Genomic DNA, 72,089 nt, shown 5'->3' on the forward strand with positions numbered 1-72,089 from the left:
TAGAATTCAGTGGGAGCATCATTTAATTAAAGGCCTAATTAAATGATTTTAAAAGAATATGATATTTATTTCTGCAAATTTTCTATTGTAGATAACCATGACGTCGAATACGAACTCTTTCTCCCTGCGTTCTGTCCTTAAGAAGGACAAGCTCAACGGAGCAAATTTCCTGGACTGGTACAGGAACCTGAGAATAGTTCTCACTCAGGAACGTAAACCGGAGGCTCCTTCTGCCACTGCCACGCGAGCTGACTGGGATGCTTACAAGAAGCATCAAGATGACGATTTAGATGTGTCATGTCTTATGCTCGCAACCATGAACTCTGAGCTTCAGAAGCAACATGAGTTGATGAGCGCTTACGATATGGTTGAACATCTTTGTCACCTATATCAAGGACAAGCAAGGCACTGGAAGAGGAACTCCAAAGAATACCTGGAAGATCTTACGAAGAAGAGAAATAAGATTTCTACTTCAGGTATACATGTTATAGAAGTCAACCTCTCTATTTCTTCATCGTGGGTATTAGATACCGGATGTGCTTCGCACATTTGTACTAATGTACAAACGCTGAGAAATAGCAGGGCATTGACGAAGGGTGAGATAGACCTACGAGTAGGCAATGGAGCACGAGTTGCTGCTATTGCTGTAGGAACTTATCATCTATCTCTTCCCTCTGGGCTTGTACTAGAATTAGATGATTGTTGTTATGTGCCTGCCTTGACTAAGAACATAATTTTAGTTTCTTGTTTGGACAAGAAAGGATTCTCGTTTATAATAAAGAACAAATGTTGTTCTGTCTATTTAAACGATATGTTCTATTGTAGTGCACCTCTAATAAACGGACTCTATATTCTAGACCATGAGAGGCCTATCTATAACATTAATACCAAGAGGTTCAAGTCAAATGACATGAACCAAACCTACCTCTGGCACTGTCGCTTAGGTCATATAAATGACAAGCGCTTATCCCAGCTCCATAAGGATGGTTTGCTGGACTCATTTGATTTAGAATCATATGAGATATGCGAGTCATGCCTACGAGGCAAGATGACCAAGACTCCCTTTAGTGGGCACAGCGAGAGAGCGACTGATTTGTTTGGACTCATATATGTGGCCCTTTCAATGTCGCTGCTAGAGGCGGTTATAGATACTTCATCACATTTACTGATGACTTCAGTAGATATGGTTATGTGTACTTGATAACACATAAATCCGAATCCTTTGAAAAGTTCAAAGAATTCAAGAATGAAGTACAGAACCAGCTTGGCAAGAGTATTAAAATACTTCGATCAGATCGAGGTGGTGAATACTTAAGCCATGAGTTTCGTGACTATTTAGCTGAGTGTGGGATTCTATCTCAACTCACTCCTCCTGAAACACCACAGTGGAATGGTGTATCCGAAAGGAGGAATCGTACCCTATTAGATATGGTACGATCTATGATGAGTCACACAGATCTTCCGACATACCTTTGGGGCTATGCTCTAGACACGGCAGCTTTCATTCTCAACCGAGTTCCATCCAAGGCCGTGATAAAGACACTATATAGAATATGGACTGGGAGAGATGCCCAGGTGTCTTTCATGAGGATTTGGAGTTGTGAGGCTTACGTTCGACGTCAAGTCTCAGACAAATTAGGACCCAAATCTGACAAGTGCTATTTCATCGGATATCCCAAGGAAACTAAGGGATATTACTTCTACATTCCCAGTCAGCACAAGGTAGTTGTGGCAAAGACTGGGGTCTTTCTAGAAAGGGACTTTGTTTCTAGAAAGACTAGTGGGAGCACGTTCGATCTTGAAGAAGTTCAAGATGCGAATACTAGCACTGAAGGCTTGATGGAAGTTGAACTGGAGCCACAAAGTGTTGTGGATGATGATCCACAAGGAGTTGAGGAACAAGAACCGTTTCAAGTAGACATACCTCTTCGCAGGTCTGATAGGGTACGTCGTCAGCCTGAGAGAAATTCATTTCTCTTGTCTGACCATGATGACGTTATGCTCATAGAGGATGAGCCTACCACCTATCAGGAAGCTGTGATGAGACCAGATTCCGAGAAATGGCTAGAGGCCATGAGATCCGAAATGGAATCCATGTACACCAACCAAGTATGAACTTTGGTTGATCCACCTGAAGGGGAAAAACCCATTGGGTGCAAGTGGGTCTTTAAGAGAAAGACTGACATGGATGGACTTATCTATAAGGGTCACTTGGTAGCTTAAGGATTCAAGCAGATTCATGGTATTGACTATGATGAAACCTTTTCTCCAGTAGCGATGTTTAAGTCCATTCGGATCTTGATTGCTATTGCAGCCTACCATGACTATGAGATATGGCAGATGGATGTCAAAACTGCGTTTCTGAATGGAAACCTACTCGAGGATGTGTACATGACACAACCTGAGGGTTTTGTAGATCCACAGCATACTAGCAGAGTATGCAAGATGCATAGGTCCATTTATGGACTAAAGCAAGCTTCTCGGAGCTGGAATCTTCGTTTCGATGATGCAATCAAACAGTTTCGTTTCATCAAGAACGAAGATGAGCCTTGTGTCTACAAGAAGGTTGTAGGAGATATAGTTGTCTTCCTCATATTGTATGTGAATGACATACTACTCATTGGGAAGGACATCCCTATGCTTCAGTCTGTCAAGACCTGGCTAGGGAGTTGCTTCTCAATGAAAGACTTAGGTGAGGCATCCCGCATTCTAGGGATACAGATCTATAGGGATAGATCTAAGAGATTGCTTGGCCTAAGTCAGAGTGCATACATTGACAAGGTACTCCTTCGGTTTGCCATGTAGAACTCCAAGAAGGGATTTCTGCCGATGTCACATGGCGTGAGTCTTTCGAAGACTCAAGGTCCCTCTTCTAGAGAGGAGAGAGACCGTATGGATCAGATCACTTATTCCTCAGCCATAGGATCGATCATGTACGCCATGCTATGTACTCGACCTGATGTCACGTATGCTTTGAGCATGACGAGCAGATACCAGTCAGATCCTGGTGAAAGTCACTGGATAGCGGTCAATAATATTCTTAAGTACTTAAGAAGGACTAAAGAATATTTCTTGATATATGGAGGCAATGATGAGCTAGCTGTAAAGAGTTACAGTGATGCTAGCTTCCAGACCGACCAGGATGACTATAGATCGCAGTCGGGGTTCGTGTTTTGCTTAAATGGTGGTGCTGTGAGCTGGAAGAGTTCGAAGCAGGACACAGTAGCTGATTCTACAACAGTGGCCGAGTATATTGCTGCATCAGAGGCAGCAAAGGAGGCAGTTTGGATCCGCAAGTTCATCACTGAACTTGGGGTGGTTCCTAGCATCGCTGACCCAGTTGAGCTCTATTGTGACAACAATGGAGCTATAGCACAGGTGAAGGAACCTCGCTCACACCAGCGGACCAAGCATATACTACGACGCTTCCATCTCATTCGAGAGATTATCGATAGAGGAGATGTAAAGATTTGCAGAGTACCTACATAGGCTAACATCACAGATCCCTTGACCAACGCTTTGGCACAGAGGAAGCATGATAGTGACACTAGGTCACTAGGCCTTAGAGCCTATACTGATTGGCACTAGTGCTAGTGGGAGATTGTTAGTTAGAGCCCTAGAGCCAATCATTTGATGATTGTATGGACTCATTGTATCATATTCTTGTATATTAATAAAGGCATTTGTTTGGTTATTATACTTATTTGTATTAGTGCCAAATAGACTAAGTATAATAGCGTCCTTGAGTAGAAGGTTCATACCTATATCAATCAATTAGTTGAATCGATAGCGAGATGATATAGGGAACACTACTCTAAATCATTCCTAGTCGAGTATTAACATTCAGGGACAATGTTAATACAATAAGACTAGCATGTAGGTCAGCTCGATGACTTGATCTCACAAGTCATGGATATAGAGATATCAAGCTGACACATGGGTATGCATTAGAGAATGTATACTGAATGACCCGCCATGAGAAAGTATCATGGATCGTTATATGAGTGTCATATACTTTCTCATGTGGCTATTAGTATGACTATTAGTCCTTAGACCTGAAGTCACCATGGATCCCTACATAAGGAGTTATGTACTTTGGTTTCGTCAAACGTCACCTGTAACTGGGTGGACTATAAAGGCGATTACTGGGTATGTAACGAATTATGCAGAGGGATGTGAGTGATGTAGATGGGATCTATCCCTCCCATATGACGGGAGCGACATCGATATTCTTGATAGAGTAAGACCACGAAGTGTATGGCCATACCCAAATGAGTCAATATGAGATATTGAGCTCATTTGATTGAGTGAGTCTACTTGGAGTTCAAGATTTAGATTGGTCAGAGGATGACACGGTCTATGCCTCACGTTGATCAATTTAGATGTCTAGGATAGAAGGACACTTGTCATATATTGTGAGGAGTCACAATTAATAGTCACAAGGTGATGTTGGATCTCAACATTTCTTGTAACTTGGGTAGCAATGATGTATTGCTAGATGCCGCTCATTGCTTATGTTTCTAAAGGAGTTTAGAAACATTACCAATGTTACAAGAACCTATTGGGTCACACACAAAGAACAAGTAGATGGAGATTGGGTTCATATGATGAACCAATTGAATTGGGTTCATATGATGAACCAATTGGAATCAAATTAGACTTATTGAGTTAGACTCAATTAGATTCAATTGTTGAATGAGTCTAATTTAGATTTGATTCATTGAGTCAATTTATATTAATGAATTGAGATTCATTAAACTGAAATTGACTTGAATCAAAGATTGGATTTAACTCAACAAGGAAGAAATTGGTCAATTTTGACTTGACCAAATGGAATTAGAAACATCAAGTATGACTTGATGCCACATCATAAGGATGACTCATCCTTGCCACATCACCTCCACCTCATGAGGTATGCCACCTCATGGGGGTTACACTCTCCCCTTGGTTTTAATGTGGCCGGCCACATTAATGAGGGGGTTACAATGTGGTGGCCGGCCACACTAATGCAAAGGAGGTTTTGGTTTTATGGCAATTGAAGTGTGGTAATTATTCCATCTTCTTCCAAGCTTTCTTCCCCCTCCTTGCTGCTGTTGTCCTGGACTTCCATGGTGAGGAGAAGATGGTTGAGTGAATCCAAGAGCAAAGGAAGAGTGAAGGTCACAAAGGAAGGATACTACTAGTGAGTGTATAAGATTTCTTTTATACCTTCTTCTTTTCTTCCTTTCCAATCCCATTCGAGAGCTCTAGAAAGTGCTAGCACCCTTGGGGCTCTCTTCTCCATCCTTTGAGTGTGGGAGACACTCCTTGTTCGTGTGGATATCATTAGAGGAGTGTCTACGTTGACACTCTCGAGATCCGACAACTCCTTGGACGAGCGGGAACGCGAAAGGGCTCGCTTCGAAGGTATAACTCGCATCTAGTGTAGATCTAAAAATTTTGAAACTCGTACTCGTAAGTTCATTCGGTTTTTCCTTGCACGGATCTATGGCTTTGGATGATTCGGGGTTTCCGCGACGCAAAAAGCGGTTTTCGCGGCCCGAAAAACCCAACAATACCATAGGTCATCCCAATCCAACTCAGCAAAAGTCGAAGCGTACGGAAAGTGCTCCGCTAACAGGGAGATCCAAGAAGGAGAGGTCATTACAAAAGAGATTACCTCAGGAAGGAGAAAGAACAAACTAAAAGAAGAGGCATGGAGAAAAGGAAGGATCTAGGCAAATTCCCTGGGGAAGTCAGTCTGCGGCGGCGACGTCTGAGTGCTCCGTGGTGATGGCGAATCATAATAGAAGGAAGAGAGTAAGAAGATACTTATAGGTATGGCGGAGGAAGGACATTTTCGTAAGATGACAACGGACGGTTGATACAGGGGCAGAGATAGACAGGGAACGCCTTGTGATGATCCTCGAGGGTATAACCAGGGGGCATTATAGGAAAGGCAGGAGCTCGAGATATGAGGCGCCTCATAAAGTGATCGCTCTGAACAGGACAAAAGTGTACAGAAGGGCTATTAGAAAGGTTGGTAGATCAAATCAGCGGGCTTCATGGACAGGCATCAGAGATAAAAAGTAAAATCTAGCTCTCGCCGGGCTCGGTATAAAAGCAATTATTGGAAGAAGAGTGACGTAGCAAAGCAAAATAAGCAAGGGCGAGCTGATTAATAGAGATCAGCTAAAGCCGTGGACGACCTACTAAGAAAAGAGGCAAGCTAAGGATACATGGAGGGGAAGCAGTATGACCATCCAGATATAAGGGCGGATATGTATAGTCATCAAAAGTTTAGCATGACCACACAGATAAGTACAGTCATGAGAGATTCAGCATCTGCGCATAAATGTTAACATTACAGCATGTTTCCGATTACGCAACATCCGGGGAAGAGGGTGCAGGGTTATTGGATACCAACGGACGGAGCACGGGTTCGACCAGCACTATGGAGGAAGACGCAAGATCAGCAGACGCTTCAGGAACAGTAGCAGGAAGAGCCTGGGCAGAAACATCAATGGAAGTTTGGTCGGCCGCAAGGGGAGGAGCCTCCAGAAGGAAAAGTCCATCATCCGCTTCAAAGGAAGGAAAAGTTTCCTGCGGCAATTCCCTAGATAAGCGAGCTGTGTCCAGAAAAGTGGCAGGAGGTGCCGAGTGTCGAAAACCTTGCTCGAATGCCTGTCTGACCCCGCCAGCGGCCCCGTGACATAGCAGCAAGATCATCTAGCTCCCCAGCTTTCGGAGGAATAAGGAAGAGCGGATGTAGGCCAGTCTGTAGACTTTCAGCCGCCCTGGTTCGCCAGCCTGGTACACTTCCAAGCTATTTTTGTTCTCGGCAGCCTCAGCGCGGGCCACGGATAAGTCGCTCTGGCCCTGAGATGCTGCTTCCTGGGCCTTCAAGAGATCTGCTTGCAAAGATTGAAGAGTGGCTTGGCAAGTTTCCCATTGAGTCTGCATGGTTACCTCCCGGGCAACGGAAGCAAGAGCCAGAGCCTGGGCATCGGCCAATCCTATTTGCAGGAGCTCCTGACTTTGCCGTAACAGTGTCAACTCAGCTGATCGGGAAAGCAGCTCTGCCTCTTTATTTTTCAGTTCAGAAACTGCCGATCGATGGCACTCCGCTTCAGAAGCCAATGAGGATTCACTCGTCTTTAAGGCCGCCTCCAACTTTTGTAGCTTATCGAAGGCGGCATGGGAGTTGGCTCGGGCAGAGGACGTAGATTCCCCAGCGGCACGCAGATAGACATCCAAATTTCCAAGTGAAGGCTCAGGAGGAGTTGAGGAAGCCACAAGAGGCTCTAGTTCCCGGAGACTGGCCTTGAGCACCGCATTCTCTCGCTGAAGCTCGGCTGCTTGTTGAACGGCACTCAAACTCGCGGAACAGGTCTGCAAATGGCCATAGGAAGGGAAAGGGAGTTACAGAAATGTATGAATACCCAGGAGAAGAAAAGGAGCTTACTGCTACCAAGGAACGGGCAATTTGATCAAACCCTCCAAAGGGGAACTGCTCACCCAGAATTGACGATTGGTTGATTGCCAGGAGGTGGCCAAGTCCCCATAGAAATCAACCCTACCAAGGATAGAAGGTAGGGCGACAGTGGGTGCATAAGCCGGATCGGTCTATGAGGGAAGTCTCCAGGAAGCCTCGAAAGCTAGCTCCGTGGAAGGCAGTTCCTGGGTCGGTGTGGCTGAGCTTGTAGGCATAAGAAGAGGAGAGGCTGAGGGAGTCATCGAGCCCTGGGGCCGATCGCCAGAGGATGAAGGTGGGGCAGGTAATAAGCTCTGGATCGGTACCAGAGTTGTCATGTCCAATGACAGGTCTGTAATTCCCAGAGCAGAGACCTTCTCCTGGCCCAAGCTTGTTAGCTAGAGCCCTAGAGGCAATCATTTGATGATTGCATTTTGGACTTGTTGTATCATATTCTATATAAATAAAGGCATTTGGTTTTTGGTTATTATACTTGTGTTGGTGCCAAATAAACAAAGTATAATAACGTCCTTGAGTAGGAGGTTCTTACCTATATCAATCGATTGGTTGAATCGATAGTGAGATGATATAGGGAACACTACTCTAAATCATTCCTAGTTGAGTATTAACATTCAGGGACAATGTTAATGCAATAAGACTAGCATGTAGGTCAACTCGATGACTTGATCTCACAAGTCATGGATATAGAGATATCAAGTTGACACATGGGTATGCATTAGAGAATGTATACTGAATGACCCGCCATGAGAAAGTATCATGGATCGTTATATGAGTGTCATATACTTTCTCATGTGGCTATTAGTATGACTACTAGTCCTTAGACCTGAAGTCACCATAGTTCCCTACATAAGGAGTTATGTACTTTGGTTTCGTCAAACGTCACCCGTAACTGGGTGGACTATAAAGGCGATTACTGGGTATGTAACGAATTATGCAGAGGGATGTGAGTGATGTAGATGGGATCTATCCCTCCTATATGACGGGAGAGACATCGGTAATCTCCATCCAAGGCCGTGATAAAGACACCATATAGGATATGGACTGGGAGAGATGCCCAGGTGTCTTTCATGAGGATTTGGGGTTGTGAGGCTTACGTTCGACATCAAGTCTCAGACAAATTAGGACCCAAATCTGACAAGTGCTATTTTATTGGATATCCCAAGGAAACTAAGGGATATTACTTCTACATTCCCAGTCAGCACAAGGTATTTGTGGCAAAGATTGGGGTCTTTCTAGAAAGGGACTTTGTTTCTAGAAAGACTAGTGGGAGCGCATTCGATCTTGAAGAAGTTCAAGATGCGAACAATAGCACTGATGCCTCGATGGAAATTGAACTGGAACCACAAAGTGTTGTGGATGATGTTGTTCCACAAGAAGTTGAGGAACAACGACCAGTTCAAGTAGATATACCTCTTCGCAGGTCTGATAGGGCACGTCGTCAGCCTGAGAGATGCTTATTTCTCTTGTCTGACCATGATGACGTTGTGCTCATAGAGGATGAGCCTACCACCTATCAGGAAGCTGTGATGAGACCAGATTCCGAGAAATGGCTAGAGGCCATGAGATCCGAAATGGAATCCATGTACACCAACCAAGTATGGACTTTGGTTGATCCACCTGAAGGGGTAAAACCCATTGGGTGTAAGTGGGTCTTTAAGAGAAAGACTGACATGGATGGACTTATCTATAAGGGTCGCTTGGTAGCTAAAGGTTTCAAGCAAATTCATGGTATTGTCATGATGAAACTTTTTCTCCAGTAGCGATGTTTAAGTCCATTCGGATCATGCTTGCTATTGCAGCTTACCACGATTACGAAATCTGGTAGATGGACGTCAAAACTGCGTTTCTGAATGGAAACCTACTCGAGGATGTGTACATGACACAACCTGAGGGTTTTGTAGATCCACAGCATACTAGCAGAGTATGCAAGCTGCATAGGTCTATATATGGACTAAAGCAAGCTCCTCGGAGCTGGAATCTTCGATTCGATGATGCGATCAAACAGTTTGGTTTCATCAAGAACGAAGATGAGCCTTGTGTCTACAAGAAGATTGTAGGGGACATAGTTGTCTTCCTCATATTGTATGTGGATGACATACTACTCATTGGGAAGGACATCCCAATGCTTCAGTCTGTTATGACTTGGCTAGGGAGTTGCTTCTCAATGAAGGACTTAGGTGAGACATCCCGCATTCTAGGGATACAGATCTATAGAGATAGATCTTAGAGATTGCTTGGCCTAAGTCAGAGTACATATATTGACAAGGTACTCCTTCGGTTTGCCATGCAGAACTCCAAGAAGGGATTTCTGCCGATGTCACATGGCATGAGTCTTTCGAAGACTCAAGGTCCCTCTTCTAGAGAGGAGAGAGACCGCATGGATCAGATCCCTTATGCCTCAACCATAGGATCTATCATGTACGCCATGCTATGTACTCGACCTGATTTCTCGTATGCTTTGAGCATGACGAGCAGATACCAGTCAGATCCAGGTGAAAGTCACTGGATAGCGGTCAAGAATATTCTTAAGTACTTGAGAAGGACTAAAGAATATTTCTTGATATATGGAGGCAGTGATGAGCTAGCTGTAAAGGGTTACAATGATGCTAGCTTCCAGACCGACCATGATGACTATAGATCGCAGTCGGGGTTCGTGTTTTGCATTAATGGTGGTGCTGTGAGCTGGAAGAGTTCGAAGCAGGACACAGTAGCTGATTCTACAACAGAAGCTGAGTACATTGCTGCATCAGAGGCAGCAATAGAGGCAGTTTGGATTCGCAAGTTCATCACTGAACTTGTGGTGGTTCCTAGCATTGCTGACCCTATTGAGCTCTATTGTGATAAAAATGGAACTATAGCACAGGCAAAGGAACCTCGCTCACACCAGCGCACCAAACACATACTACGGCGCTTCTATCTCATTCGAGAGATCATCGAGAGAGGAGATGTGAAGATTTGCAGAGTACCTAGAGAGGCTAACATCGCAGATCCCTTGACCAAGGCTTTGGCACAGAGGAAGCATGATCGTCACACTAGGTCATTTGGGCTTAGAGCCTATACTGATTGGCACTAGTGCTAGTGGGAGATTGTTAGCTAGAGCCCTAGAGGCAATCATTTGATGATTGTATTTTGGACTTGTTGTATCATATTCTATATAAATAAAGGCATTTGGTTTTTGGTTATTATACTTACTTGTATTGGTGCCAAATAAACTAAGTATAATAACGTCCTTGAGTAGGTGGTTCTTACCTATATCAATCGATTGGTTGAATCGATAGTGAGATGATATAGGGAACACTACTCTAAATCATTCCTAGTCGAGTATTAACATTCAGGGACAATGTTAATGCAATAAGACTACCATGTAGGTCAACTCGATGACTTGATCTCACAAGTCATGGATATAGAGATATCAAGTTGACACATGGGTATGCATTAGAGAATGTATACTGAATGACTCGCCATGAGAAAGTATCATGAATCGTTATATGAGTGTCATATACTTTCTCATGTGGCTATTAGTATGACTACTAGTCCTTAGACCTGAAGTCACCATGGTTCCCCACATAACGCGATGGACTATGGACATTAAATGGGTATGTAACTAATTATGCATGTGGCCGGCCACACTAATGGTGTAGGAGGTTTCATTTTGTGTCATTCAAGTGGTGTTGAATGCTTCTCCTTCCCCCTAGCTCTCTTCCTCCTTTCTCTTGCTGTTGTCGTGGGTTTTAAGAAAATGAGAAAGTGTGTGAGTTGTGTTCCATGAAAAGGGTGAAGTGAAGGTCACAAAGGAGGGTACCTAGTGGATTATGTGAGATCCCTTTTCTTTCTCTCCTTTCTCCCCTTTTTAAATCCTACCCAAGAGCCCTAGAAAGTGCTAGCACACTTGGGTGCTCTCTTATCCATCCTTGTGTGTTAGAGAACACACCTTGTTCGTGTGGATATCATTAGAGAGTTGTCTACGTTGACAACTTCGAGATCCGGCGTACCATTGGACGAGCGGGATTTGCGAGGGTACGCTTCGAAGGTAAAATGTTTTTCCTTTGTAGATCTACTGTAGATCGTAGTTTAAAACTCGTACTCGTGTATTCAGGAAGTTTTCTTTGCACGAGATCTCCAATGACAGGTCTGCAATTCCCAGATCAGAGGCCTTCTCCTGGGCCAAGCTTGTATCCGAGGACCTAGAAGGAGAAGAGATACCAACTACACGTTGACGGCGAGGGGGTGGAGGAGAAGTCGCGGTGACCGGCGCCACTCTTTTGCCCTCGCGCTCAAGACGCAGGTTCATAGTAGGAGGGGGAGAGGGCACTTGTCCTGCTGGCGATGGCTCAGTTGCAGGTCGATCAGAGACTCGGAGTAGGGCTGAGTCTGCAGGGCTGGGGGCAGATGGTTCAATAAGTGTCGAAGTGGCTACTGCATTTGAGGTTTGGGGTTCCAAAGGTTGCAGACCGACGGAAGTAGCGGGATCAGAAGATAGGCCTTGTGTTAACTCTTCGTTCAGAGCTTGCAGAACGACCACAGATGGTTTCTCCTGACTTGCAAAAGAACGGAGAATGGCAGTCACTACAAAAATAAGAGGAAAAAGCACCTCAGTTAGTGAAGAACGACATATAAAAAATAGCAACTTACCAAAAGGAGCTCTGATTTCTGTTGAAACAGGGCTAAGACCAAAAGAGCACAGAATGCCTTCTAGCATCAACACGGACAAGCGAACAACAACATCGGTCAGCTTGTCCGAGGCTGTGGAGCAGGCAGGTTCATGAACATGTGAAGGGAAGTCCGAAGGAAGGATGGAACGCCATTGGGAAGGCCCAGCTAAGGGGACGGGGGGCTTAAGAAAGAAAAAGCGAGATCTCCAGCCTTTATTAGAAGAAGGTAAGTCATCAAAAAATTTATAGCCCGGCTTGGCCTGTACGTTGAACACCCCCGGCTCGGCCCGCCTGAAGGAATAGAAATGATGGAATAGTTGAGCGGTCAAGGGAATTTGATAAATGCGGCACAAGATGATGACTCCGTAGACGGCTCGGAATACATTGGGGGCAAACTGAGAAATGCCGATGCAGCAATACTGACACAACTCGGAGAAGAAAGGATGTAAAGGAAAGCGAAGGCCGCCTAAGATTTGATCCCTAGAGACAGTGACAAAACCTTCGGGAGGAGAAGAAGGGTGTTCATTTGGCAACGGGAGACGAAGCTCATACGAGGAATCTAGTTTCAAGAGGGATTACAGTAAAGATAGGTCATGATGGTCTAAATCAGAGATGTAGCATGAATACCAGAAGATTTCCTTACCATCCATGATTGTGAGGAGTAAGCAAGTGAGGGGGTCGGAGACGAGAGGGGTCGCAGGTCAAGCGCAAGCAGGAAGACGAAAAGTTGCACTACCAGAAATGGCCCCGAATGAAAGAAAGAGGATAGCGAAGCGTCAGAGTGAAGACGGCGGACTGCCTTTAGGGTTTATAAAGCCCATTCATTCCTAGGAAACATCGAGAGTCGAGCCAAGTATCTTTTGGGGTAATACACCCCGGTGCCGTCTGATATGAAGTAAGCGCCGAAGGGTGCGAAAAAGGGTCAGAAGCTGGCGTCAGGAGGCGTGAGCAGTAAAGGCTTCGAACAGGTGTCGCCGCGAGAAGCAGTGCATTAAGGACTGACATGGCAAGGCAATCATGAAAGGGCGTAGCCTAAAAAAGATGCATTCTTCATGAAAGGCCCGAGACTAAGCGGGAAGTTTCATAAAGCTGCAGAATCCAGGCAATTCAAAAGGGCCAAGAATGAGACAGGGCAGGTCAGCAGGAGTGAGTGTCAGATCAGAGAAGTAGCGAGCAGACCTATGGGGGTGTTGCTTGCTCGGATCATCCGAGTAAGTAGTTCTGCGTAGGTATCTCCTGATCAGATCATCTAACCAAGCGCATCGTGAGAGCTGCGGGGTCATCGCAAACTACGAGGCCACTAGGGCCCAAGGGTCGAGTAAGGTTTATGTGCTCCCTTCTTTATTCCTAATCCTATACCATACATAATGCGAATGCAGGGAGAAAAGTGGTGCGGATGAGTAAGCCCAAGGCTAGCAATAACGACCAGATCGACAAAAGCAATTAGGTTGGCATAGGCAAGATGGATGAAAGCGGAAAAGAGCAATTCATCTATACCTTTGCTGTTTAGTGTCCAACTGGTTTCAGACCAGCACCATCGCCACCGGTCTCGGACCGGAGTATCATACCTGGTCCCAGACCAGCACCGTCGCCACTTGTCTCAGACCGGAGTAGCCCCAGACTCTCGCCTCAGTGTGAGTTATAAGTGAGCCCTGTTCTCACGACCAACGACCTTTCAGGTCGGTTCCCATGCGAGAATTAAAAGTGAGCCCTATGCCCACGCCCAACGACCTTTTAGGTCGGTTGTCCCAGACTCTCGCCTCAGTGCGAGTTATAAGTGAGCTCTGTTCTCACGCCCAACGACCTTTCGGGTCGGCTCCCATGCGAGAATTAAAAGTGAGCCCTGTGCCCACGCCCAACGACCTTTTAGGTCGGTAGCCCCAGACTCTCGCCTCAGTGTGAGTTATAAGTGAGCTCTGCTCTCACGCCCAACGACCTTTCAGGTCGGCTCCCATGCGAGAATTAAAAGTGAGCCCTGTGCCCACGCCCAACGACCTTTTAGGTCGGTAGCCCCAGACTCTCGCCTCAGTGCGAGTTATAAGTGAGCTCTGTTCTCACGCCCAACGACCTTTCGGGTCGGCTCCCATGCGAGAATTAAAAGTGAGCCCTGTGCCCACGCCCAACGACCTTTTAGGTCGGTAGCCCCAGACTCTCGCCTCAGTGCGAGTTATAAGTGAGCCCTGTTCTCACGACCAACGACCTTTCAGGTCGGCTCCCATGCGAGAATTAAAAGTGAGCCCTGTGCCCACGCCCAACGACCTTTTAGGTCGGTTGTCCCAGACTCTCGCCTCAGTGCGAGTTATAAGTGAGCCCTGTTCTCACGACCAACGACCTTTCGGGTCGGCTCCCCTGCGAGAATCAAAAGTGAGTCCGGCGCCCTCGCCTAACGACCTTTCAGACTGATATACCTCACGCTGAGCAGAGCATCTTCAAATAATCAAGTCAACTACATCTGATCTTGTTTAAGCTCCTTTATGCAAATTGTAAATATGCAGCAAATATGCAAGGTACTGAATACGGGAGGTCATCCACCATACCCATAAAGCATCAATATTAATTGCAAAATCAGGTTTTGCCCATTCATTACAGTTTTAATTTTCAAGTATTATACTGGTTTAATTATCCAAAATTCATAAAAATCAGTCATGATGCAACTCTTATCTCTTACATACGGGCCAGTTTCTAAGAATGCTTGCTAGATGAAAATCGATCAGGAAAGACTACGCAGGAAAAGGACAAATATACAAGTATAGCAGCACAGCTCGATAAGTGGGCGATACAGCTGAGGCTACAAGAAGGAACGTCCCGTGGGTCAGGAGCCACTGAGACAACTATAACCCGGACTAGCTTTAACTCGGGGAAAGGATTGGTTATGGAGTATGAGCACTGCTGCGTGAAGAAATGTCTGGGAACTCAGGAGCCTCTGGGGCGTTCAAGGCTCGAGCCAGCTCTGCGTGTAAGGATCTGATGACTGCTTGTTGCTGAGCGATCGTGTCTTGCTTGGCGTTAAGGCACGCACGAAGGAGAGATATCTCCGTCTCGTGCTCTCGTTGCAAACGTTCTTGGAGGCTAAGTTGGTGTTGCAGGCTAGACTGGTATTCCTCCTTCATCGCCTTTTCCGCATGCACGCGAGATTTTGCAAGACGATACAGGGTGCCCATATCATGCAGGGCGGCCAGCTGACAGGCCCGATCCCAGGACATACGTTCCAGTTCACGTTCCTTCTCGGCAAGACGTAAGGTGAGTTTATCTCGCCGCATTTGGGAGGGGGGTTGATTAACCTCATCAGAAGAAGGAGAATGCATCGCGTGGGGAAGAAACTGGTGGAACGTGGGTTATCAAAAGAAAGTAGGAAAGCGTGAAAGAAGAAGGATAGAATAAAGAAGTGACTGTAAGGCTCTTTAAAAAGAGGGTGGGTACCCAAGTCAAAGCAACTACATGGACACGGTACCCCAAGCAACTGGTAAAGCAATTAAGGAGGCATGGTATCCCAGGCGACGGGACACAAAGGTTGGTACGTGAGGCAGGAAGCAGAGGGCGCAGAAGGTATGGTAAGACACAGAGATATGCTGAGGTCACAAAGATATGCTGAGATCTTAGAGATGTGCTGAGGTCTAGTCAGTCAGACTGTCGTCCTCCTTCGACTAGACTTGTGGGGGAGGCTTGTGATACGGCTGGCAATGGAGGGGCCCAAAAGGAAAGGGTGAGAAGGGTCAAGGCCATATAGAGGTCAAAAGTCAAGATGATGTGGCAGTCAATAGTAAGGGTGACTTGGCAGTCAATAGTCAAAGCTGACTAGGCAGTCAAAGTCAAGCCTATGGGGTAGTCAGAGGTCAGGCAAACTTGTCGATCAAGGGGGCAAAGTAGTTGAAAGACAAAGGGAGACGATAGGCGGAACACAGGGTACAGGTCGGGATCGACAGAGCTGTGTATAGACAGCTCAATCTAGAGGCCAACGGTCGAGGGCCAGGAAATACAAAGTGCAGGGTATAGGTTAGGATCGGCAGAGCTGTTTAAAGGCAGCTCGATCTACAGGCCTACGGTCGAGGGCCAGGAAATTCAAAGTGCAGGGTACAGGTCGGGATCTGCAGAGCTGTTTAGAGACAGCTCGATCTACAGGCCTACGGTCGAGGGCTAGGAAATACAAAGTACAGGGTACAGGTCGGGATCTGTAGAGCTGTTTAAAGGCAGCTCGATCTACAGGCCTATGGTCGAGGGCCAGGAAATACAAGGTACAGGGTACAGACCGGGATCGACAGAGCTGTTCGGAGTCAGCCCAACTGGCAAGTGACGCTTAGAGGCTGGATCTGATCGGAGGATGCGAGGCAGATGCAGGCCACAATAGATCGGATGAACTAAGCAGTGCAGAAGTCGGAGAATGACAATTGTCCGTCAAGGGGTAATCATTACATACCAGCAATCTGTGCGAAGGCGAAGGTTTCTAAACGAAAAGATCTCCTCATAACCAATAGCAGCCTGACAGATGTCCTTCATTACAAGACAAAACCCATGTGTAAAGGCGGAGGTTCCTAAACAAGAAGATGCTTTCACAACCAATAGCAGCATGACAAGTGTCCGAGACTACACGACAAAGCCCAGCGTCTAACACTTTCTGACATAGTTGCAGGTTCTAGAAGCGAGGCGGGTGCATAAAAAGGGGGAGGATTCTTCGTACGCGGGGACGCTCTCTCTGGTCACTTTTTTCCACAACTTTTCACTTTCAGTCGTTTTTTGCTTCTCTTTGCATTTTTCTGGGGAAAAAGGACCTGATTTGAGCGTCGGAGGGCCTGACCCGGGGACTTTTTCCTTGGCTTCTGGTCTCTAACGTGAGGGGGGGGATCGTCTGAGTGTGTGCAGGGGCCTGCAGCATCATCAGCCGCCCGTGGGAGCCGGATCACCCACGACTTTCCGTCAACAACCAGGCCGTCGCGACCAGCCTTCGTCTGACTCAGCTTTCAGACAGGATCACTTATCTTGGCCGAAACTTGCAAGACAAATTCCTAGGTTTTTCAAACAACCTTTAAACATAAAGCATACGAGACCTACTTGTACTGCAGGTGAGGTAATACTTACATCCTTTCACTAAGAAAAATACCCTTGTTTGAGAAGTTTGCCTAAGAAGAAGATCCCCTTTAGCTTGGTTTCGGCAAATGAAGGAAAATGATTGGGAATTCGGTGGAAGAAGAGAGGAGGAAATAGAGAGAAGACAAAATGAACTTTTCCCTTCCTTTCTCTTATTTATGCCAAAATGAATGAAGAAGGCAAAACCATCTTCTCATTGGGAAGGAAGAAGGAAACTCAAACTTCTCCTTCTAAGTGAAGGGGCCTTCACCTTAACTACAATCTCCCTTCTTTTCCTAACAGCACACCCCTGCTGGGGCTACTGGTTATCACTTGAAATCACTTACCAAGAGGTTAAAGATTCAAACCTTGGTTATGCTTCTTTTTGGTTCTATTTCCTTTTTATTTTTGAAAAATCTACATAAATTCTATTTTAATCATGGTAAATTCATAAAATTGCTAGGTATCCTATGGGTGTTACAAAGATTAGGTAGATCATTTACATGGAACAATCCTTACAAAGAAACCAAAACTCCTAGTACATTCCCTTTATCGTCACCCTTATTTTTGTTTCTTATTCTTTCATTTCTTGTTTGCATTTTATAGTCATACTTAGCTTTTGAAAACCAATTGAATAGTTGTTTGGCTAATTCGCATTGATACATCTTTAGTGCATATTCCAGTCCCTGTGGATACGATATCTTTTATTATTATTTACGACATTTCCGTACACTTGCGAAATATCAACAAGTTTTGGGTGCCGATGTCGGGGACTGCGCTATAACATTAGAGATTGTCAATTGAGTTAGACTAAACATGACTTACTTTTCATTTCATTAGCATAGTTGTAACTAATCTTTAGAATTCTGTTTTTATAATTTTTTCTTGTATAACTTCCTACTTCTTGTCAATTCTTTTTGTTTCAATTCTAATTCTGCATTTTTTTATTTCTAACATTCTAGTCTAACTTTTCTCTATTTTTCTTTTGATTTAGTTTCTTTCTTTTTTTTTAAACATATCTTGCAATATTGTTCTTGTGTATGTGAAGATCAAACGTCGTAAAGGCCTCAAGAATAACAAGAACTTATAAGCACATTAGTTGATTAGCATATGAATTATTCTAGATATTTTTCTTTTTCCTTTTGTCTTTTCTTTCTTGTTTTCATTATGCACTTTCTTGCTTAAAGTTTAAATTCTACATTTTCTTTCTTGCTTTCCATATTGCATTTTATTACTTGTCTTTGATTCTTTTTATAATTTTTTTCCTTGAATATACATGAGCACTAACATGTCAAGCAGACCCATGAGAAATTTTTCTACACCCTTTTTCTGCAAGATTTTTATCTCCCATTGTGCAACCTCAAATTGAAGCTGAAAGTTTCTGTCATGCCCCTAGAGGAGTCTCTACCAGACAAAAATCTGGCAGTATCTCCCCTGTACCGGTGACAATCTGAAGCATAAATACATACAAAATATACATTAACCACATGCAGTTGTACACAACCACGCAGTTTATATTCAGCCCACTCGGCTGGAATATAATAAAACACAACCACACAGTTATATATATATACAATGAACAGCCCACTCGATGCATTAAAAATCAACACAGCGGAAAAACGATAACGGAAAGCCCAATACAACACAAATTAACACACTGCTAGTCGGCTAGGCTTTATACAATAACCACAACAACAAATACAACAACACATCAAATACAGCAAATACCAAATACAAATAAAATATTTACAAAACCCGAAACAGTCTTCGAATGTGACATAGGACCCGGCAGACAGGATACTCCAAGCGACACACCAACCATCTACCTACTACTTGAAAACGTAAAGGTACAACTGCGGTGGTGAGTATAGGTAACTCAGCGGGTAATAGACAGAATAGTGCATGGTCCCACTACAACAAAATCGCTCATAGACATCAGTGGAACAACAACGGTTTTAGGCTATAACCGATGTCTTGGAGTATTTTACACCGGTTTTTCTAAAAACCGGTGTCTATGAGCGCAGATTTTAGCTCATAGACATCAGTTTTTTAGGCGATGTCTATGAGTGCCCTTTTTTTGGTAAATAGACACCGATTTTAACATCGGTTTTTAAAATCCGATGTTAATGAACCCAAATAAAATATTTTAATTTTCCCCACAAGCCAAAATTTGCACACTGTGAATTCCCTCCAAACCTAAATCTTTATCCCGCCCTTCCTCCGCGCGACCATCTCTCTCGCGATAACCTAAACCGAAACCTAAACCTCCGACCATCTCTCTCAGCCTAAACCTAAACCTCCGACCATCTCTCTCAACCTCATCTCCCTCTTCCCCCCTTCCTAGATCCTCTTCCGATCAGGATCAAGACACGACGAACTTGCTTCTCCGTCCAACCACACCGCATCTCCTCCAACACCTCCATTTGGTTGAGAAGAGGAGGCCTTCTTCGCATTCCAGGAGTTTTTGCTTCATCCATCTCCGGTCCAGCATTCACTGCCACCGCTCGAGCCCTTCTTCACATTCCGGTAATTTTTCCTTTATACATCATCGCTACTGAATTTCTTCCTCATCTTCGACAGTTTCATCTTCTTGATCTCTTGTTTGCAAGTATTAATTGATTGATGCATGCAATGTGTTTGATGAATTTCCTCAAACACTACCTTGAGTTGATTTGATCATTTTTGTTTGATAGATTGAGGAGTTGTTAGTTCCTGTTGCTAAGTTGGTTTTATTTAATCCTTGAACTATCAAGTTTCTTTTATGTCTAGGCTAATTGTTTTCACTGAAATGTCATGGTTTCTGGTTTAGAAATTTATTGGTATAATGATGAAGTAGTTGGTTTCTAGTATAAAATTTATTGGTATAATGATGAAGTAGTTGGTTTCTGGTTTATGAAATTTATTCGTATGCTTTCCTTGGCAAGCGTAGTTGGTTTCTTGGAGGACCCGCATAGTTAATTTATTTGTATAATGATGGATTAAGAATTTTGGCTCATTATTGTAATTGTCTTGATATTTTTGATTGATTCTAGATTCATTAGTACAACAAAATGGACAAGGCATGGATGGCAAAGGATAGATTATCACATGAGTTTGAACTTGGACTAGAATCTTTCTTGCAATTTGCACTGCAACATGCTACTAATCCTACTAGTATACCTTGTCCTTGTACGAAATGTGGCAATCTATGGAACACTAATATTAACAGCATAAGGGCACATGTGTACTGTAATGGTATAGACTTAACATACAAAAAATGGATATGGCATGGGGAAGAATCTGTATTAGGAGATTTAAAGAAAGAGAATGATGCAACTGGAGAAAGTGAAAACTCTTTTGCTGATAAACCTATAGATATGGTACACGCTGCATATGAAAGTTCAGAGAATCCAGATCAATTTATAAAATTACTTGAGGATGCTAAGAAACCCCTGTATGTTGGGTGTACTAAATTTATAAAGTTATCTGCAATTGTGCAATTATATAACTTGAAAGCGAAATACAGCTGGAGTGATAATAGTTTTACTGAACTACTTGTATTGTTTGGAGAAATGCTTCCCATTGACAATGAATTTCCTTTATCTTTATATGATGCAAAGAAAAGCTTATGTGAAATGGGGATGACTTATAAGAAAATACATGCTTGCCCTAATGATTGTGTCTTATACTGGAAGGAGTATGAGGATTTTACCGATTGTCCTACTTGTGGGGTGTCAAGGTGGAAGTTGGCCAAGAATTCTAGGATAATTGAAGGAGTCCCTGCAAAAGTTTTATGGTACTTTCCTCCTATTCCTAGATTTCAATGAATGTTTCGGAGCAAGGAAATATCTAAGGAGTTAATTTGGCATGCTAATAAAAGAGTATGTGATGCCTATATGCGACATCCAGCTGATGCACCTTGTTGGAGACTTGTGGATCATAATTGGCCAAATTTTGCTTCTGAGAAAAGAAATCTAAGGTTGGCCATAGCAGCTGATGGGATCAATCCTCATAGTTTGATGAGTTCTACATATAGTTGTTGGCCAGTTATAATGTGTAGCACCCACTAAGCTTTTAAGATAAAATAAGAGAATGATGAATTTGCCTTAGAAAAATATTAGTAGAATGTTGAACCAAAAAGAAATAAAAAGAAATAAAAATAGGGAGTTGTCAAGGATTGAACCTTGAACCTCTCATGATGTAAATGATAGGATTAATGGGTAATAACCAGTTGGGATAGGAATAATATATTGATAGCAAAGGAGGGAAACTCATGATAAGGATGAGAGTAAAAGCTAGCCAAAAGAAAAACAAGAAAAGAACAAGAGAAAGGCAACTTGCCTTCCTTCTTTTCTCTCCCTCTTCCTCTCTCTTTTTGCCGTGACTTAAAGAGGACCATTAAGGGGATTCATTTCCCCTTCTTTCATCATGAATGATGAGAACAAATAAATAAATAAAATAAAAAGAAAATGAAAAAAAAGGGGCTAAGGGAGAAGGAAAGCAAAAACCAATTTTTCTACCTCTTCCCCCTTAACATAAAAGGGAGCATGTAAAGAGAAGATTTTATTTTTCTCTCATTTCTCTCATTCTCCCCTCTCCACCACCGAGAGCCTCAGCCCCCCTCTCCTCCATTTTCGGCCCCGAAAACAAAGTTCCTCCTAGGATACAAAGGAGGGCTACCAAAGGGAAATCAAAGGAGGAGAACAAGAAGAAGAGACCCTTTCTTCCATCACCACACTTTAGAACCACAAGCAAAAAGGATATAAGTATCCCCTCACCTGTGGTACAAGTAGTTTTGATGTGTTTTTGGATTTTATGAGCATTTTAAAACCTAGAACAAAGTTGTGAAAAATTCGGCCAAAGGAAGGACTTGTGATCCTAGGAATGTTTAAAATAAGCCTTGATTCATGATAATTTTTCTATGCTTTGTAAGAAGGTTTTCTCTCATATTTTTATATATATGTGATGTTGGATTAGTGATGTATCTAACCCTAGAGTTTCAGCCAAAAAGGTTTTATAAGGGCTAGGGAATTTATTTGTTTACCTAACTTGCACAAAACCTTCTAAATAAATGGTTAAGGATCCATTATTGTTTTCATACTTGAAGGTTACTTGGAACCAAAAGTATCCCACTCACATGTTTCGGCCAAAGAAGGGTTTAGGGTCAGGAATACTTTGAATTTAAACTCATCATGTTTATATGATAGAATATAGATTTTCTTAAAGAAGTTGCATGCTTGTATGTTGATAGAAACTCATGAACACCTCTCTTAATATTTCGGCCATGGTAAGGTGGATGGCTTAGAATATCTTAAACAGATTTTTAACATGCTCAAAACCTCCATGACAATAAGATATGAAAGTTTTTTAATGCTCCCATGCTTAATTAGAGTATAGGAAAATTGGTTGCATGATATATGATAATTATGTCCACAAGGGTCCTAGCTTGTTGTGAACCAAATTTATATGTATAGTTCTTTGATATTTTTGCCATAAAACTTGTTTAGGTTTTCCATACTTTAGGCCACCTAAAACCTAGTTTAAAGACTTGGAAGGTTTCGGCCAAACATATGCTATGAGATAAAGAAAGGAAAAACCTAGGAAACCTAAGACACAATTTAAATGTATGCTTATAGTGCTTGACTTTTATACATGTTATGAAATGTGTTATGACTTTCTATGCTTTTATGCCATTTGAACAAATTCTATGCTTGATGAGGTTCGGCCATGTAGGGTTTAAAGACCTAGAAACCCTAAAAATTTAGACCTCATGTGTTAAAGATGCTTCTTAAGAAATTGAGATAACATGTTGTTGTGTTCACATGCTTATATATTTAACTATGATTCAAATGGACACCTTAAGGTCTCGCCCATGAAGGGATACATGCCCTAGAAACCCTAGAACTTACATTGAACATGCTCATGTCACTCTCCATGAAATATGAAATGTAGAAAGCTAAAAATTCACATGCTATATGTTGTTAGTGACCTAAATTGATGCTAAGGGAAGTTTCGGCCATGACCACTTGTATAATGCCATTGATGAATTTATACATGATGTTAGAGTAAGTTCACATGCTTGTATGCTTGCTTGAAAACCTAAATGAGTACTTGTAAATTTCGGCCAAGACATAAATTTAAGGGCTTAAAGAATTTAGGAACTAACTCAATGGTGCTTACCATATTTCTTGAAATGAATGCTATAAATATGGTTAAAGTTTCCATGCTTTATGTCATTTATAACCTTGTTTCACACTTGTTAAGGTTCGGCCAAATGAAGTTTAAGGACTTGGAGAACTTAGAGTCCAAGTAAATCTTGTTTATAATACTTCCTATGAGAATGATATGTGGATGAATTAGGTTCTACATGCTTGGATGTTGTTTAAAACCTAAATTGGCACCTAAGAGAGTTTCGGTCAAGATAAGAACCCAAGGGATTAGGAAGCTTAGTACCCAAATTAATCATGTTACATTGTTCCTTATGATTGGATGAACACATGATACACTTTTATGCTTAGACATGTATGCTTGTGAACTATACAAGATGATAAATTCTACGATATGTTATGAGTTCAAAATATGCATGTTTTATGTTATGATATGTGGGTAAATTTTACATACTTTGATGATATGATATGGGCTGAAAATATGCATGCTTATGGTATGATATGTGGTTAAATTATGCATGCTTTGATGCTATGTTTAGTGCTTAAAATATGCATGCTTTCATGATATGCTATGTGGTTAAATTATGCATGCTTGATGATATGCTTTTTGCTTAAGATATGCATGTTTTTATGATCTATGCCTAAGTGATGCATATTGTTATGATATGATGTATGCCTAAGTGATGCATACTTTTATGGTATGATGTATGCCTAAGTGATGCATGCTTATGTTATGATATGTGGTTAAATTATGCATTCTTTGATGCTATGTTTAGTGCTTAAAATATGCATGCTTTCATGATATGCTATGTGGTTAAATTATGCATGCTTGATGATATGCTTTATGCTTAAGATATGCATGTTTTTATGATCTATGCCTAAGTGATGCATATTGTTATGATATGATGTATGCCTAAGTGATGCATACTTTTATGGTATGATGTATGCCTAAGTGATGCATACCTTTATGACATGATGTATGCCTAAGTGATGCATACTTTTATGATATGATGTATGCCTAAGTGATGCATACTTTTATGACATGATGTATGCCTAAGTGATGCATACTTTTATGATATGATGTGTGCCTAAGTGATGCATGCTTTTATGATGTATGATATGTATAAGTATGACATGTACTTTACTTTATATGGCTTGTACCAAGGGTGGGCTCCATAAGCGCCCCGGGGTCGATGGAATAAGACTCGGGCCTCGTTAGGGATGGGCTCCTAAGTGCCCCTAGGTCGATGGAGTAAGACTCGGGCCTAGTATGTTGCCTTGTAGGGTTCAAGACTTGCTACCTTAGACCTACATAGGTTGCGCACAATATGTAAGTGGTACATAGCCGGGATCCCCTTTAAGTTGAGATTATGTTCAAGTATATATATATATGTAAGAAGAAATGGTTTTAAAGATCATGAGACATACACATGTTTTTCGGATGCATGTTTTTCAAAATCATATGCATATACCTTATGACGATTTATATGTCATGGTTAGATATGATTACGTTATGTTCCATGATATGTTCATGTGTATGATATGCCATGACACCTTATGATGATATGCCATGATTAGATACGATTATGTTATGCTTCATGCTATGCTTTACGCTATGATATGCCATGACTAGTTATGATTTCTTCATGTTGCATGATATGCTTAAAAGAATATGTTACATTATGTCATGACTAGTTGAAGTGATGCCATGTTGAGACATTCTTTGATTATATTATGATTTTCGGTTTTAGTGAGTAGGAAAGGAACTTACTGAGCCATGAGTGCTCACAGCTTACTGTCCTTGTACCACAGATAAAGGAAAAAGCTGGATGAGCTAGAGGAGCAGCAGGAGAGGCAAGGAGATGTGTGTGGCGGTGGCTAGGCAACCAAATAAGAACCTGCTTTAAAATTTTTAAAGAACTACGCTTTGGTATCATGAATTGTAGTACCATATGTGTGACTTGATGTTATGTTTCTACTAAATTTGTTATCATGTTATTGAGGTACTGATAGTGTAGTTCGGATTTGATAAAAAGGAAAACAAAAGAAAAGTTTTTATTAAACTAAGAAAATTATTTTAAGTCTTCCGCTGTTATTTGTACATAGAGTATCGTAGCCCCGTTCCTTAGGGTTAGCAGGGAGGGCGGGCGTTACATAATGATCACCTATAACCTTCCTCCATGGTTGTGTATGAAGAGAAAATATACGATGCTCACGTTGTTGATTTCTGGTCCCAAACAGCCGGGAAATGGCATTGATGTGTACTTGGCGCCTTTGATTGACAATTTAAAAGAATTATGGGAAGTTGGTGTTGAAGCATATGATGCACACCGAGAAGAAAGATTCTTGCTTAGAGTTGTCCTATTGTGGACAATTAATGATTTTTCGGCTTATGGAAACCTGGCAGGATGCACTGTAAAAGGATATCAAGTATGCCCTATCTGTGGTGAGGAAACTTGTGCAAAAAGGTTGAAGCATAGTAAAAAAATGTCATTTACAGGTCATAGACAGTTTCTTTGTAGAGATCATCGTTATCGAAGGCAGAAGAAGGCATTTGATGGGACGCAAGTCTTTACTATGGCCCCAAAACCACTAAGCGGTGATGAAGTTTTAAAAAAAGTAGAAGGAATTACATGCCGATGGGGAAAAATTAGAGCAAATTTTCAATCAAAGGAAAATGATGGTAAGTCCTGCTGGAAAAAAAATCAATATTCTTTGAACTTGAGTATTGGAAAGATCTGCATGTTCGACATGTTCTTGATGAGATGCACATAGAGAAAAACATTTGCGAAAGTTTGATTGGTACATTACTTGATATGCCAGGAAAGACAAAAGATTGAATTGCAGCAAGAAACGACCTAGTGGATATGAAAATTAGGGGAGAATTAGCACCACAAAAAGGGGAGAAAAGGACATTTTTGCCCCCAGCATGTTATACATTAAGCAAGGATGAGAAAAGAAGACTTTGTAATTCATTGTTCGGAATTAAGGTTCCCACGGGTTACTCCTCCAACATCAAAAACTTTGTCTCAATGAAGGACCTAAAACTGGTTGGTCTTAAATCACATGACTGCCACACCTTAATGCAACATTTGCTTCCAATTGCCATCCGTGGTATTCTACCCAAGCATGTCAGAAATGCTATCACAAGGTTTTGTTTCTTATTCAATGTGTTATGTAACAAAGTAATAGATGCCTCAAAGTTGGATAAAGTACAAATAGAAATTGTGACGACGTTGTGTCTGTTTGAAAAGTATTTTCCACCTTCATTTTTTGATATAATGGTTCACTTAACAGTTCATCTCGTGCGTGAGGTCAAGTTGTGTGGACCAGTTTGGTATAGATGGATGTTTCCATTTGAAAGATATATGAAAACATTGAAAGGTTATGTGCGGAATAGAAATCGACCAGAAGGATGCATGGCTGAATGTTATATTGCTGAAGAAGCTGTAGAGTTTTGCTCAGAATTTCTATCTAATATGAACACGATAGGGATTCCATCAAAGCATCGTGAAACAATACTCACTAAGTCCTTGTCAGGTGCCAAGGTGCACTTATGTTGTCACGATGAGTGGGAACAAGCACATCGGTATGTATTGGAAAATGAAGCTGAGGTTGATCCTTACATTGTGTAAGCCCTCTAATTCAGTAATAATCTCCTGAAATTGTTTAAAAAAATATATGATTAATCTCTTCAAAATTTTTTGATTAGGGAACATATGACACACTTGAAGCAAAAATTTCCTATTAAAGGTGCAAAGTGGTTACAAGATAAACACCACAGAAGTTTTATTTCTTGGTTCCATGAACATGTAAGTACCATAAATATTAGCATGTTTATTATTGAACACAAGAACTTTAAGACTTTTAATAATTAAACCCCCTTATGATGAATTGTAGGTTACAAATACAACATCATCTTCCTCCAATCAATTATCAAAAAGAGTGAAGCTGTTGGCAAATGGACCTAGCAAGCAAGTGCTAAAATACTCTAGTTATATGATCGATGGGGTCACTTATTACACGAAAGAACGTGATAATGTTACAGTTGTTCAAAACTCGAGTGTAAGCTTGCTGGCACAAACAATGCAAGTTGCAAGTTCAAAGGATAAGAATCCAATTATAACAGACATGATGTATTATGGTGTGATACAAGAAATATGGGAGCTCAATTACCATGATTTTCGAGTTCCAATGTTTAAGTGTGATTGGGTAGAGAATAACACTGGTATTAGAGTAGATGATAATGGTTTCACCTTGGTAAATCTTAAGAGAATGGGATTCAAATCTGACCCATTTATCTTGGGCACTCAAGCAAAGCAAGTATTTTATGTAGAAGACCCTCAAGATCCCACATGGTCTATTGTACTTTCAACTACAAATAGAGAGTATTTTGAATACATCACTGATGATAAGTTGGGAGATCCTTCAATCCACTACCAATGCTTCACAAAAGGGATGCCATCAATGGATATTGACGAAACTGATGACAATGAACCATCCTGTATTCGTGGAGATTGTGATGGGATTTGGGTTGACAATGAGAATTTTTAGTTTGGTAACTTTATGTATGGTTTATATATGTGACTATTTACTTTATTTTGGTAACTTTGGTTCATTGTTTGGTAGTAGTTTTTTTTAAAAATATACGAATGTTTACTTTGTTGTGATTTTGAATGATATGCTCTGCTCTATTTCAAATTCTCACTGTTATGATTAGGTTTTCGACACAATGAACACTAGAAAAAAGGCCCATTTAGCACGTGAAGATGATAAGTATTCACACACAAATGCAAAAGACAAAGAACAAGATCAAAAAGAGGGTGCTGAGGATAGCCAGGACATAGGATCAGACGGGACGACCCAAACAACAAGATCAAAAAGAGGTCGTACACAAATGAATAAGCTTGTTGTTCAAAGGATTCAGGGAGTCAAACAAAGTGTCAAATTTAATGAGTATGGACAGCCAGTTGGCGAAAAGGCTTCTGAATTGCAAAGTTTTATTGGTGTGCTTGCTCGAGAAAAAGTTAATATTAATTACAACTCTTGGAAGCAAGTGCCGAATGAAGTTAAGAACATGATATGGGAATCCGTCAATGTAAGTAACATGAAACTTTCTTATGTGATGCATTTTTTTCTGTTCTGTTATTTATATACTTAAGATATTTGTTTGTGTAGTTGACATACCAACTGGACCCAAAATGGAGGAATGGGTGTTTGATCTCTGCAAACACCAAGTGGCGTCAGTATAAAACTCACCTCACCAGGAAATTCATCCAGCCAAATAGAAATAATCCGAAGCTTCTCAATAAGGTACCTCAAGGGCATTGCATTTCACGTGAAGATTGGAGTAGTTTTGTGATTAATCGGATGTCTGAAGACTTTATAGTAAGTTGTTTAAGGTGGTCTTTTTAAATTCTAGTTGATATATGTGGTTATAATTCATCTATCACTATGTAGAGGAAAAGTGAACTACAAAGTCAGAGAAGCAAGGCAAACTTATACCCTCATCGTCTTTCTCGAAAAGGATATGCGGGTTTGTCTGAAGAAATAGTAAGTATTTAGTTAACATTAATAAATTCCTACTTATGGTTGTCATAGTTGGTGTTGAGTACGTTGACTTCATGTGGTTTTTGGTATCAGTCCAGTGTTTTATGTGATGACGAAGAGATAAACAGAGCCATCCTCTGGAAGAAAGGGCGGCTCAACAAAGCTGGGGAATATGTTGGCGATGAGTTGAAGCAAACAGTGAATAAGATTGTAAGCAAAAGTATACATAAATTGCTTATTTTGTACATATATGATATATGTATATATTTAAAGTTATTGTATTTGGATGCATGACAGGATGATTATATTGTCCAAAAGAAGGATGGTAAGATGCCCTTTACCAAACCATTTGAGGATATTCTCACGAAGGCCTTGAATTCTAACGAACATGGTGGACGTGTGAGAGGCATAGGAGCAAATGTCACTCCATCATCCTTCTTCAAGCTTGCTAGAGGGAAGGTGCAAATTGATAAGGCTGCCTATGAAAGGCAACAGAAAGAGTTTAAGGAGGCAAAAGCTATGCTTTCTGATCAAGGTGACAGAATAGAAAAATTGGAAGCAATGGTGTTGAAACTTTCTGGTCGAGAATTTGAGAGTGAGGAGAAGGGTAGCTGCTCAGTTAAACCACAATGCCTCCTCGATATAAAACCTGAAGTTGAACGTCATACGCGCCTCTCAAATGAAGGCCTAGAAGAACATGATGATGATGATGTGAAAGTTATTGAGAAGGATTCGGCTTTACAGGTTAAATTTATATTTCACGTTGATATTATTATCCCATCGTTAGTATCTAATGAATCTGGCAGTGATGTTGAAGATTCATAAATTGTTTGTCTTATAGGGAAAAGCAGTGATGTTGTTATTGCAGCCTAACGACAAGACTGTTGCATATGGGACAATTGTCTCTGTTAATGGACCTGGCAACTTTATTGATGATGTTCCATTACCCGTGAATTGCATGAGGATTGCCATTGATAAAGCAATTGATCAATCAGCACCACTGCCTGTTGCAATCCCGTCTGCATGTCAGAGTATTGGGGATGCTGTAGGTGGCCATGTGGCTTGGCCTGTGCACTTAATCAGCATGCGGGATGAGGTAAATGTGATAAAGTGTTGTCTAAATTTTGTGTACATTTAAAGTATGTCACATATCTAATATATATATGGTTGCATCTACATATGTAGAAGACCAGGAAGAAACAAGTTGACAACAGACAAGAGAAGTCTAAGTTACAATCGTCCAATGTGCCAAGACCCTTACACATCTTATATAGTTATTTTCAGCGTCTTGATGAAACAGAGAATGTGATTTTGGAATTAGTTCCTGATGTATTTGGCATGGAGCGCACAGTCCATGTTAATTGCGATGACATATTTCCCTTTTGTGAATTGAAGCCAATCACAGACACTTGCATAGTTGTGTATATGTGGTAAGCTTTCAATTGAATTGGACTTTATTTATGTGTTTCATTAATTTAGATTTCATCATTTTTTTGGGATATTTTCTGTCTCACTAGTCTCCTCTCTTGTAATCCTTGTCGTCTTTATGTTTGACATTTTGATGAATCATGGCTTGTCTACTATATCTCATTACACAGATTCACCAAATGCTGCCTCCCTATGAATGCATGCTGCCTCAAGTTTTTGTACAACTTCCCAGTCACCTAGAATTTCAATCTTTCATACAGATGAAACACTTTGTACTCTTTGTACACCATATTGAGTGATCAGGAATCAGTTTGGATCATTCACTCAAACTAGGAAATTATATCTCTAATTTACAGATTTGTGAACTCAATAGTTTCAGAAAGCATATGGTGAATTATGATAGAGAGAACATGTTGTTGTGGCACTGTACTAGGTATTAAAGTCTAGCGATAGAATGATTTAAGCTGCTTACCACCTCATGGATGCAGACACACTTGCCACGGGTTCCCGAAAGGCATGAAGCATTTTAAAGCATAAATATGAATTATTACCATGTCTACTTGATAGCAAGATTATCTAATCACATGGATGTTAGTACCAAAACCTGTGGAAACATTATTGACAAACCAAACTATGTATAAGGGAGAAATATAGACAACATTAGAGTTCCGAGATTGAATGCCCTGGAACCACATTTTAATATCAGCTCTCGACGTTTAGAATGTGTAGCCTAGTGACATTCTCATCCATTGCGTGGTTATTGCAAATAACCATTCTTGAGCTCAGATCCACTCTTTGTAGGCATCTATATAGAAAGATGCAGGAAAAGATGTTGCTGCAAGATTTCAGATTGGTGGATCCAGTGCCTGTGGAATATGTACCATCAAGAAATCAGAATAGAGATTTCATCCAAGAACAGTTGAATAAAAGGGCTTGTTACTTAAGCAGTAGGCTAATTGGTACCTCATCTGGTCAATTGGTTGTTGTGCCATGCAACGTTGGGTGAGTAAGAATAACATTATATATCACTCTCACTTGCATATTTTGAGAACTTGCAAGATGCATATATACACTAATTATATTTCTTTGTGTAGTTTTCACTGGATTTTGACTATCATCAATGTTGAGAAGGAGATTATTTTTTTGTTGGATCCTCTTAGTCACTGCATTCGTGATCAAGATTGGAAATATGTTGTCAACATGTAAGTTTTTTGTCTTCTTTTCTTACCTTTGTTGAAACATGTAAGTATTTTGATGTGGCAATACAATTGCCACGGGTTATATGCATGTAGGGCCTTGAAAATGTATAATGCGGAGGCTGGAAGGAAAGGGAAGAAACAACCAACATGGGTAGCTGTCAAGGTATGTCCTTTTGATTAGCAACTGTTTCACTATCATTGAAGGAGTTATTCCAATATTTCTTTTCTAACATAGGCTTCTCAACAACCGGATGCAGAGCAATGTGGTTTTTATATCATGCGATATATGAAAGATATAATTGAGAATTTTGTAGTTGACCACAAGGATTCACTTCCAGCAATGGTAATAATACAATATTTACCCCTGGTGATTTTGATAATTTTGATTTAGTTCCCCTGGTGCTTGCTATGATTTTTTGATACAAACCGGATGCTATGCTTTTGTTACAATGATTTTTTTTATACAAACCGAATGCTATGCATTTGTTACAAACCAGATACTAGTTGGAGACTAAATGATTGCCTAAGAAGAAAGGAATTAGAGATTAGGAGATGCAGTGAGTAGAGTGGCTGGATAAGCTATCTTAAATGGTAACCTTAGGATTAAAGGATTGATTACATTTTTTGAACCTGCTCAACTTCCTCTAAATATCTAACACATTGATACTCGAATTTAACCTAACCTATTAAGATAAATGGGTAATCAATACTAATCCCCCATCTTCATGCACATGGCTAACTGTAACCCGCGAGGTCTTCTGACTTTGTGTTTTTCAGTTCAGGGTCTACTAGTTTACTTATCTCTTCTGGGTTTTGAAGATACTTTGTGGCCTGTATAACATAGAAGAACAATGAGCTGTGGATATATAGCATAAATCTACTAATATGAATCACAAACTGCTGGATCAAGAAGGATTTATCTTGAGACTAGTGAACCCAAAGGGCAAACAATGTTATGTCTTTTCCAACTAATGAATCTCCAAAGGGAAGATAATGTTGAAAGAAACTTGTGATTTGCAGCGAGGCTATGGTTTCCTCAGTTGGGATGTGATAAGGTAGCTAAATAGAGGTAATACAACCTTTAACTTACCCTGACTATTGTATGAACTGATTAGAGGGCTCGTTGAGAATTAAGATTCTAAACTACATGGAACAAATGATTATCGGAAGTTTGTAGGAAATAAGAACAAATTTGGGTTTATGCCCTCAGTATCTGTTACAAGAAGCTGATGCTGTTTTTGAGTATCAAATATTTTCAAATATGCATCTTACCCAATTTATCAGACACCCTCTTTCCTTGCAATATGGAGGTCTTCCACTGATTATTTCCAGTAAAACTACTCCAAAAGCAAAGATGTTAGCTTGAATTTCCATTTCTTGTTGCTCTCGAGGAACATTATATTCTGGAAGAGAGACTCTGCTGAAGTAACCAGCACTTTTCTTAGATTCTGAGAAAATAATTTTCCAGCTCTCAAAATCAACCAACTGCAAAAGAAATGTAAGAGGGTTTTATAATCTTAATCCATTCCGCTAATACAAAGATGTGAAAAAAACAGAAACCAAGTTAGCAGCAAAAATCACTGAAGGAATTATCTGGGAAAGATGAAAGCCGCAAAAAAAGCTCAGACTTGAGTCATGATTTGCTGCAGTTCCACTTAATTAACACTTTCACTGCATATCAACCCACCTTGTGTTTGCCTTCTACATTGATTGCGTGGTGATGGTGAATTTTATAGCTTTTGCTCCTTATTGTATTATGTCTATTAGCCATGTGTATACAAAGGGCACAGCTGCATTCTTGCTTATGAGATTTGGAAGATGGCATCAGAGGTAGTACAATAAATAGTACATCTCTTCATTTGCTTGTTAACTATGAACATTTTCTTTGTTCTTCTATGCTTCCTTCACTGTTATATTCGTTATCTTCCACAACAGCCTTTAAAAACTCAGTATTCTATTTTATTTGATACATGCATACATTTGTTTTAGTTATTTGACATATGGTGGATTTATGTGTTTTTACAGTTTACAAATCTCAAGTACTCCAGAGTTGAAATTGATGAAGTGCGGTTCGAGTGGGCTGATTGCATGCTAGATTACATTTGAGACAGTTGTACCTTGATGTGTTAACAGAATGTTATACTTTGATTTTGATATCTATTAGTTAGCTTTTGATGTAAAAAGAATGTTTGGGTATTTTATGGATATTGTTGTAAGAAGATTATTTATATAATTTGTGAATATTTGTGTATTTTATGGATACTATTGAATGAAGAATATTTGTACAATTTGTGAATATTTGTGTATTTTTTTTGTTATTATCGGTTTTAAAATCAAATCTGTGCTGTTAAAAAATATACATATTACATCGGTTTTCCACCGATGTAAAACCGGTGTTATAAAGTAATATTACATCGGTCATTTATCGCTGCCAAAACTGGTGTTATTAACATAAAATATTACATCTGTTTTACACCGTTGATGAAACGGTGTCGTTAAGTGATACTACACCGGTTTTAACCCGATGTCTAAAATGACAGACTTTTAACATCGGCTTCATAGACATCGGTCGAAAATCAAATAGACACCGGTAGAAAACCGATATCTATGAAGGTTTTTGTTGTAGTGTCCATTAATAAACATGGAGAATAAAGTATACAGCCTCAAAGAATAAAGAACATGATCATATTAACATATCCAAGAAACATAACTACCAGTATCAGTCTATCTCACATAGTATAACGGTCATAACTAACATACCAAAAACTGCACATACTACAATTGACAAAATGATAAACATATACCCAATCTTGAAATGACACAGTACAAGGATTAGTAGACTCACCGAATATGTAACAAACCCACTCATGACACCTGTGCAATATAAATACAACTGCATATACATGAAAAATAAATGACATATATGCAAAATAACAACCATATGCAACAAACATATCTCAAACAAGTGCAACAACCACAATCACAAGCATCTATTATCTACTAGGCATGTATGCAAATATATCTCCAAAGATGCACCGCGCATCATATGCAAAAATGCGTATGCATGCTCCTGTTGGGTTTTTCGGGCCGCGAAAACCACTTTTTCGCGTCGCGGAAACCCCGAAAGCCCCGCCACTGGATCCGTACGAAGTACGAGTTTACAAACTCTAGATCTACATTAGAGTATGAGTTTTACCCTTGATGCGTGCCTTTCGCGAATCCCGCTCGTCCAATGGTGCCGGATCTCAAGATTGTCAAAGTAGACAACCCTCTAGAAGTATCCACACGAACAAAAGCAGGAGATCACCAGACTAAAGTGTGCTAGCACCTTAGTAGGGTTCGGCAAGATGAGGAGAGGGAGAGAAGAATTGGAGCAAGGAAGAAGATGAGAGTTACACTTGCAAAATGAAAACTTATTCATGCAATTTATGTGGTCGGCCACATTAAGAGGTGTTGTAACCTCCATGGAATGCCAAGAGTCACAACTCTTGGTAACTCCCATGAGGTGGCATCCCACTTAAGCAACCATGATGATGTGGAGAATCATCATTGTCCCACTCAATGTCAACTCACCAATGAGGTCGCATAAAGTCAAGTCAACTTGACTCTTTATCTTCCTCTCAAGTCAAGTCAGACTTGACATAATCTCTCTCATGGTTGATCTAATCCAACCATTTAATTCAAGCCAATTTAATATAATGAATCTAATTCATTTAATTAAATTGATTCAATGAGTTATAATCTAAATTAGACTCATTGAACACATGAATTAACTTGAGTCCAACTCAATTAGCCCAATTAGGATTACTCTTAATCCAATTTGATTCATCAAATGAATCTAATCCTCTTGGTTCATCATATGAACCTAATCTCCATCTAATTGTCCTTAGTGTGTGACCCTATAGGTTCTTGTAACGTTGGCAATCCCCCTAAACCCATTTAGGAGCATAAGTAATGAGCGGTATCTAGCAATACATCATTACTACCCAAGTTACAAGAATGTTGAGATGCAACATCACCTTGTGACTACTAATTGTGACTCCTCACAATATATGACAAGTGTCCTTCTATCCAAGACATCTAGATTGATCAATGTGAGGCATAGACCGTGTCATCCTCTGACCAATCTAAATCTTGATCTCCAAGTAGACTCAATAAATCAAATGAGCTCAATATCTCATATTGACTCATTTGGGCATGGCCATGCACTTCGTGGTCTCACTCTATCAAGAATATCGATGTCGCTCCCGTCATATAGGAGAGATAGATCCCATCTACATCACTCACATCCCTCTGCATAATTCGTTACATACCCAGTAATCGCCTTTATAGTCCACCCAATTACGGGTGACGTTTGACGAAATCAAAGTACATAACTCCTTATGTAGGGATCCATGGTGACTTCAGGTTCAAGGAGTAGTAGTCATACTAATAGCCACATGAGAAAGTATATGACACTCATATAACGATCCATGATACTTTCTTATTGCGGGTCATTCAGTATACATTTTCCAATGCATACCCATGTGCCAACTTGATATCTCTATATCCATGACTTGTGAGATCAAGTCATCGAGTTGACCTACTTGCTAGTCTTATTGCATTAACATTGTCCCTGAATGTTAATACTCGACTAGGAATGATTAGGAGTAGTGTTCCCTATATCATCTGACTATCGGTTCAACTAACCGATTGATATAGGTGAGAACCTTCTACTCAAGGACGCTATTATACTTAGTTTATTTGGCACCAATACAAGTAAGTATAATAACCAAAAACAAATGTCTTTATTTATATAAGAATATGATACAACAAGTTCATAATACAATCATCAAATGATTGGTTTTAGGGCTCTAACTAACAATCTCCCACTAGCACTAGTGCCAATCAGTGTAGGCTCTAAGCCCCAATGACCTAGAGTGACCATCATACTTCCTCTGTGGCAAAGCCTTGGTCAAGGGATCTGCGATGTTAGCCTCTGTAGGTACTCTGCATATCTTCACATCTCCTCTTTCGATAATCTCTCGAATGAGATGGAAGCGTCCTAGTATGTGTTTGGTCCGCTGGTGTGAGCGAGGTTCCTTCGCCTGTGCTATAGCTCCATTGTTGTCACAATAGAGCTTAATAGGGTCAACGATACTGGGAACCACCCCATGTTCAGTGATGAACTTGCGGATCCAAACTGCCTCCTTTGCTGCCTCTGATGCAGCAATGTACTTGGCCTCTGTCGTAGAATCAGCTACTGTGTCCTGCTTCGAACTCTTCCAGATCACAGAACCACCATAAGCAATCCTACAGTGCCTTAGTCTGCTGTCCCAAAAAGTTTTGGGGCGAAACCTTACCGTTTCGGAAAAAGCTTCTCGGTGGTCAAAGCCTACAAGTGTATAAACACTTGTGCTTCGCTTCTACGAGAAAATTACTCAAAAAAACCATAAAAAACTTAAATTTAAACTATTACAAGTCTTCGCACGTGGCTATGATACCACTGTTGGGTTTTTCGGGCCGCAAAAACCGCTTTTTCCCATCGCGGAAACCCCGAAAGCCCCGCCACCGGATCTGTGCATAGAATAAAACTTCGAAAACATTACGAGTATGAGTTTACAAACTTTAGATCTACATTAGAGTATGAGTTTTACCATTGATGCGTGCCTTTCGCGAATCCCGCTCGTCCAATGGTGCCGGATCTCAAGATTGTCAAAGTAGACAACCCTCTAGAAGTATCCACAAGAACACAAGAAGGAGATCACCAAATTAAAGTGTGCTAGCACCTTAGTAGGGTTCGGCAAGATGAGGAGAGGGAGAGAAGAATTGGAGCAAGGAAGAAGATGAGAGTTACACTTGCAAAATGAAAACTTATTCATGCAATTCATGTGGCCGGCCACATTAAGAGGTGTTGTAACCTCCATGGAATGCCGAGAGTCACAACTCTTGGTAACTCCCATGAGGTGGCATCCCACTTAAGCAACCATGATGATGTGGAGCATCATCATTGGCCCACTCAATGCCAACTCACCAATGAGGTGGCATAAAGTCAAGTCAAACTTGACTCTTCATCTTCCTCTCAAGTTAAGTCAAACTTGACTTAATCTCTCTCATGGTTGATCTAATCCAACCATTTAATTCAAGCTAATTTAATATGATGAATCTAATTCATTTAATTAAATTGATTCAATGAGTCATAATCTAAATTAGACTCATTGAACACATGAATTAACTTGAGTCCAACTCAATTAGCCCAATATGGATTACTCTTACTCCAATTTGATTCATCAAATGAATCTAATCCTCTTGATTCATCATATGAACCTAATCTCCATCTAATTGTCCTTAGTGTATGACCCTATAGGTTCTTGTAACGTTGGTAATCCCCCTAAACCCATTTAGGAGCATAAGTAATGAGCGGTATCTAGCAATACATCATTACTACCCAAGTTACAAGAATGTTGAGAAGCAACATCACCTTGTGACTACTAATTGTGACTCCTCACAATATATGACAAGTGTCCTTCTATCCAAGATATCTAGATTGATCAATGTGAGGCATAGACCGTGTCATCCTCTGACCAATCTAAATCTTGATCTCCAAGTAGACTCACTAAATCAAATGAGCTCAATATCTCACATTGACTCATTTGGGCATGACCATGCACTTCGTGGTCTCACTCTATCAAGAATATCGATGTCGCTCCCGTCATATAGTAGGGATAGATCCCATCTACATCACTCACATCCCTCTGCATAATTCATTACATACCCAGTAATCGCTTTTATAGTCCACCCAGTTACGGGTGACGTATGACGAAACCAAAGTAAATAAGTCCTTATGTAGGGATCCATGGTATCTTCAGGTCTAAGAACTAGTAGTCATACTAATAGCCACATGAGAAAGTATATGACACTCATATAACGATCCATGATACTTTCTCATGGCGGGTCATTTAGTATACATTCTCCAATGCATACCCATGTGTCAACTTAATATCTCTATATCCATGACTTGTGAGATCAAGTCATCGAGTTGACCTACATGCTAGTCTTATTGCATTAACATTGTCCCTGAATGTTAATACTCGACTAGGAATGATTAAGAGCAGTGTTCCCTATATAATCTCACTATTGGTTCAACTAACCGATTGATATAGGTGAGAACCTTTTACTTAAGGACGCAATTATACTTCGTTTATTTGACACCAATACAAGTAAGTATAATTGCCAAAAACAAATTCCTTTATTTATATAATAATATGATACAACAAGTCCATAATATAATCATCAAATGATTGGCTCTATGGCTCTAACTAACTGCTCCATGGTCACCCCCGCCACCTCTCTAGACACTACGACCCCTGTATAGCCGAGAGGCTTGGGTCCGTGACAAACCGTACTAGCCTCTAGTACATGCACCGCTATAGGCGGCCGAAGCGGACGGTCAGCTAAGTAGTTATCTAACTACATATCTAAGGGTCCCTGACCACTCACATCTCTACCCCTCTTACTACTGTACCCTCAAGACTCACTACTCCAAAGTGGTCGAAGCTGAGAAAACACTAAGCGGCTGAGTAAGTGCGACAGGACTAGCTCCACTCCAAGCTACCACTCTCCATCAGTGGTCGAATGGATAGCTATAAAAGACTGACAACCCTCTAAACTACAAGGGAGATGATAGTCGTCAATATGCAATGAATGATGAACATGATATATATATATATATCATGTTCATCATTCATTGCATATTGACGACTATTAATCATGATACGGACACCGTCATCATCCATGCAAACTCTAACTCCACCTAAGTGCTCCATAACACGGGTATAATCGTCATGATACCTCTATATATTCCACCAAACTTATGTATACAACTACACATGTATAGTCAACCAAAAATCTCCAATAACCCTACTAGACACACATACACAACCCCACATGTACATCGTCATTTGTTTTCGGGTAAAAACACATGACAGTTTTTCACGGAAACCCCGAATCACCCTTGCCACTGGATCTCGTGCGAAGAAAACTTTCAAAAATACGAGTATGAGTTTAAAGCTTCAATCTACAGTAGATCTACAAAGGAAGAAAACATTTTTATACCTTTGAAGCGTGCCTTTCGCGTATCCCGCTCGTCCAAAATGCCGGATCTCTAGACCGTCAAGCGTACGGTCCTCTAGAAGTATCCACACGGACAACTTAGGTGGAGAAGACCTAAACAAAGTTGTGCTAGCACCTTGATAGGTCACGGCAAGAAGAGGAGAGGGAGAGAGCAAGAAGAACTCAAGGAAGAAGAAGGAATCAATATGCCTTGAATGAAAAATCAATTTCATTCACAATGATAAGTGGCCGGCCACATCTCCAAGGTGTAACCCCCATTCTCATTAAATGTAGCCATTAAAGAGAATGGAGTTGTAACTCCCATGTGGTGGCACACTTTGATGATGTGGCACATCATCATTAGTCCACATCTTGCCATCTCACTAATGATGTGGCAATTTGTCAAGTCAAACTTGACTCTTCCTCTTCCTCTCAAGTCAAGTCAAACTTGACCAAATCTCTTCCAAGGTTGATCGAATCCAACCATTTGATTCAAGCCAACTTAATATAATGAATCTAATTCATTTAACTAAATTGATTAAATGAGTCATAATCTAAATTAGACTCATTGAACACATGAATCAACTTGAGTCCAACTCAAGTTATCCCAATTAGGATTACTCTTAATCCAATTTGATTCATCAAATGAATCTAATCCTCTTGGTTCATCATATGAACCTAATCTCCATCTAATTTCCTTAGTGTGTGACCCTATAGGTTCTTGTAACGTTGGCAATGCCCTAAACTCATTTAGGAGCATAAGTAATGAGCGGTATCTAGCAACACATCATTACTACCCAAGTTACAAGAATGTTGAGATCCAACATCACATTGTGACTACTAATTGTGACTCCTCACAATATATGACAAGTGTCCTTCTATCCTAGACATCTAGATTGGTCAATGTGAGGCATAGACCGTGTCATCCTCTGACCAATCTAAATCTTGAACTCCAAGTAGACTCACTAAATCAAATGAGCTCAATTTCCTATATTGACTAATTTGGGCATGGCCATGCACTTCGTGGTATCACTCTATCAAGAATACCGATGTCTCTCCCGTCATATAGGAGGGATAGATCCCATCTACATCACTCACATCCCTCTGCATAATTTGTTATATACCAAGTAATCGCCTTTATAGTCCACCCAGTTACGGGTGACGTTTGACGAAACCAAAGTACATAACTCCTTATGTAGGGATCTATGGTGACTTTAGGTCTAATGACTAGTAGTCATAGTAATATCCACATGAGAAAGTATATGACACTCATATAATGATCCATGATACTTTCTCATGGCGGGTCATTCAGTATACATTCTCTAATGTATACCCATGTGTCAACTTGATATCTCAATATCCATGACTTGTGAGATCAAGTCATCGAATTGACCTTCATGCTAGTCTTATTGCATTAACATTGTCCCTGAATGTTAATACTCGACTAGGAATGATTAAGAGTAGTGTTCCCTATATCATCTCACTATCAGTTCAACTAACCGATTGATATAGGTGAGAACCGTCTACTCAAGTACATTATTATACTTAGTTTTTTTGGCACCAATACAAGTAAGTGTAATAACCAAAATCTAAATGCCTTTATTTATATAGAATATGATACAATAAGTCCAAAATACAATCATCAAATGAATGGCTCTAGGGCTCTATCTAACAATCTCCCAATAGCACTAGTGTCAATCAGTGTAGGCTCTAAGCCCAAATGACCTAATGTGACCATCATGTTTCATTTGTGCCAAATCCTTGGTCAAGGGATCTGCGATGTTATCCTCTGTAGGTACTCTGCAAATCTTCACATCTCCTCTCTCGATGATATCTCGAATGAGATGGAAGCGCCGTAGTATGTGTTTGGTCTGCTGGTGTGAGCGAGGTTCCTTCGCCTGTGCTATAACTCCATTTTTGTCACAATAGAGCTCAATAGGGTCAGCAATGCTAGGAACCACCCCAAGTTCAGTGATGAACTTGCGAATCCAAACTGCCTCCTTTGCTGCCTCTGATGCAGTAATATACTCTGCCTTTGTCGTAGAATCAGCTATTGTGTCCTGCTTCGAACTCTTCCAGCTCACAACACCACCATTAATGCAAAATACGAACCCCGACTGCGATCTATAGTCATCCTGGTCGGTCTGGAAGCTAGCATCACTGTAACCCTTTACAGTTAGCTCATCATTGCCTCCATATATCAAGAAATATTCTTTAGTTTTTCTTAAGTACTTAAGAATATTCTTGACCGCTATCCAATGACTTTCACCTGGATCTGACTGGTATCTGCTCGTCATGCTCAAAGCATACGAGACATCAGGTCGAGTACATAGCATGACGTACATGATCGATCCTATGGCTGAGGCATAAGGGATCTGATCCATGCGGTCTCTCTCCTCTCTAGAAGAGGGACCTTGAGTCTTCGAAAGACTCACGCCATGTGACATTGGCAGAGATCCCTTCTTGGAGTTCTACATGGCAAACCGAAGGAGTACCTTGTCAATATATGTACTCTGACTTAGGCCAAGCAATCTCTTAGATCAGTATCCCTAGAATGCGAGATGCCTCACCTAAGTACTTCATTGAAATGCAACTCCCTAGCCAGGTCTTGACAGACTGAGCATAGGGATGTCTTTCCCAATGAGCAGTATGTCATCCACATACAATATGAGGAAGACAACTGTGTTCTCTACAACCTTCTTGTAGACACAAGGTTCATCTTCGTTCTTGATGAAACCAAACTGTTTGATTCCAGCTTCGAGAAGCTTGCTTTAGTCCATAAATGGACCTATGCAGCTTGCATACTCTGCTAGTATGCTGTGGATCTACAAAACCCTCAGGTTGTGTCATGTACACATCCTCGAGTAGGTTTCCATTCAAAAACGTAGTTTTGACGTCCATCTGCTAGATCTCGTAATCGTGGTAAGCTGCAATAGCAAGCATGATCTGAATGGACTTAAACATCGCTACTGGAGAAAAGGTTTCATCATAGTCAATACCATGAATCTGCTTGAAACCTTTAGCTACCAAGCGACCCTTATAGATAAGTCCATCCATGTTAATCTTTCTCTTAAAGACCCACTTGCACCCAATGGGTTTTACCCCTTCAGGTGGATCAACTAAAGTCCATACTTGGTTGGTGTACATGGATTCCATCTCGTATCTCATGCCCTCTAGCCATTTCTCGGAATCTGGTCTCATCACAGCTTCCTGATAGGTGGTAGGCTCATCCTCTATGAGCACAATGTCATCATGGTCAGACAAGAGAAATGAGTATCTCTCAGGCTGACGACGTACCCTATCAGACCTGCGAAGAGGTATGTCTACTTGAACCGGTTGTTGTTCCTCAACTCCTTGTGAAACAACATCTTCCACAACACTTTGTGGTTCCAGTTCAATTTCCATCGAGGCGTAAGTGCTATTGTTCGTATCTTGAACTTCTTCAAGATCGAACGTGCTCCCACTAGTCTTTCTAGAAACAAAGTCCCTTTCTAGAAAGACCCCAGTCTTTGCCACAACTACCTTGTGCTGACTGGGAATGTAAAAGTAATATCCCTTAGTTTCCTTGGGATATCCAATAAAGTAGCACTTGTCAGATTTGGGTCCTAATTTGTCTGAGACTTGACGTCGAACGTAAGCCTCACAATCCCAAATCCTCATGAAAGACACTTGGGTATCTCTCCCAGTCCATATCCTATATGGTGTCTTTATCATCACCTTGGATGGAACTCGGTTGAGTATAAAAACTACTGTGTCTAGAGCATAGCCCCAAAGGTATGTCGGAAGATCTGTGTGACTCATCATAGACCGTATCATATCTAATAGGGTACGATTCCTCCTTTCGGATACACCATTCCACTGTGGTGTTCCAGGAGGAGTGAGTTGGGATAGAATCCCACACTCAGCTAGATAGTCACGGAACTCATGGCTAAGGATTCTTCATCTCGATCGGATCGAAATATCTTAATACTCTTGCCAAGCTGGTTCTGTACTTATTGTTGAATTCTTTGAACTTTTCAAAGGATTCAGACTTATGTGTCATCAAGTACACATAACCATATCTACTGAAGTCATTAGTAAATGTGATGAAGTATCTATAACCGCCTCTAGCAGCAAAATTGAAAGGGCCACATACATCACTATGTATGAGCCCTAACAAATCAGTTGCTCTCTCGCTATGCCCACTAAAGGGAGTCTTGGTCATCTTACCTCGTAGGCATGACTCGCATATCTCATATGATTCTAAATCAAATGAGTCCAGCAAACCATCCTTATGGAGTTGGGATAAGCGCTTGTCATTTATATGACCTAAGCGACAGTGCCAAAGGTAGGTTTGGTTCATATCATTTGACTTGACCATCTTGGTATTTACGTTATAGATAGGGCTCTCAAGGTCTAGAATATAGAGTCCGTTTATCAGAGGTGCACTACAATAGAACATATCGTTTAAATAGACGGAACAACATTTGTTCTTTATAGTAAACGAGAAACCTTTCTTGTCCAAACAAGAAACTGATATAATGTTCTTAGTTAATGCAGGCACATAACAACAATCTACTAACTCTAGTACAAGCCCAGAGGGCAGAGATAGAAAGTAAGTCCCTACAGCAACAGCAGCAACCTGTGCTCCATTGCCTACTCGTAGGTCCACCTCGCCCTTTGTCAATGCACTGCTATTTCTCAGCGCCTGCACATCAGTACAAATGTGAGAAGCACATCCAGTATCTAATACTCATGATGTAGAAATAAATAGATTGACTTCTATAACATATATACCTGAAGTGGAAGTCTCACTTCGCTTCTTCTTAAGATCCTCCAAGTATACCTTGCAGTTCCTCTTCCAGTGCCCGGTCTGACCGTAGTGGGAGCAGGTAGCATCCTTGGCGACCCCTCCTTTAGGCTTCAATGTCTTGCCTTTGCCCTTGGCTTGGGACTTTCCCTTGCCTTTGGGCTAGCCCTTGCCCTTATGTTTCTGAACCATCAGAACAGTGTTGGGCTTAGCCTTCTTAAGGTTTAGCTCAGCAGTTCTTAACATGCTAAGCAGCTCGGGCAATGGCTTGTCAATCTCGTTCATATTGTAGTTTAGAATGAATTGACTGTAGATATCCGGCAAGGATTGCAAGATCAGGTCAGTAGCCAGCTCTTGGCCAAGAGGGAACTCCAACCTTTGTAGGTTCTCAATGAACCCAATCATTTTGAGTACATATGGGCCTACTGGAGCCTCATCTGACATCTTGCACATAAACAGTGCCCTTGAGATCTCAAATCTCTCATGCCTCGCTTGTCCTTGATACAGCTGACGAAGATGTTCAACCATATCGTAAGCGCCCATTAACTCGTGTTGCTTCTGAAGCTCAGAGTTCATGGTCGCGAGCATTAGACACGACACATCTAATGCGTCATCTTGATGCTTCTTGTAAGCATCTTTGTTAGCTCACGGGGCATTAGCATGAGGAGCCTCCGGAATGGGCTGCTCCAGAACGTACAGTTTACATTCTTGGGTGAGAACTATTCTCAGGTTCCTGTACCAGTCCAGGAAGTTTGCTCCGTTGAGCTTGTCCTTCTCGAGGACAGATCGCAGGGAGATGGTGTTCGTGTTCAATGTCATGGCAATTCTACAACAGAAATAAATGCAGAAATAAGTATCATATTCTTAATCATTTAATTAGGCCTTTAACTAAATGATGCTCCCACAGAATTCTATAATTCATGTGGGACAAGATCCACATCATACTAACCCTTGAGTTAGCTTTGGCTAATACGCCCAAGACTTAGTATGATCGGTAGGTACGATTACCAATTACATCTCTATGCAACTCTTGTTTATAGGATAAAATCCGCATTTATATTAAAACTCGACTTAGCTTTGGCTAATACGCCCGAGAATTAATATAAACGTGATTTTGTCCTACCTTTCCAACCATTGGAAGAATGCCTATAGTTGTACTCGATCCAACCGAGGAAATTAGGAATACTCAATCTAATTGAGTTTGTATTCACCCATGCGTTGATAGGCGGGACCAAGATTGTCCCTCCGTACCCTACCAAGATAGTATGTGTTGCATGCTTTGGCAGATTCAACAACAGCATGCGATCGAGGTAGTGGTAGGTATCACGACATGGTAGGCATTACGAGTTGACGCATTTTAGATCTAATCTAAACGATGATGCGTATCATATACTCAATAGATCTAATCTAATCGAAGGGTGCATCATGTGCACGATTTAGATCAAATCTAATCGCTAGGCACTAATTAATTACTTAATTAACTAGCATGCATCACATACATATAAGCAATTAATTAAATTATTTTGTGATTGTGTCATGGCCCTACTACGATCTTCTCAAGCCAATGAGAAGATTGGATGGTCAACCTAAGGTCAACAGCTTCTCAAGATTCTTCCTTTGACCACCTTGTGTTGCTCGCGCCCTCCTCGTAATTCCGTCTCGTGTGGACCTTCCACCGCTTCAAAAAATTTACATTACAATTTTGAAACTCGAGTTACATTCGAGTCTAAATCTAATTTACAACCAGAATAAAAGAAAGGCACGACGCGTAGGTCACGAAAAATAAAATAAATAAAAATAAAATAAATACAGCACGCACATCACATAACGGCACGCAGGCCGTATTATGAATTACAACATAATTGTCCAATCGAATTGGGTCTTTGGGCCATGACTATCACAAAAATAATATATAATTCAAAATTATATATTTTTCATAATTTTCTGTAATTTATCATAATTTTACAGATTTTATGAGTAAATTTTTCCTAGCGGTCCCGATTAGCGATTTCGGGCGCAATCGCGGAGCAAATCCCCTTGCGGAGTTAGGGGAAGTACCCCTACCCGCGATCTAACCATCGCGAGTTGCTCCTAAGCGATCCAAGATCGCCTTAGCCCACTGTCCCAAAAGATTTTGGGTCTAAACATTACCGTTTTGGAAAATTCTTCTCGGTAGTCGAAGCCTACAAGTGGCGAAACACTTGTGTTTCGCTTCTACGAGAAAAATACCCATAAAATCATAAAAATTAGGAAATTCACAGAATGTTACAGTATACATATTTTTCACAAAAATACTAATTGAAACTAGTACTCGCTTCGCACGTGGCTCTGATACCACTGTTGGGTTTTTCGGGCCGCGAAAACCGCATTTTTCGCGTCGCGGAAACCCCGAATCACCCATGCCACTAGATCTCGTGCGAAGAAAACTTTCGAAAATACGAGTACGATTTTAAAGCTTCAATCTATAGTAGATCTACAAAGGAAGAAAATATTTTTATACCTTTGAAGCGTGCCATTCGCGTATCTCGCTCGTCCAAAATGCCGGATCTCTAGACCGTCAAGCGTACGGTCCTCTAGAAGTATCCACACGGACAACTTAGGTGGAGAAGACCTAAACAAAGGTGTGCTAGCACCTTGATAGGTCATGACAAGAAGAGGAGAGGGAGAGAACAAGAAGAACTCAAGGAAGAAAAAGGAATCAATATGCCTTGAATCAAAAATCAATTTCATTCACAATGATAAGTGGCCGGCCACATCTCCAAGGTGTAACCCCCATTCTCTTTAAATGTAGCCATTAAAGAGAATGGAGTTGTAACTCACATGTGGTGGCACACTTTGATGATGTGGCACATCATCATTAGTCCACATCTTGCCATCTCACTAATGATGTGGCAATTAGTCAAGTCAAACATGACTCTTCCTCTTCCTCTCAAGTCAAGTCAAACTTGACCAAATCTCTTCCATGGTTGATCGAATCCAACCATTTGATTCAAGCCAACTTAATATAATGAATCTAATTCATTTAACTAAATTGATTCAATGGGTCATAATCTAAATTAGACTCATTGAACACATGAATCAACTTGAGTCTAACTCAAGTTAGCCCAATTAGGATTACTCTTAATCCAATTTGATTCATCAAATGAATCTAATCCTCTTGGTTCATCATATGAACCTAATCTCTATCTAATTATCCTTAGTGTGTGACCCTAAAGGTTCTTGTAACGTTGGCAATGCCCTAAACTCATTTAAGAGCATCAGTAATGAGCGGTATCTAGCAACACATCATTACTACCCAAGTTACAAGAATGTTGAGATCCAACATCACCTTGTGACTACTAATTGTGACTCCTCACAATATATGACAAGTGTCCTTCTATCCTAGACATCTAGATTGGTCAATTTGAGGCATAGACCGTGTCATCCTCTGACCAATCTAAATCTTGAACTCCAAGTAGACTCACGAAATCAAATGAGCTCAATATCCTATATTGACTCATTTGGGCATGGCCATGCACTTCGTGGTCTCACTCTATCAAGAATACCGATGTCTCTCCCGTCATATAGGAGGGATAGATCCCATCTACATCACTCACATCTCTCTGTATAATTTCTTATATACCCAGTAATCGCCTTTATAGTCCACCCAGTTACGGGTGACGTTTGACGAAACTAAAGTACATAACTCCTTATGTAGGGATCTATGGCGACTTCAGGTCTAAGGACTAGTAGTCATACTAATAGCCACATGAGAAAGTATATGACACTCATATAACAATCCATGATACTTTCTCATGGTGGGTCATTCAGTATACATTCTCTAATGTATACCCATGTGTCAACTTGATATATCTATATCCATGACTTGTGAGATCAAGTCATCGAGTTGACCTACTTGCTAGTCTTATTGCATTAACATTGTCCCTGAATGTTAATACTCGACTAGGAATGATTAAGAGTAGTGTTCCCTATATCATCTCACTATCAGTTCAACTAACCGATTGATATAGGTGAGAACCGTCTACTCAAGGACATTATTATACTTAGTTTATTTGGCACCAATACAAGTAAGTATAATAACCAAAATTCAAATGTCTTTATTTATATAAAATATGATACAATAAGTCCAAAATACAATCATCAAATGATTGGCTCTAAGGCTCTAGCTAACAGTCATACTCAAAGCATACGAAACATCAGACGAGTACATAGCATGGCGTACATGATAGATCATATGGCTGAAGCATAAGGGATCTTATCCATGCGGTCTCTCTCCTCTCTAGAAGAGGGACTTTGAGTGTTCGAAAAACTCACACCATGTGACATCGGCAGAAAACCTTTCTTGGAATTCTGCATTGCAAACCGTAGTAATACCGTGACAATATATGTTCTTTGACTTAGGCCAAGCAATCTCTTAGATCTATCTCTATAGATCTTTATGCCTAGAATACAGGCTGCTTCACCTAAGTTCTTCATTGAGAAACAATTCCCCAGCCAAGTCTTTACAGACTTCAGCAAAGGGATGTCATTTCCAATGAGTAGTATGTCATCCACAAACAATACAAGGAAGACAACTGTGTTCCCAACAACGTTCTTATAGACACAGGGTTCATCTTCATTTTTGATGAAACCAAACTATTTGATTGCATCATAGAATCGAATATTTCAGCTCCGAGAAGCTTGCTTTAGTACATAAATGGACTTATGCAGCTTGCAAACTCTGCCAGTATGCAGTGGATCTACAAAACCCGCAGGTTGTGTCATGTACACATCCTCGAGCAATTTTCCATCAGAAACACGGTTTTGACATCCATCTACCATATCTCATAATCGTGGTATGTTGCAATAGCAAGCATGATCAGAATGGACTTAAACATCACTACTGGAGAAAAAGTTCAACATAGTAAATACCATGAATTTGCTTGAAACCTTTAGCTACCAAGCGACTCTTATAGGTAATAAGTCCATCCATGTCAGTGTTTCTCTTAAAGACCCACTTACACCTAATGGGTTTGATGCCTTCAGGTGGATCAACCAAAGTCCATACTTGGTTGGTGTACATGGATCAACCAAAGTTCACATCCTTGTGATTTCTTGAAATCCATGGGGTAAGGGAGAGTAACATAGGAGGTGTTGAAATGCTTACGGATGAGGTTTGTTTGATCGAATGGTCTGTGAATCCCATGTTTTGTGATGATTTATGCTTCGCCTGTGGTTTCCTTCGGGTTTTCGAGTGCGAATTTGGGTTTTCCGCAAGATGGCTTGGCTCTGTCGGGTTCTTCATGCTAATTTGAGTTAGGGTTCATGTTTTGATAGCCTCGATTTGTTGCGTTGGTGTTGGATTTCCTCTATGTACAGCCGAAGGATTTGGGACAGGATGATGGTACTTTTCTCTTTGATTTATAAAGCATTTGCTTCTTCTCGTGGGTTCTATAAGGTTGGATAGATTCGGTTGTGAGTGTATCTACTGTGATAGCTGAGATCCGTAAGGTATAGGAGGGCGGGAACCTAAACCTAAAGAAGGTGAGCTTTGATATAGGTTTTCGATTGGCTTCTCACTGTGGGGTTTTGATTGGTTTTCATTGGAGATGTCCTGATCTGATTCTTTTGTGAATGCTATTGATCATTTTTTTTTTCTCTTGTGGATGCGTTCAATTGGTGTTTCTTTTGCGGATTGGTTTATTTCTTGTGGGATGTGTCCTTGTTGGAGGTTTCGGCTGAAGGTTTCCGGTTGATATGCAAATGTTACCGATAATGTTTGACGGTGGTTTCTGAATGACGAAGATAAATTTTCACAGTAGGCTTTCCTGGAGATTTGGATGGTGTTCGGTGAGTTGGGGTTTTTAATGTGATTTGTGTTTTTCCTAGATGAACAAGTTTAAATGGGATGCGCGTTATCTATTTGTTTAATTGTTCAATAGAGATGCCGGTTGTGATTCGAGCACTCCTTGACGCTCTGGATTTTACTTGAGGAATTTTGTGATGATTTAGAGTCGAATTTGTGCCTCCGTGGGAAGTTTGCTTTGGAATCTTTGTATAGTTTCATTCAATATGTTTACTCCGCTACTTGATATCGTTTACGGGTTTTGAATTGAGAATTCCGTGTGGATTTTGCTGTACATAGAACTTGGTTGTGGTGATATTCTTCGTGCTGATTAAGAGATTTACTGGTTTTGGTAGTGAGTTTAGTTGTTCCTTGGAATTTATTGCTGTTGGGATTTTTGTGAGGGTACATTTTGCAGTGAAACAAAAGAACAAAATTGTTAGCATTGCAAATTTTCATTTAGGAGTAGAAATTGAATTAGCTACTGGTATGGTAGTAGTTGTCATGGGTATGAACTATTTTTCGTAAATCTTAGTCTTGTAATGTAAGCTTACTGGTTATTTGTCTGTCTCTTGTGGTAAATTAATGTCTAAACCTCCTCATATATTTTCCTATGATGCATTTAGTTTGAATATGAATGGATACAGAAAAAAAATTGACATGTTTACAGTATACGAAGAATTGAGTTATTGTTAAATTGACATGTTTACAAGATACGATGAATTAAGTTATTGTTTTGTTTATGTTATGGGTAGTATAAGTTTTATGTGGCTAGATGGTTGAATATGTGCATATGTGATAGCAGTAGGGGATGGGTGACCCGGGATGAGCTCCGGGGAGGGCCCATCCAAACTTGACTGATACTGGAATTTATGTTAGCTTCGGCTATATGACTGCATGTTCTCTAGGAGGTATCTCTAGGTTTATGGGACTGTTGACTGGCTCTAATTGTGGTTACCGAATATGTGACATATTCACCCTTATTAGCTATGTAGGAACTTCTATATATCATACCTTTCTTCGGTTCGCTGTATTTGAGCTAAGTTTATGCATGCTAGTTACTATTCTTGCTACTTCATGGATATCATATTACTCAACTAGGATTATACTTGCTGGGTTCATAGACTCATGATGGCTACATTACAGGGAGGATGTCTACTAGGAGCATGCGGACGGAGTAGGCGAGGAGGCGAGATGGACGCATAACATTGTCCAGACGTATATGAGTGCAAAGCATACTCGTTCCGTTGCGAGAGGTTCTTCATTTACATAGGGAGAGATTTGAGAATTCATTGTTACTTTTGTTAAACTCCTATTGGGATGTTGTTATTTACATTGGATAAGAAAAATCATTATGATGGTATTGCACTACGGTTATCTACATAGCAGAGGTCGAGAGGGTTGCCAAAAAAAAAAAATTGAACACAGGATGTTTCATAACAACATTCAACTAATTCTAGTACAAGCCCAGAGGGCAGAGATAGAAAGTAAGTTTCTACAGCAACAGCAGCAACACGTGCTCCATTGCCTACTCGTAGGTCCACCTCACCCTTCGTCAATGCCTTGCTATTTCTCAATGCCTGCACATTAGTACAAATGTGAGAAGCACATCGGTATCCAATACCAATGATGCAGAAATAGATAGATTGACTTCTATAACATATATACCTGAAGTAGAAGTCTCACTCCTTTTCTTCTTAAGATCTTCTAGGTATCCTTTGCAGATCCTCTTCCAGTGCCTGGTTTGACCGCAGTGGAAGCAGGTAGCATCCTTGGCAACCCCTCCTTTATGTTTCATTACCTTGCCTTTACCCTTGGCTTGAGACTTTCCCTTACCTTTAGGCTTGCCCTTGCCTTTATGCTTTTGCACTATAAAAATGGAGTTGGGCTCTACCTTCTTAAGGTTGAGCTCAGCAGTTCTCAACATGCTTAGTAGCTCTGGCAGAGACTTGTCAATTTCGTTCATGTTGTAATTCATGATAAATTGACTGTAGCTCTCTGGCAAGGATTGCAAGATCAAGTCAGTGACCAGTTCTTGGCCATGTGGGAATCCCAGCCTCTGTAGGTTTTCTATGTACCCAATCATCTTGAGTACATATGGACCTACGGGAGTCCCATCTTGCATCTTGCACTGAAACAATACCTTGGAGATCTTGAATCTCTCGTGCCTCTCTTGTCCTTGATATAGTTGATGAAGATGTTCAACCATATCATAAGCAGACATCAACTCGCGTTGCTTCTGAAGCTCAGAGTTCATGGTCGCGAGCATGAGGCATGACACGTCTAATGCATCATCTTGATGCTTCTTATAAGCATCTCGGTTAGCTCGCGTGGCAGTGGTAGAAGGTGCCTCGGGAATAGGTTGCTCCAGGACGTATAGTTTTCTTTCTTGTGTGAGAACGATTCTCAGATTCCTATACCAGTCCAGGAAATTAGATCCATTGAGCTTCTCTTTGTCAAGGACAGAACGCAGGGAGAAGGTGTTCGTGTTTGTCGACATGTCAATCTACAACAGAAATAATGCAGAAAGTAAATATCATATTCCATTTATCATTTAATTAGGTTTTTAACAAAATGATGCTCTCACTGAATTATAGAACTTTTATAAAATCAAGTCATGGATGTGGTCAAACCACACTACTAGGTTCATACTAATGGACTATAATTCACGCGGGACAATATCCACATCATACTACGCCTTGAGTTAGCTTTGGCTAAATCGCCCAAAACTTAGTATAATCGGTAGATAACTAATTATCAATTACATCTCTATGCAACTATTGTTTATAGGATCAAGATCCTCATTTATAATAAAACTTGAGTTAGCTTTGGCTAAATCGCCCAAGATTTAGTATAAATATGATTTGTATCCTATCTTCCAACCGTTGGAAAATGTCTATAGTTATACTCAATCCAATTGAGTTAACTAGTTATACTCAATCTAATTGAGTTTGTACTCACCCAAGCTTTGATAGGCAGGACCAAGATTGTCCCTCCGCATCCTACCAAGATAATATGCGTTGCTTTGCTTTGACAGATTCAACAACAACAAATGATCAAGGTAGTGATGGGTATCAAAACTTGGTAGGCATTTCGAGTAGACTTGATTAAGATCTAATCTAATCGTTAATGTGTATCATATACGTATCAAGGCACTAATTACCCTACAATAGCATGCTTCACATACACACAAAGAATATAACAATATTCAAAGATAATGTGACATGGTTATGGCCCTACTACGATCCTCTCTAGCCAAAGAGAAGATCGAATGGTCAACCTAGGGATAGGACATTCTCTAAGGTATTCATTTAACCACCTTGTGTTGTCGACTCCCTTGTTGTAACTCCATCTTCAATTGTACATTACAAAAGTGAAACTCGAGTTACATTCGAGTCTAAAAGTATTTTACAACAGGAATATTGAAAGAAGGAGGGCACGACACACAGGTTGTGTAACAAAATACAACACGCACAACCAACTGATGGCTCGCAGGCCGTATTATAAATTACAACACACAATTTCCTATCATATTGGGTCTTTTGGGCCATATCTATGAAACACATCACACACATATTCAAAATAAGCATTTTTCATAACTTTTCATAAATTTTCTACCATTCTAACAACCCTTTATGAGTCGCAATTTCGCGGCGATCTCGCTTGTTGATTTTTTCAGCCGAGGTCAAGTAACAATTCCCCTTGCGGGGTTAGGGGCAGCACCCCTACTCACAAAATTAATTTTGTGAGTGTTACATATACCTTACAACACCTAAAATCACTTAGATCACTGATTTTTCCGAGACCAACTCGTTGCGAAAAAATTTTCTTCGTGGCAGAAAACCTCTAAGTGACTATACACTTGTTGTTTCGCTCCCAAGAGAAAAATACTCATAAAATGTTAAAATTTAGTAAATCTACAGAAATTTAAAGATATGTAAATATCCAATAAAATGCAAATAAAATTAGTATATGCTTCACACGTGGCTCTGATACCATTGTAGGAACTTTTGAGCCGCAAAAACCACTTTTTTGCGTTGCAGAAAACCTCGAAGTTCTTGCCACAGATCTGTGCGAAGATAAAATTTTACATATACTTAGTTTTCTCCTAGATCTACAATAGATCTACATGGTAGAGATTATACCTTTGTAGTGAAGCCCTTCACTTATCTCGCTCGTCCAAAAGTTGTCGGATCTCGTAGAGTGTCAAGTGAACACTCCTCTATACGTATCCACACGGACAAGAGATGGAGAAAAACCACTTAGAGTGTGCTAGCACTCTCAAGGGGTTTCGGCAATGGAGGATGAGGGAGAGGGAAGAAGAGTGGAGGAAGAAGAAGACTTGAATTCCAACTTGAATTCCAATCAATGTGTGGCCGGCCACTCTTGAGAGGTTTTTAACCTCCATGTAATACCAAGAGTCATGACTCTTGGTCTCCCTCATGAGGTGGCACACACTTGATGTAGCCTTGATGATATGGACCATCATCATTGGCCAGCCCCATGCCAAGTCACAAATGATGTGGCATTTGGTTAAGTAAAACTTGACCCTTCATCTTCCCTCTCAAGTCAAGTCAAACTTGACCTCTTATCTCCCATGGTTGATCAAATCCAACCTTTGATTCAAGTCAACTTAATTTAATGAATCTCTATTCATTGATTTAAATTGACTCAATGAATCATAATCTAAATTAGACTCATTGGACGCATGAATCAAATTGAGTCCAATTTGGTTCATTATATGAACCTTATCCTCTTGGTCCATCTTATGAACCCAATCTCCATCTAATTGCCCTTTGTATGTGACCCTATAGGTTCTTGTAACGTTGGCAATGCTCCTAAACCCATTTAGAAATATAAGTAATGAGCGGTATCTAGTAACACATCATTAATACCCAAGTTACAAGACTGTTGTGATCCAGCATCACCTTTGTAACTACTAATTGTGACTCTCACAATATATGATAACATCCTTCTATCCTAGACATCTAGATTGATCAATTGAGGCATAAACCGTGTCATCCTCTAATCCATCTATATCTTGAACTCCAAGTAGACTCACCTAATCAAATGAGCTCAATATCTCATATTACCTCATTTGGGCATGATCATGCACTTAGTGGTCTCACTCTAACAAGAATCATGATGTCACTCCCATCATATAGGAGGGATAGATCCCATCTACATCACTCACATCCCTCTGCATAATTTGTTACATACCCAGTAATCGCCTTTATAGTCCACCCAGTTACGGGTGACGTTTGACGAAGCCAAAGTATGCAACTCCTTATGTAGGGAACCATGGTGACTTCAGGTCCAAGGACTGATAGTCATACTAATAGTCACATGAGAAAGTATATGACACTCATGTAACGATCCATGATACTTTCTCATGACGGGTCATTCAGTATACATTCTCCAATGCATACCCACGTGTCAACTTGATATCTATATATCCATGACTTGTGAGATCAAGTCATTGAGTTGACCTACATGCTAGTCTCATCGCATTAACATTGTCCCTGAATGTTAATACTTGACTAGGAATGATTAAGTGTAGTGGTCTCTATATCATCTCACTATCAATTCAACCAATCGATTGATATAGATAAGAACTTTCTACTCAAGGACGCTATTATACTTAGTTATTTGGCGCCAATACAAGTAAGTATAATAATCATAAAGAATGCCTTTATTAGTATATAGGAATTGTTAGAGTGTATACTAAAAGCCTAGCTTTTGTAAACATTTATTTGAAAAAAAAGAATCACATTGGTCAATATTTGTATTTATTTATTAAATGTATTTGTTCAATTAAATTATATAGTAGATAACATGGAGTGTGGTGTCACACTCAGAAGATCATGTTGTCAGTTCTCTATAAATTATAAACAGTTGCTCGCGACTAAGATGGAAAGGAACAAACCATCAGAATAGTCGTAGTGTAATTAAGTATTATTTTATCTTAACTAATAAATTACACTGATACACTTTAAGTGTATTGAGTAGGATCATTTTGGTATGTTCTTTTTGTACTGACTTAGTAAAACCTTAGTTATTATGGAAGTGTGTGCTCTTAATCCTAATATAATAACAAGCACATATATTTAATATTTATTTTTTTGACTTATCAAAGGGTGAGGTTTAGCTCGATAAATCAATATGCCCGATAAGTTGGGAAATGATATTACTTATAGTGTGTATTGTTGATTATAGAAGGAATCTGTGTCCTAGTTATCTAGGTTGAGAATGTCCCCAAGAGGAGCTCATAAGAATTGCTATGTTAAACCCTGTAGGTGGACCTAGTCCGACATGACAATAAAGTTGAGTGGTACTACTCTTGAAGCTAGATATTAATTAAGTGAGTTGTCAGTAACTTACTTAATTAGTGGACATTCGTAATCTTAAACACAGGGAAACTAACACACTCATGATAAGAAGGAGCCCATAATGTAATTTGGGATTGGTGCGGTAGTTCGGTAATAACTCTCTAGTGCAATGAGTTATTATCGATGAACTTGAGTTGTGTGTTCAGGGCGAGCACGGGATACTCAATTTCATCGGAAGGCCAAAACCAATTTCTCCTCTAGGTCCCTGTCGTAGCCTCATTATAGCCTCAAGTCCATCCAAATGTAAGGCTCTTCTTGGTGTCCAAGAAGGGGGCCGGACCATTGCTTGGTGACCAAGCAATGGCCGGCCACATCCTCTTATAGGGGCCGACCATATAGCTTGGTGACCAAGCTTGTAGGGGCCGGCCAAGATTAATTCAAATAGGAGAGGTGTTTTGAATTTTTAAAATCTTCTCTTTGTAGAAAACTATAAGTTTTAAAAGAGAGATTTTAATTTTTAAAAACTTTCCTTATTTTGAATTAGTCCACATGTTTTAATAGAGAGTTTTAAAAGTTTTAAAACTTTCCCTTTTTAACCATCCTCATGGTTTAAGAAAAAAAAGGGAGATAAGTTTTAAAATTAAAGTTTTCTATCATCATGTTAAAAAAGGAAATTTTATAAGAGAGTTTTTAAATTTTAAAACATGGTTTTAATTTTTAGAAACTTTCCTTTTTTAACTCTAGGAAAGAGAGCTTGTAAAATTTTGTAAGAGTTTTTTTCTCTTGTAAAATTTTATAAAAAATTATTATTCCTTTCCTTAAACATGGTGGCCGGCCACCTTGCTTGGTGCTCAAGAAAGGGGTCGGCCAAGCTTAATCCTAAACCAAATAGGATTGATCTCAACCATTGATTGATGATTGATTCAATCAAGAGGAAAGAAAAGGAAAAATAAAAAGGGAAAAGGAAAAACTCTTGGATGATTTTATTTTTGTAAAAGGTTTTTTCCTTATTTGCCTTGGGCAAGTAATATAAAAGAAGGGGTGAGGGGCTTCATGACACACAACTCTTATTCTTTTGCTTGGGTGATCTCTTGGTGGTCGGCCCTCTCCTTTCTCCCTTTCCCTTTCCTCTCTTCTCCTTGGTGGTGGTGGTGGCCGAATCTTAGAGGAAGAGGAAGGATTCTTTTGGGTGGTGTTCATCTTGGAGGATCGTCGCCCAAACGACGTCCAAGGTGAGGCGAGGAATACGGCAGAAGATCTTGAGGTTGTTAGCTTACAAAGAGAAGGTATAACTAGTATTTTTCTTCCGCATCATACTAGTTATTTTTCTTTGTATGAATTCTAAATACAAGAGGCAATTAGATCTAGTTTATCGAATTTATTTTTCGATTTTGTGTTTTCTTCTTTTTCGAAATTATGATTTGATTGTTCTTTTTGGTTAACCTAGAGTTATTTAAGGAAATAAATATTAGCTTTCCTTAAAAGGCTTTGCATAGGCGGTGGTGGTTGCTCCCATATCCAAGAAGGCCATGTGCCTCGCCATGCAGTCCTGGAAGCCAATTTTGGAAATTAATATTTATGGAATTAATAACTTAGGTAGATTTGAATCAATAGTGTTAAGTTCCGCTTGCGATTCAAATCTAAACCATTAAGAACAAATAAGTTAAATTTGGAATCAATGATGTTAAGTTCCGTCTACGATTCCTAATTTAACTTCTAAAGAACACAATAGGTTATTTAAGGAAAGGTTCGACACTTGTACAAAAAATTTTTGTACAGTGGAACCGGTATGTTTACCTAGGATTAATCAACAGGAATATGATACATCGAGTCCATACAACAATCATCATATGATTGGCTCTAGGGCTATAACTAACAATCTTCCACTAGCACTAGTGTCAATCATTGTAGGCTCTAAGTCCTAATGACCTAGTATGACTATCATGCTTTCTCTGTGCCAAAGCCTTGGTCAAGGGATCAGCGACGTTAACCTCTGTGGGTACTCTACAAATCTTCACATCTCCGCTATCGATGATCACTCGAATGAGATGGAAGCGTCGTAGTATGTGTTTGGTCCGCTAGTGTGCGCGAGGTTCCTTAGCCTGTGTAATTGCTCCATCGTTGTCACAATAGAGCTCTATAGGATCGGCTATGCTAGAAACCACCCCAAGCTCAGTAAATAACTTGCGGATCCAAACTGCCTCCTTTGCTGCTTCTGATGCAGCCATATACTCGGTCTCTGTTGTAGAATCAGCAACTGTGTCCTGCTTCGAACTCTTCCAGCTCAAAGCACCACCATTCATTCAAAACATGAACCCAGTCTGTGATCTATAATCATCCAGGTCAGTTTGGAAGCTGACATCACTGTAACCCTATACAGCTAGTCCGTCATCGCCTCCAAATATCAAGAAATAGTCTTTAGTCCTTCTCAGGTACTTAAGAATATTCTTGACCGCTATCCAGTAACGTTCACCTATATTTGACTGGTATCTGCTTGTCATGCTCAAAGCATACGAAACATCAGGACGAGTACATATCATGGTGCACATGATAGATCCTATGGCTGAAGCATAAGGGATCTTATCCATGCAGTCTCTCTCCTCTCTAGAAGAGGGACTTTGAGTTTTCAAAAAACTCACATCATGTGACATCGGCAGAAATCCTTTCTTGGAATTCTTCATGGAAACCGTAGTAATACCGTGTCAATATATGTACTTTGACTTAGGCCAAGCAATCTCTTAGATCTATCTCTATAGATCTTTATGCCAAGAATACAGGCTGCTTCACCTAAGTTCTTCATTGAGAAACAATTCCCCAGCCAAGTCTTTACAGACTTCAGCAAAGGGATGTCATTTCCAATGAGTAGTATGTCATCCACAAACAATACAAGGAAGACAACTGTGTTCTCAACAACCTTCTTGTAGACACAGGGTCCATCTTCATATTTGATGAAACCAAACTATTTGATCGCATCATCGAATCGAAGATTTCAGCTCCGAGAAGCTTGCTTTAGTCCATAAATGGACTTATGCAGCTTGCATACTCTGCCAGTATGTAGTGGATCTACAAAACCCTCAGGTTGTGTCATATACACATCCTCAAGCAAGTTTCCATTCAGAAACGCGGTTTTGACATCCATCTGCCAGATCTCATAATCGTGGTATGCTGCAATAGCAAGTATGATCCGAATGGACTTAAACATCGATACTGGAGAAAAAGTTTCATCATAGTCAATACCATGAATTTTCTTGAAACCTTTAGCTACCAAGCGACTCTTATAGGTAATAAGTCCATCCATGTCAGTCTTTCTCTTAAAGACCCACTTACATGTTGGGTTTTCGGGCCACAAAAACTGCTTTTCGCGTTGCGGAAACCCCGAAACTCTAGCCACTGGATCCGTGTGAAGATTAAAATTTCGAAAAACATTACGAGTACGAGTTTCTTACACTAGTTCTAAACTAGATCTACAAGGAGAAGGAATTTACCCTTGATGCGAAGCCCTTCGTAATCCCGCTCGTCCTCGGTTAGTCGGATGTTGAAAGTGTCAAAGTAGACACTTCTCTATGTGTATCCACACAAGCAAGAGATGGAGATGAACCTCTAAGGATGTGCTAGTAACCTTAGAGATCAGTAATGGAGGAGAGGGAGAGCAAGAAGAAAACTAGAGAGGAAGAAGATGATGGAGTTACTCACACAAGCACACAAAATGCACTAACTCCTCATCAAAAGTGGTCGGCCACTTTAAGGGGAATTGTAACCTCCATGGGATGCCAAGAGTCACAACTCTTGGTAACTCCCATGAGGTGGCATTCCACTTAAGCAACCATGATGATGTGAAGCATCATCATTGGACCACTTAATGCCAACTCACCAATGAGGTGGCAAATGGTCAAGTCAAAATTGACCCTTCATCTTCCTCTCAAGTCAAGTCAAACTTGACCACTTCTCTCCCTTGGTTGATCTAATCTAACCATTGGTTCAAGTAATTTTTAATTTAATGAATCTCTATTCAATGAATTAAATTGATTAAATGAGTCTAAGTTCAAATTAGACTCACTTAACACATGAACCAAATTGAGTCCAACTCAATTAGCCTACTTTGGATTACTCTTAATCCAATTTGGTTCATCATATGAACCTAATCATTTAGGTTCATCAAATGAACCTAATCTCCATCTAATTGCCCTTTGTGTGTGACCCTATAGGTTCTTGTAACGTTGGCAATGCTCCTAAACCCATTTAGAAGCATAAGTAATGAGCGGTATCTAGTAACACATCATTACTACCCAAGTTACAAGAATGTTGAGATCCAACATCACCTTGTGACTACTAATTGTGACTCCTCACAATATATGACAAGTGCCCTTGTATCCTTGACATCTAGATTGATCAATGTGAGACATAGACCATTTCATCCTCTAATCAATCTAAATCTTGAACTCCAAGTGGACTCACTCGATCAAATGAGCTCAATATCTTATATTGACTCATTTGGGCATGGTCATGCACTTAGTGGTCTCACTCTATCAAGAATATCGATGTCACTCCCATCATATAGGAGGGATAGATCTCATCTACATCACTCACATCCCTCCGCATAATTTATTACATATCCAGTAATCGCCTTTATAGTCCACCTAGTTACAGGTGACATTTGACGAAGCCAAAGTACGTAACTCCTTATGTAGGGAACCATGGTAGCTTCAGGTCCAAGGACTAGTAGTCATACTAATAGCCACATGAGAATGTATATGACACTCATATAACGATCCATGATACTTTCTCATGGCGGGTCATTCAATATACAATCTCCAATGTATACCCATGTATCAATTTGATATCTCTATATCCATGACTTGTGAGATCAAGTCATCGAGTTGACCTACATGCTAGTCTTGTCGCATTAACATTGTCCCTGAATGTTAATACTCGACTAGGAATGATTAAGAGTAGTGTTCCCTATATTATCTCACTATCAGTTCAACTAACCGATTGATATAGGTAAGAACGCTCTACTCAAGTACGCTATTATACTTAATTATTTGGCACCAATACAAGTAAGTACAATAACCAAAATAAATGCCTTTATTTATATACAAGAATATGATACAATGAGTTCATACAACAATCATCAAATGATTGGCTCTAGGGCTCTAACTAACATTACACCCAATGGGTTTGACGCCTTCAGGTGGATCAACCAAAGTCCATACTTGGTTGGTGAACATGGATTCCATCTCGGATCTCATGGCCTCTAGCCATGACTCAGAATTTGGCCTCATCACAACTTCCTTGTTGGCCCTAGGACTCTAACTAACAATCTTCCACTACCACTAGTGCCAATCAGTGTAGGCTCTAAGGCCTAATGACCTAGTGTGACCATCATGCTTTCTCTGTGCCAAAGCCTTGGTCAAGGGATCTGCGATATTAGCCTCCGTGGCTACTCTGCAAATCTTCACATCTCCTCTATCGATGATCTCTCGAATGAGATGGAAGCGCCGTAGTTTGTGTTTGGTCCGCTGGTGTGAGCGAGGTTCCTTAGCTTGTGCAATTGCTCCATTGTTGTCACAATAGAGCTCAATAGGGTCAGCGATGCTAGGAACCACCCCAAGTTTAGTGATGAACTTGTGGATCCAAATTGCCTCCTTTACTGCTTCTAATGCAGCAATATACTCGGCCTCTATCATAGAATCAGCGACTGTGTCCTGCTTCGAACTCTTCCAGCTCATAGCACCACCATTTATGCAAAACACGAACCCTGACTGCGATCGATAATCATCCTGGTCGGTCTGGAAGCTGGCATCACTGTAACCCTTAACAGCTAGCTCATCATCGCCTCCATATATCAAGAAATATATCAAGAAAATTGTTAGGGTTCACATGTTGATATGCTAATTGTAATCTAGATCTAGGCCTTGCATGTTTCGGCCACATTATGAAGTTTAGACCTTGGAAGCTTAGAACCTAAATTTAATATGCTTATGATGTTCCATATGATAAATCTTATGAAATTGATTTAAGGTTCATATGCTTTTATGATTGCTTGCAATCTAGAAGAACCCTTGCATGTTTCGGCCACCCTTAGTAGGTTGATGTTTGAGACCCAATGATGACTCTTTATGTGCTTCACTTTGCCATGATATGAATTAGGAGATGCTAACTTATGTTCCATGCATTATTATGTTTCCATGATATGTTAAATGCTCATTTATGTATGATTATGAATCATGCATGAAAATGTCTCCTATGAAGTGCTTTATGCTCAAGTATGTATGCTTTATGAAATGAAAAGAAAAGGCCTAAGAGATGCTTCCCTATTGTTGGGACTAAGAGCACTCTTTATGACAAGCTAAGTGAAAGGCCTAAGAGTTGCATCCCTATCAAGTGAGACTAAGAGCACTCTCTATGTTATGAAAAGTTATGAATGACATGTACATGATATGCTATGAATGACATGAATATGATATGCTATGAATGACATGTACATGATATGCTATGAATGACATGAATATGATATGCTATGAATGACATGTATATGATATGCTATGAATGACATGAACATGATATGATATGATATGATATGATATGTATATGATATAATATTTTACTTTGTATGGCTTGTGCCAAAAAGGTGGGCTCCTCATGCGCCCCTAGGCCGACGGACTAAGAAACAGGCCTAGTAAAGGGTGGGCTCCTTTCGTGCCCCTAGGTCGAGCTACAGGCCTAGTTTCCTAGTAGGTTCAGGACTAGCTACCTTGAGTCTACTTAAGATGTCGCATTTATGTATGTATGTGGTACTAAGCCGGGCCCCCTCATGTTGAGATTATTTTTAAGTACTATATGATATTGTTTTTAAGACATTTTGCACATGACATGAAGCATGTTTTGAAAAGCATCTTGCACATGACATCACCCATGATTTAAAGGACATCTTGCATATATGTTTATGATATGGAATGATATGATATGACTCTTACTCACATGCTAGCTATGATAGGATGTTCTTTATGCTATGATATGATATGTCATGATGCTTATTTTTACGATATGACATGATATGTTATGATGCTTACTTTATGTTATGATATGATTGTCATTTATGCCATGATAAGTTTATGCCATGATTTGATGCTTACTATGATGCTCACTTTATGCTATGATATGATTGTTATTTTATGCCATGATATGATTTTCATTTATGCTATGATATGAGTTTCATTCATGCTATGATATGTGATATGATTACTCTTATATGATATGTACGGTTTTTGTGAGTAGGAAAGGATCTTACTGAGCCTTGTGTGCTCATAGCTTACTTTCCTTGTACCACAGATAAAGGTAAAGGATGGATAAACTAAAAGAGCAGCAGGAGGGGCAAGAGATGTGTGTGGTGGTGGCTTGGCTAAAGAAAATAAATGACCTGCTTATGTGAACTTAGGAATGATATGAAATATGTTTATTTTATGTTGATGACTTACATGACCACTTTTACTTATGCTTATGTTAGGAATGGATAATTATGATTCTTTAAGTTTATAACTATGCTGAGCATATTGGTATGATTAGTTGTGATTTAAATGAACAATTACTTCCGCTGTTTTAAAAAGAAAAATTATAAAAAAAAACTATTTTGTACGTACGTTATGTATAATAGAAAGTAATCCCGCCCTCACTAAGCAGGAGGGGAGGGCGAGTGTTACAGGTTGGTATCAGAGCCAGGTTAGCTATCTCACTACACACACATCAATCCTCTACTCTGCTGCTCCAAGTAAAAATTTCTATGCTTACTTCATTTCTTTTATGCATGATAAGTAATGTTTTAACCTAATATGCATGTTTATTTTTTTATGATTCACCATTTTAGTTTAGGGATACATGAAGGTAGGATAGAATTGACTATAACATAGGCTAGGACTTGTTAAGAATAATAATCACCTTAGGTTAGCCTGGTTAGAAACTATGATGACTTATGCTAGCCTTGTTATCATTTATGAAGATAAACATGGCTACTAGAAGACACAGTAACAGGACTGAGGAGACAGTGACTCCACCAGATCTGACTCAAGTGGTTACAGACCTCCAACGTCAAATCACGGAACAACAACAAGTGATCACTGCTCTGATGAATCAACAAGGAAATCCGGTCACCCCACCAACAAATCAGAATACATCGCCCGTCATACCTACAACTGCACCGGTACTACCGATAGCCACTGCCCCAGTGGTCCGATAAGAAACCTACTTGATATAGTGGCTAAGGCTGAAGTCGAAGAATTTTTCGGGTACTTACGAACCATGGGACGCCCAGGCCTGGTTCAAGACAGTGGAAAGTATCGTAGAGCTGCTGGATTGGCCAATATCAGAAAAGATTAAGTGTGAATCATTCTGTTTTTCCGGAGACGCACGAATGTGGTGGGAAAGAGTTAAGACCAAAAGACAAGTCAACCTAATGAATTGGGCAGATTTTGAAGCAGAGTTCTTGGAGGAGTATTTCCATATGCGAGTGACGAATCGACATTACGACGAGTTCACCGAGTTCCGGCAAGGTGACTTATCTGTCAATGAAGCAGTAAAGCGCTTCAACCGCCTCGCACGCCTATGTCCAGAGTTGGTCAGCACGGAAAGAGAATGGGTCAGACTGATGCTGAAGATGCTTCGACCCGAGATAGCTTTGAATGTGGCCGGCGGAGTTAATAGACCGCGGACTACGGAGGAGCTAGTCAGCAGTGCCTTGATCACCGAACATTATCAGAAGGCAATGAACGAGAGTAAGAACCAAGTACAGACAGAAGGACAAAAGTCTCAAGGTACAAGAGCAGGTTGGAAAGGAAGCTCCGCTGGAAAGAGGAAGCAATGGAACAACACTAAAGGTGGACCAGCGAATGTGTACCACTTGTGGAAAGCAGCATTCCGGAGTATGCCACCAGGGTATGAGAAAGTGCTACAATTGTGAACAGGAAGGACATTTGGTCAGAGACTGCCCTACCCGGTTCCAGGTACCATCTCAGCAGTATGACCAGAATAGGAGTACCCCCACACAGCTATATCAGATGCAAGCGGCTCTGGAAGGGACTTTGATTAGCCAAGGGAGATTAGAAGCCCCACCAGTGACGACGAATGCCAGGGTTTTCTCTCTCACCAAGGAGGACGTGGCGAGTGCTTCTATAGTTGTCACAGGTCAGCTACCTATTTTCAGTCAGTATGCTACTGTGTTATTTGATACTGGAGCAACCCACTTGTTTGTCTCCACACCCTTCACGAAAAAGTTAGAGTTGCCACCACAAGTCTTAAATGGCAAATTTTTGACAACCCTGCCTTCGGGAGAAGTGATGCCATCCGATCAGATGCTGCGAGCCGTGCTTATCCGAATCGCAGATAGAGAACTCTACTGCGATCTGATAATACTCGACATGCAGGATTTTGATATTATACTAGGCATGGATTTCCTGAGCAAGTACGGCGCTTCAATCGAGTGCCGTAAAAGAAAGGTAGTCTTCCGACCAGAAGCCGAACTGAAGTTCGAATTTATTGGAGAACCAAGTAAAGGAATTGAGGGATTCTTATCAACCATAAAGGCGCAGAAGATGCTAGATAAAGGATGTACTGGCTTTCTAGCACACATGGTCGACACAAGTCGAACCAATGACCAAAAACTAGAAGATGTCCGAGTAGTATGCAAATATCCAGGGGTATTTCCCGATGAATTACCAGGATTAGCCCCTGATCGAGAAATAGAATTCGAGATTGAATTGATTCCTGGCACTAAACCGATCTCTAAAGCACCCTACCGAATGGCGCCGGCTAAGTTGAAGGAACTTCAGGAACAGCTATCAGAGTTACTTGACAAGGGACTTATCCGCCCTAGTCACTCTCCATGGGGAGCTCCGGTACTGTTCGTAAAGAAGAAGGATGGATCCATGCGAATGTCTATAGACTACCGAGCGCTAAATAAGATAACAATCAAGAACCGGTACCCTCTTCCACGGATCGACGACTTGTTCGACCAACTGAACAGTGCAACCGTCTTCTCAAAGATTGACCTGAGGTCCAGCTATCATCAGGTGAAAGTGAAACAGGGTGATATTCCGAAGATGACATTTCAAACAAGATACGGACACTATGAGTTTATAGTTATGCCCTTTGGAGTAACCAATGCTCCTGCTACATTTATGGATCTGATGAATCGGGTATTTACGGCATATCTCGACAAATTTTTGATCGTCTTCATTGACAATATTCTCATCTATTCCAGAACCCAAGAAGAGCATGCTGAACACCTGAACACAGTGTTGCAGATCCATCAGGAGAAACAACTATATGCAAAGTTTTCCAAATGTGAGTTCTGGCTTGATCAAATATCATTCTTGGGTCATGTTATCTCCAAGGATGGAGTAATGGTGGATCCAAGCAAGATCGAAGCTGTAAGCAACTGGAACAGGCCGAAGAATGCCAGCGAAGTCAGAAGTTTTCTCGGGCTTGCAGGCTATTACAGGAAATTTGTAGAAGATTTTTCCAAAATTCCATCCCCTATGACAGTTCTCACCAAAAAGAACAAAAGGTATGAATGGACAGATGATTGCGAGAAGAGTTTCACATAATTAAAATGGAGACTGATTAGTGCTCCGATCCTTACTCTTCCGGAATGTGACAAGGGCTTCGATATGTACAGCGATGCCTCCATATTAGGACTGGGAGCTGTACTCATGCAAGACGGCAAGGTCATTGCCTATGCCTCTAGACAACTTAAAGAGCATGAAAAGAATTACCCCACCCATGACCTAGAACTAGCAGTCGTGGTCTTTACGCTCAAAACATGGAGACATTATTTATATGGAGCTCAGTGTAAGATTTACACTGACCACCAGAGTCTGAAATACTTCTTCACACAGAAAGACCTGAATATGAGACAACGTAGATGGCTCGAACTAGTCAAAGACGATGACTGTGAGATCTTTTATCATCCAGGAAAGGCGAACAAAGTGGCCGATGCACTCAGCAGGAAGTCCTGTGCCACCTGATGTCGCTATTCTAAAGTTCGAGGACGAACTTTCTATGAGGTATGGGGTACTGTAACACCCACGAATTTCTTAAGCTATATACGAAAATGTTCTCTTGTAGAATAAAAAGGGAGATGAGATAGAACCAAAAATATATAAAAGAAAAGGAATTGGTCAAAGATTGAACCTTGAACCTTTTTAATCTAATAGTAAGCTTTAAGGATTATGGATTGACCACTAGGCCATCATAAATTATTATTGAATAGAGAATGGAAATTTGTAGATAAGGGTAAAAGTATGATTAAGAGAAGGAAGCAAGAAAATATCAAGTAGCTTTCTTCCTCCTTCTCTTGATTAAAACAAGAAAAAGACAAATTGTCTTCTTCTCTTTTCTTCCTTCCATTTTTGTGAGAATAAAGAAGGAGAGGGATTAGGAGAACTAAGGGGGATGAATGGAGACATTCTTCATCATTAAGAAAATAAGAAATGAGTTAATAGGGAAGGGAAAGCAAAACTTATCCTTGCTTCTTCATCCCACTTAGCATAAGAGAGAAAAAGGGAAAGGGATTTTATTTTTCTTCTTCCTTTCCTCACCATTGCCGAACCTAGAGCCTCCCCTCTCCCAAATTTCTGAAATCCAATCTTCATTTTCTTCCTAAGGAAAATTAAACCTCAAGAAGAAGTCCTTAATATCTACTTCCTACAAGCAAGAGAAGCAAAGGAAATACTAGAAGGAGGAGCTCTCTTCTTCTTCTTCACAAGGGTATCTTTATCTTAAGAAAAGACCAAGCAAGAGGAGGTAAGTATCCCCTCACCTATGGTACAAGTGGTTATGTGAAATTTTCCTTAAGTTTAGATGGTTTAAAAACCTAGGATTTCCCTTGAAACTTTCGTCCATGAAGGGTTGTAAGACCTATGAAAGCTTAAAACTCAAACCAACATGCTTATGGTTTTTCTCATGATATGATATGAATATTTTCTTGATATTTCATGCTTGTATGTTGCTTGGAACTAGGAGAATCCTCACCTTAGGGTTCGACCATGAAAAGAATAAGAACCCTAGAGAAGCTTAAAACTCAAACCAACATGCTTATGGTTTTTCTCATGATATGATATGGACATTTTCTTGATATTTCATGCTTGTATGTTGCTTGGAACTAGGAGAATCCTCACCTTAGGGTTCGGCCATGAAAAGAATAAGAACCCTAGAGAAGCTTAAAACTCAAACCAACATGCTTATGGTTTTTCTCATGATATGATATGAATATTTCCTTGATATTTCATGCTTGTATGTTTCTTGGAACTAGGAGAATCCTCACCTTAGGGTTCGTCCATGAAGAGAATAAGAACCCTAGAGAAGCTTAAACTCAAACTAACATGCTTACGATCTTTCTCATGATATGTTATGAATGTTTCCTTGATGTTTCATGCTTGTATGTTGTTTGGAACTAGGTGAACCTTACCTTAGGGTTTCGGCCATGAAAGGATTAAAAACCCTAGTGAGGCTCAAACTCAAATCTAACTTGCTTATGATCTTCCTCATGATATGATATGAAGATAACTTGATTCCATGTGGTTTAGAACTAGGTTTCCACATTTCAAACTTTCGGCCAAGATAGAATTTAAGGCTTAGACAAGCTTAAACTCAACTCTAACATGCTCATGTTTTTCCCTATGATATGATATGAAATTAACATGATATTCTCATGCTTGTATTTGGTTGAGAACCTAGCTCCACACCTTATGACATTCGGCCACTTATAGTTAGTAGACCTAGGAAGCTTGAAACCTAAACTCAATATGCTCATGTTGTTGCTTATAATAAATGTTATGAAAATTCTTAGAGTTCACATGTTGATATGCTAATTGTAATCTAGATCTAGGCCTTGCATGTTTCGGCCACATTATGAAGTTTAGACCTAGGAAGCTTAGAACCTAAATTTAATATGCTTATGATGTTCCTTATGATAAATGTTATGAAATTGATTTAAGGTTCATATGCTTTTATGATTGCTTGCAATCTAGAAGAACCCTTGCATGTTTCGGCCACCCTTAGTAGGTTGGTGTTTGAGACCCAATGATGACTCTTTATGTGCTTCACTTTGCCATGTTATCAATTAGGAGATGCTAACTTATGTTCCATGCATTCTTATGTTTTCCATGATATGTTAAATGTTCATTTATGTATGCTTATGAATCATGCATGAAAATGTCTCCTATGATGTGCTATATGCTCAAGAATGTATGCTTTATGAAATGAAAAGAAAAGGCCTAAGAGATGTTTCCCTATTGTTGGGACTAAGAGCACTCTTTATGACAAGCTAAGTGAAAGGCCTAAGAGTTGCTTCCCTATCAAGTGGGACTAAGAGCACTCTCTATGTTATGAAAAGTTATGAATGACATGTACATGATATGCTATGAATGACATGAATATGATATGCTATGAATGACATGAATATGATATGCTATGAATGACATGTACATGATATGCTAGGAATGACATGAATATGATATGCTATGAATGACATGTACATGATATGCTATGAATTACATGTATATGATATGCTATGAATGACATGAACATGATATGATATGTATATGACATAATATTTTACTTTGTATGGCTTGTACCAAAAGGGTGGGCTCCTCATGCGCCCCTAGGTCGATGGACTAAGAAACGGGCCTAGTAAAGGGTGGGCTCCTTACGTGCCCCTAGGTCGAGCTACGTGCCTAGTTTCCTAGTAGGTTCAAGACTAGCTACCTTGAGTCTACTTAGGATGCGTGCATTTATGTAAGTATGTGGTACTAAGCCGGGCCCCCTCATGTTGAGATTATTTTTAAGTACTATATGATATTGTTTTTAAGACATTTTGCACATGACATGAAGCATGTTTTGAAAAGCATCTTGCACATGACATCACCCATGATTTAAAGGACATCTTGCATATATGTTTATGATATGGAATGAATGATATGACTCTTACTCACATGCTATAATAGGATGTTCTTTATGCTATGATATGATATGTCATGATGCTTATTTTTACGATATGACATGATATGTTATGATGCTTACTTTACCGTGGGTTATAAAGTTGGATGGATTAGGTTTGTGGTGTATCTCTTGTGATAAATTTGAGATCCATTATGTGGTATCAGAGAACCTAAACCTAAAGAAGGTGAGCTTTGATATGGGTTTTCGATTGGCTTCTCACTGTGGGGTTTTGATTGGTTTTCTTTGGAGATGTCCTGATTTGATTCTTTTGTGAATGCTATCGATCGTTTTTTTTCTCTTGTGGATGTGTTCGATTGGTGTTTCTTTTGTGGATTGGTTTATTTCTTGTGGGATGTGTCCTTGTTGGAGGTTTCGGCTGAAGGTTTCCGGTTGATTTGCAAATTTTACCGATAATGTTTGACGGTGGTTTCTGCGTGACGAAGATAAATTTTCACAGTAGGCTTTCCTGGAGATTTGGCTGGTGTTCGGTGAGTTGGGGTTTTGAATGTGATTTGTGTTTTTCCGAGATGAACAAGTTTAAATGGGATGCACATTATCTGTTTGTTTGATTGTTCAATAGAGATGTCGGTTGTGATTCGAGCACTCCATGACGCTCTGGATTCTACTTGAGGAATTTTGTGATGATTTAGAGTCGAATTTGTGCCTCCATGGGAAGTTTGCTTTGGAATCTTTGTATAGTTTCATTCAATATGTTTACTCCGCTGCTTGATATCGTTTACGGGTTTTGAATTGAGAATTCCGTGTGGATTTTGTTGTACATAAAACTTGGTTGTGGTGATATTCTTCGTGCTAATTAAGAGATTTACTGGTTTTGGTAGTAAGTTTGGTTGTTCCTTGGAATTTATTGCTGTTGGGATTTTTGTGAGGATACATTTTGCAGTGAAACAAAAGAACAAAATTGTTAGCGTTGCAAATTTTCATTTAGGAGTAGAAATTGAATTAGCTACTGGTATGGTAGTAGTTGTCATGGGTATGAACTATTTTTCCTAAATCTTAGTCTTGTAATGTAAGCTTACTGGTTATTTGTCTATCTCTTGTGGTTAATTAATGTCTAAACCTGCTCATATATTTTCCTATGATGCATTTAGTTTGAATATGAATGGATACAGAAAAAAAATTGACATGTTTATAGTATACGAAGAATTGAGTTATTGTTAAATTGACATGTTTACAAGATACGATGAATTGAGCTATTGTTTTGTTTATGTTATGGGTAGTATAAGTTTTATGTGGCTAGATGGTTGAATATGTGCATATGTGGTAGCAGTACGGGATGAGTGACCCTGGATGAGCTCCGTGGAGGGCCCATCAAAACTTGACTGATACTGGAATTTATGTTAGCTTCGGCTATATGATTGCATATTCTCTAGGAGGTACCTCTAGGTTCATGGGGTTGTTGACTGACTCTAATTGTGGTTACTGGATATGTGACATATTCACCCATATTAGCTATGTAGGAACTTCTATATATCATACCTTTCTTCGGTTCGCTGTATTTGAGCAAAGTTTATGCATGCTAGTTACTATTCTTGC

The 72,089-nt window shown here is 40.2% G+C and overlaps 1 protein-coding gene and 1 long non-coding RNA gene across 2 annotated transcripts; both read right to left on the bottom strand.

The window, feature by feature from the left end:
* Positions 1-6,708: 6,708 nt before the first annotated feature.
* LOC122019265 lies at positions 6,709-15,431 on the bottom strand. Its single transcript, XM_042576754.1, has 3 exons — positions 15,014-15,431; positions 11,559-12,040; positions 6,709-7,371 (listed from the first exon to the last, which is right to left on the bottom strand). The coding sequence occupies exons 1-3, from the start codon at positions 15,429-15,431 to the stop codon at positions 6,709-6,711; spliced, it is 1,563 nt and encodes a 520-aa protein (XP_042432688.1).
* A 16,863-nt stretch (positions 15,432-32,294) lies between these two features.
* LOC122021272 lies at positions 32,295-33,203 on the bottom strand. The gene is made up of 2 exons (XR_006122491.1): positions 32,783-33,203; positions 32,295-32,341 (listed from the first exon to the last, which is right to left on the bottom strand). It is a non-coding gene; the product is annotated as an uncharacterized LOC122021272 (long non-coding RNA).
* Positions 33,204-72,089: the final 38,886 nt, after the last annotated feature.

Source organism: Zingiber officinale, chromosome 9A (genome assembly GCF_018446385.1).
Source record: "Zingiber officinale cultivar Zhangliang chromosome 9A, Zo_v1.1, whole genome shotgun sequence".
In the NCBI taxonomy this organism is placed as follows: domain Eukaryota; kingdom Viridiplantae; phylum Streptophyta; class Magnoliopsida; order Zingiberales; family Zingiberaceae; genus Zingiber; species Zingiber officinale.

Excerpts from the sequence above, each read along its gene's own strand:
- LOC122019265 (XM_042576754.1), bottom strand. The coding sequence starts at position 15,431 with ATGCATTCTCCTTCTTCTGATGAGGTTAATCAACCCCCCTCCCAAATG. Across the intron at positions 12,041-15,013 it reads AGACATTTCTTCACGCAGCA|TGACTGCCATTCTCCGTTCT; the intron begins GTGCTCATACTC and ends TTATTTTTGTAG. Across the intron at positions 7,372-11,558 it reads AAAACTTCCTGAATACACGA|ACCTGTTCCGCGAGTTTGAG; the intron begins GTACGAGTTTTA and ends GGCCATTTGCAG.